Below are 72089 nucleotides of genomic sequence, written 5' to 3' on the forward strand. Positions count from 1 at the left end.
GTCGTTGTTAAAGGCGCTTGTTGAACTAGCCATTGATGCCTCTAGATATTAAAGGATTGTGCATAGAAACAATTCACAAAATATTTTTTTGACCATGTGCAGGTTATGTACAGTTTGATGTAATTTTGAGCAACTCTAGTTTCGGCATCTATTGTGGACTCAATAGCATACCGAGTCACACAACGAAGGAGACAACAACAATTCACTCAATAGGATTTATTTCTTATATTACTTTGAGTAGGATTTATTTCTTATATTGTTTTAAGTAGGAGTTATTTCTAATTACTTTTATATGTAGGGGCATTAGGGGGAATTATTGTAACCCTAATCCTAAAACTCCATGACGTGATCTATTTAAGGGAAATGAATGAATGAAATACGTAAACTTTGAGATTTTAGAATAACCTAGTGTAAACAGGCTGAGATCACCTCTTGATCCCGAGTTTAGGGTTTACTCCAAAAATCCAACCTATCCTTCACCCTCCATTGCCATCCATATTTATCCAACTTCATCCACCATCATCCCTAGTTGGAAGAGGAGTTTCCTACCCCTTTTTCGAGCCCAAAGAGAAGGTCTTTCCTCCTCCTCAGCGTCAACAACAAGTAGGGGTTCAATCCCTCTTGACGAGCAGCAAAAAGGAAGAGTTGTTGATTCTTCCACGTGAAGGACTAGAGCAACTTTTCTTGTTGGGGAATCATCAAGGAAACAGAGCAAGAACAACCATCAACGTGAGCCAAGGTTGCCCCCTAAGCTAGGCCTTCAATCCTAGCACGAGCTGCACCAAATCAGGGTTGAAACCCTGATTTATGTGAGCAAGAACATGTATTTCTTCCATTATCTCTCCACCTGAATTAATTCCATTCTAGGTATAACTTTAGCATTAGATTGAGTTCATAAAAAGGGAGACTGATCACTGGTGGAAGATTAGCCAAAGAAGAGATCTTTAACCATCCTTACCGAGTCCAGCAACTCAGTCCTAGTGCTAGATTCACCAATCTCATGCCGTGTTACTCGATCCATGACCCGGAACCGTAATAACTTGGTATCAGAGCAGGGTAACATGGGGGATACTCTCAGCAGTGAAGAAATCCAAATCAGGATACAAAAGATAGAAGATAGCCTTGAAACAATACAACCAGTGTTGGGGAAGGTTTGTGGTTTGGAAGAAGAGATGAATCGAGTCATCAACATGCTAACGAAGTTGAGGGCAGAGAGACCCCAGAGTCCAGAGGTGAGAGAGGTTGTTCAACTATATCACAAAAGAGGGGAGCAGTGGCCTGGGCGCACTACTGTCCAAGGACCCCAACATGGAGGCACAATTTCAAGGTACACCAAGTTAGAGTTTCCCTCTTTCAAGGGTTCAGTTGATCCCTTAATTTGGTTGCATAGATGTGATTATTTTTTTAACTAAGGGACTATTGAATGGGATAAGGTGCAACTAGCTTCTTTCCATATGACAGATGAAGCCATGTTATGCGTTACTCAAGTAGAGAAAAAGAGACCAGAGATGACCTGGGGAGAATTTAAAAATCTATGCACAATTAGATTTGGCCCTCCCGCCAACAGCAACCCCTTGGGGAAGTTAGTCCTATTGCGACAAACTGGTTTAGTAGAACAATATCAAAAACTGTTTTAGGAAAAGTTGGCTCGTGCTGGTGAGAGGGTATTGGTTGACCAACAGGTCTCAATGAGTATCTACGTCTAGAGGTAGAACTCCTTATGCCTACGGATTTAGCTCATGCAATGAATATGACTTGAGCAATGGAACAACGACAACAGTTGCAGCAACATAAGCCGGGTTGGTCGGGTGAGAGGAACACTTCCTCCACGTGGCAAGGGCACTTCTATACTTCATCTCAGGTAGCATCTCCAGCAGCCCCATCTAGACACACTCCAACTAAGACCTGGGTAGCTGATCCCCGCCCTGGTAATCCCCTACCGAACTTTATAAAAAAATTAAAGAGTGCGGAGATGGCAGAAAGGTAGTCCAAAAATTTATGTTATAACTGCGATGAGTAGTATCGGGAAGGGCACCAATGTAAACTATTGTTTGGCTCGAGGTGGAGGATTCAGAGGATCTAGAGGAGCCAGAGGATATTATTGAGGAGGAACCACCGGAGATATCCTTGCATGCTATTACTGGGCAGAAATCACCTAATACAATGCAGGTTCGAGCTCATGTCATCGACCGAGAACTGGTGGGGCCGCACAACATCTCCAGCTCCAGATACACACTCATCCGATAGCCACCATCTCAATGGCCAATGGCGAGAAGGTCCCTAACTATGGGATTAGTAAGGCGGTAACTTTTTTCATTGGCTCTACTTCGTTTAATGTTGAATTTTTTGTTATTCCCCTGGCGGGATTTGATATGGTATTAGGCATTAAAAGGTTACAAAAGTTGGGACCCATTTTGTGGGACTTTTCGGCTTTAACCATGAGTTTTGATTTGGCCGGGAGTCGGGTGCTCTTACAGGGTTGTCAAGTGGACAGGGCCCATCGCATGCACACTGTGCAGACACATAAACAACCTGACAGTACTAGTGATGGTCTGGTTGAGGAGTTCTCTGACTTCTTCCAGGAGTCGTCAGGTTTGTCGCCCTTGAGGCACTGTGACCACATAATTTGTTTGAAACCAGGATCTGAGGTAGTGGTCATGCGAATACCGTTACTCACACCTTCAGAAGGACGAGATAGAGCATTAGTGCCAGGAGATGTAGAAACAGGGTCTTATTCGTCCCAATCGCTCCCGTTCTCTTCACCCATCTTACTGGTAAAAAAACATGATGGGACATGGAGGTTCTACGTGGATTATCAGGAGTTGAACGTGCAGACAGTAAAAGACAACTTTTCGATTCCGGTAGTGGATGAGCTCCTGGATGAGTTACATGGGTTGTGGTTATTCACTAAACTCGACCTCCGTTCGGGATACCATCAGGTCTGGATGCACCCCTCTGATATCGAGAAGACGGCGTTCCGCACGCCATGGCCACTTTGAGTTCGTTGTCATACCGTTCGGGTTATCCAATGCACCTTCCACTTTTCAAGCTTTGATGAACGAGGTATTTAGCCCCTATCTTCGAAAATTTGTTCTTGTGTTTTTCGATGATATTCTTATATATAGCAAGTCAGTTGAGGAGCCTTGGCACACTTGAGGATTGTTTTTGACTTGTTATGAGCACATTAGTTCTATTTGAAACATTCCAAGTGTTCTTTTGCGGCTTCACATGTGGGGTATCTGGGACACATTATCTCAAATGAGAGAGTTATGGTGGATCCCGAGAAGATCCGAGTTATTCACGAGTGGCCGCAACCACAATCGTGTTCTGCATTATGGGGTTTTTTGGGTCTTGCGGGCTACTACCGCAAATTTATTTAGAACTATGAACCAGTGGTAGCACCATTGACGAGTCTACTCAAGAAAAATTCCTTTATTTGGAATGAGGAGGCCACCAAGTCTTTTGTGGCACTCAAAGCTGCCCTCGCATCCGTGCCAGTATTACAACTTCGCAAATTTGACGAATTGTTCGTGGTAGAGTGCGACGCTTCGGGCGTGGGCATTGGGGCCGTTTTACAGCAGCAGGGCCATCCTATTGCGTATTTTAGCAGACAATTGGCAGTCCGTCATCACAAGCTGGCAGCTTATGAGCGCGAATTGATTGGGTTGGCCAAGGTGGTCCAACATTGGAGGCCTTATCTCTGGGGTTGGGCTTTTCTCATACGCACGGATCACTACAACCTGAAATTCCTACTAGAACAACGTTTGATGACGTCGCCACAGCAGCACTGGATCAGTAAGTTGTTGGGGTTTGACTTCTTGGTGGAATATCGTGCGGAGAGATTAAATAAGACGGTAGACGCTTTGTCACGGTGTTTTGAGGATCAGTAATTGGTCTATTCGATCAACCAGCCGAGATTTCTCATTCTGGACTTGGTGAGAGATGCACATACCACTGACCTTGCACAACAGGAACTGCATCAGAAGATTTCGGAAGGAACAATGAATTCGAAGTGGTCCGTCCAGGATTCACTTATTTATTACAAGCAACGACTTTTCCTTCCACCTGAGTCCGAGTTGATTCCAGCTATTTTCTTGGCCTACCATGACAGTGCACATGAGGGGATACAGAAGACCTTGCACAAAATTCGACCTAATTTTTACTGGCAAGCCATGAAACCCTCTATTGCGACTTATGTGGGCGACTGTCAAGTTTGCCAGCGCAACAAAGCTGAGCACTTGAGTCCAGCCGGTCTTCTCCAGCTTCTGGCCCTTCCTACGCAAGTTTGGACCGACATTTCTATGGATTTTTTGGAAGGTCTACCCTTGTCCCTAGCAAATCCATACTTTTCGTGGTGGTTGATAGATTCTCCAAGTACGGACATTTTATACCGCTGTCTCATCCTTATACAGCAACACGGGTTGCTCAGACTTTCATGGAGCAAATAGTCTGCTTAAATGGCATTCCAGAATCCATTGTGAGTGTAAGAGATGCAGTTTTCACAAACACCTTTTAGCGGGAACTTTTTCGTTTGAGCGGGACTAAATTGAAGTTCTCCTCCGCCTATCATTCACAGACGGACGGGTAGACAGAGGTGGTGAACCGCACCATCAAGATGTATCTACGGTGCTTGGTGGGTGATCGTCTGCGGCAATGGGTTCAATGGCTTTTGTGGGCCGAATACTATTACAACACTTAGTTCCACTCTGCCTTGCAATCCACTCCTTTCCGGGTTATATATGGCCGGGATTCACCTCGCCTTCTCTCGTACCACCCAGGGTCCACCCGCATGGACGCGATTGTTCAGGCACTCATGGATCGGGATCTGTTGCTACAGAATATCACAAAACGGCTACAACGCGCCTAAGCTTGGATGAAGGATGTCTACGACAAAGGCCACCGTGAGGTCTCTTTTGAGGTTGGGGAGTATGTGTGGCTACGGCTCTAGCCCTACCGTCAGCAGTCTCTTGCGGGACCTCCATGTCATAAACTCTCTCCCAGATTTTTCGGACCGTTTCCCATTCTTCGACGCGTGGGACCAATCGCCTATCAACTCAAATTACCAAACACGACCAAAATTCATGATGTGTTTCATGTCTCTCTTTTGAAACCACATTCCGGGGCCTAGCCTACATCTACTCCATTCCCACCACTGGTTGATAATGGTGAGGTTACTCTTAACCCAGCTGCGGTGTTATGCGCGCGGCTAACCAATGACCGTTGGGTGATTCTCGTTCAGTGGACGGACACTGACCCCGACATAGCAACATGGGAATGTGTCGACATCTTCAAATAGGTCTACCCAGATTTTGAGCTTGATGACAAACTCTCTCTCCATGGGGAGGCAGATGTTGTGGACTCAATAGCACACCGAGTCACACAATGAAGGAGGCAACAACAACTCACTCAAAAGGATTTATTTCTTATATTACATTGAGTAGGATCTATTTCTTATATTGTTTTAAGTAGGAGTTATTTCTAATTACTTTTATATGTAGGGGCATTAGAGGGAATTATTGTAACCCTAACCCTAAAACTCCATGACGTGATCTATTTAAGGCAAAGGAATGAATGAAATAGGTAAGCTTTGAGTTTTTAGAATAACCTAGTGTAAACAGGCTGAGATCACCTCTTGATCCCGAGTTTAAGGTTTACTCCAAAAATCCAACCTATCCTTCACCCTCCATTGCCATCCAACTTCATCCACCATCATCCCTAGTTGGAAGAGGAGCTTCCTGCCCCCTTTCCGAGCCCAAAGAGAGGGTCTTCCCTCCTCCTCAGCGTCAACAACAAGTAGGGGTTCAATCCCTCTTGACAAGCAACAAAAAGGAAGAGTTGCTGGTTCTTCTACGTGAAGGACTAGAGCAACTCCTCTTGTTGGGGAATCATCACGGAAACAGAGCAAGAACAACCATCAACGTGAGTCAAGGTTGCCCCCTAAGCTAGGCCTTCAATCCTAGCACGAGCGGCACCAAATCAGGGTTGAAACCCTGATTTACGTGAGCAAGAACAGTTATTTCTTCCATTATCTCTCCACTTGAATTAATTCCATTCTACCTATAACTTTAGCACTAGAATGAGTTCATAAAAAGGGAGGCTAATTACTGGTGGAAGATTAGCCAAAGAAGGGATCTTTAACCCTCCTTACTAGTCTAGCAACTCAGTACTAGTGTTGGATTCACAAATCTTACGCCGTGTTATTCGATCCATGACTCGGGACCGTAACAGCATCTCCGTAGGCAACAACATCCTCTAGATCCGGGATGTGTAGACTAGATGAAGTTGCTTGTGTGTCAAGGTGTTTTCTTTGACAAGACTTGTACCATGTGCCCATACCCATTCTTCACATTCTTTTGGTCCATTTGTCTCCTCGTCATTTTCTTTTGCAAGATGCTAGAAGTCCAAAATTTAAGTGATGAAAGCAACGAAGGCAACCGATTGTTAAGGAATGAGACAAACATCTCTCTCATTTTTTTATTTTTTTTTGAAAAAGAAAACAAGGCACACATCTCTTTATTTTATTTTATTTTTTTTGAAAAAAAAACGAGGCATACATCTCGTAACGCTATACCTCTTTCTTTTGCATATAAAGAGCCATTAGGCATGTACTCAAGTAGGGAGCGATCTTGTATTTTTTTTAGAGGAATCACAGGGTGTCGTGGTGACGACTGAATGGTTTGCAAGTGCTTGTGTTACAACTTCATTATGTTTTGTTTCAACCAAAAGTCATGCCATGGAGCATAAGAGTTCTATTACTTTCCTCTATTATAAATAGGGGTTCATGTACTCTGATTACAACAAGTTAATGAAATATTTCTCTTTTCCATAAATTTAACACTTGGGAGAGGAGATAATTCTAGAAACAAGTTTGAGAGAGAAGAGGGGAAACTTCATGATCTACCTCACCTTGAGCTTCTATTTATAGTTGTGGGGAGGTTTACAATAACTATAATGCCCTTAGGACTACAAGCTTTGAAAAAAAAAACATAAGTAGACCTGCATCATCTTTTTTAATTACACCCTTGTGTCATCCTTATGAGAAGACCTTTAAATGACATCCTTTGCCACTTCATTGATGTGGTAGAGGTAATTACTTTGATGCCATTTCGAGATGTCTTCCAACAACATTTTAACAATCGAATCATGAAGAGAAAATATAGCATCGTGCATTGGATAACTACAACTCAATAGCAACATAAGTTGTGAAGAACAAAAGACCGATTTCCCTTTCCATATGTGTTGGATTTATGGGAGATAAAAACAAACAAAATCCATGTAGTGGCATGTCTTTCAGGTTTCAAAAGAAATAGATAATACTGCAACCAAACAAGTGAAGAAAAACTTATATGTTTTAGAGGCTAGCTACTGTATCATTTCCAGCAGTGCGTCTTTGTTCAACTGAGCAAGGAGAGGATATATATTCATGGACTCCTAAAATGAAATCACTGCTTTGATACCATGTTAATTTCAGGATTCTATGGCTATAAGGTTTGTATCCTAAGGTATAAGAAAGGAGGAATAAGAAGAAGAGAAGGAGAGAAGGAGAGAAAGACAGAGCTCATATGGGATAGAGGAGAGAGACCACATGAGAGAAGAGTAGGGTGAGGATTAGTGAGAGTGAAATCTAATCCTCCCCCTTAACCATTATTTATAGATGTTAACGTATGGTAATTACACCCATGCTGATCACCCTAATAGGTGAGGATAAAAGCCAAAAAACATAGGAGTATTTACATCAATGTAATCTAAGCTTACTTATGTCTTCTAACACTCAAGAATAAGCTCATTCATGTTGAATTTACTCAACACCTTTTTCACATATTTATCTTGTGATAGTTTCAAGACATCAATATTTCTAGTAATCCTCATCCCATGGATTTGTTTTGTAGTACCCAAATCCTTCATTGCAAATTTATTGGACAACTCTCTTTTCAATTTATCTATTTCTAGTTTATAAATACTTGTTATCAACATGTCATTAACATATAGAATGATGTAGGAGTCATCAAGCTTCTTCACATAACAGCAATGATCCGCCTGACACCTCAAGAAACCATTACTACTCATAAAGGTATCAAACTTCTTATGCTATTGTCTTGGAGCCCGTTCAAGACCATAAAAGCTCTTTTGAAGTTTGGACACCATTTTTTCCTTTTCTTGTGCTTTGAAACCTTGTGGCTGTATAATGTAAATTTCTTCCTCCAAATCACCATGAAGAAAAGGTGTTTTTACATCCAACTTCTCTAAGTGCAAGTCTTCATTTGCCAATAGTCCAAACAGTGTTTTAATATTAGTCAATTTTACTACTGGAGAGAAAATCTCAATGTTGTCAATGCCTTCTTTTTGTTGAAAGCCCTTTATAATCAGTCTTGCCTGGTAACTCTTGTTGTCGTCATGTTCATCTTTTATTCAGTACGCCCATTTATTTTGCAAGACCCTCTTCTCTTTTGGTAACTCGATCAACTGCCATGTTTGATTGGATAATAATGAATCCATATCATTAGGGGTGGCATCGAGCCGAGTCGAGCCCGAACCTGCCTATGTTCGAGTCGAGCTTGATTTAAATATTTCAAGCCGAGCTTCGAGCCGAGCCTTGTCTCGAGCCTAAAATTGTTATCGAGCTCGAGCCCAACGAGTTCGAGCCGAGCTTCGAGCCGAGCTCGAGCCTCAACATACATTTCAAACTTTTCAAAAAATATATATCGAATAAAATGTATATAAAATTATGCATACATTTTATATAAAATTGGGCATGACCTCTACATAAAATTGGGTATAACTTATATATATAATATGTGTATAAGATTGGGCATAACCTCTACTTAAAATTGAGTATAATCTATATATATAATACTTGTATAAAATTCGGCATGACCTTTACTTAAAATTGGGCATAATCAATATACATAATACCTGCATAAACACTCCATAAAATTGTTTATACATTCCATAAACACTTCATGAAATTGTTTATACACTCCATAAAATAATCTAAACACTCCATACATTGCATAACATTATAAATAAACTCCATACAATAATCAAACACAACAAAATTAAATAAAATATCACTATCAATTTACAATCACCCAAATAAAAATTATAAATTCTTTAAATAAAATCATATTACTATTACATACTTACTAGAAAATTACAAGAAATATTTTAAATTTTTCTTAGGAAAATTAAATGGACCTCTTATTGCCTTTTCTAAGGAAATAAATAAAAATTAATAATTAATCTAATATATTATTATACTTATCGATAAAATTTTAATCACATAAAATGTCAAACACAAAATTACTATGAAAATTGCCTCATGCTCAAAGTATTATATCATCAACTGTCAAATACTTATTCAAAATTTTTCTATATGGTTTTCTTAACCATCTTGGCAAGAAATCTTACTTGAAAAATTATAGGATTTTTTAAAAAGAATTTATAATTAAAAAAATATTTTGAAAAAATACGAGGCACTAATGGTCCCTATATTTCTATTAAAAATGTTTTTTCAACATTTATTGAAAAAACTAGTCTCTGGAAACGTATTTCTACTAAAATATCTTTTCAATTTATTTAAGAGCCATGAGGAAGGGACAAAGAGTTTTTTTTTTCCTTGTTTATGATCTCGCACGTAGGGGTGGCTTTGAATAAATTATATATAAAATTATGCATACATTTTTAAGAAATATAATGATAGGGGAGGTTCAGGATTGAATTTCAATAATGGATTAAAATGCACCAATATTAATATTTTTTACTCCAATTGTTGTCTAGCTTGTTTTGTAATTTTTGAATTTGGCCATAATTTATTATGGCCTCCTTAGTGCCCCTAGATAAAAATTTATATTCTAGGAAAAACTAAAAATATTTTTCCTATGATACATATTCCCAAAAAAACCTTTAAATAAAATCTTATAACTATTAGTGACTTATTAGAAAATTATAGGAAATATTTTAAAATTTTCTTAGGAAAGTTAAATGGACCTTTTATTGTCTCTTCTAGGGAAATAAATAAAAATTAATAATCAATCTAATATATTATTATACTTATCGATAAATTTTTAATTAAATAAAATATCAAACACAAAATTGCAATGAAAATTATTTCATGCTAAAAGTATTACAGCATCAACTGTTAAATACTTATTCAAAAATTTTCTATACAGTTTTTTACTCCATCTTGGTACAAAAAATCTTACTTTGAAAATTATATGATTTTAAATAAAAAATTTCAATTAGAAAAGTGTTTAAAAAAACATGAGACACTAATAGTTTATAGAAAATTATTTCTATAAAATTTATTTTAAATTTTTTCCAGAGGAAAAAGTTTTTATTTTATTTTATGATCTCGCACGTGCGAAATCGCACGTGCGAGATCATCTTCTCGCGAGGAAGGGGGAGATTATTTCTCCCCTGTTCTGGTTTTCCGCTGAGACGACCCCGAGGGAAGGGGCTTACGGCACTGGGGAGGATTTATCGTCGGAGATGACGGCCACGATGGAGTCGGCGGCGACGGAATCGACGGTGACGGAAGCGGCGGCGACGGAAACAGAGGTGGCGGCGAGGAGAGGAAGAAATCGAACGGACGGACACAGAGGCGGCCGGCGAGCAGATGCGACGGCTGTATAGACGCCGGAGAACAGCTACGACGGCGGTAGAGGCGGCGACAACAACCGATGGGAGGGGTCGGCGGTGACGAGGGGGGAGGAAAAATTTTTCCCCCCCTCGGTCTCGCTCCCGCTCCCGCTCCCCCGCTCCCTCGCGATCCCGTACTGATTCATGCCGATCCGACTCATTTCGAGCCGGCTCGCGAGCCAACGAACCGAACCTAGCTTTGGTCGAGCTCGGCTCGTTAAGGTAAACGAGCCGATTTTGGTGTTCGAGCTCGGCTCGAGCTCGAAAAATGACGAATCGAACCGAGCCGATACCGAGCCGAACCGAGCCGGCTCGCGAACCGGCTCGGCTCGAAGCCACCCCTACATATCATCTCGCATGACCAAGTCCCACTTGATTAATTCATCAGTTTGCACGACTTCTTCATAGCTCTCTGGTTCACCTTTATCAGTCAACAAAATATAATTCAGTGCTGGGGAGTACTTCTGTGGTTGTCTACTAGTTTTGGCAGATCTTCTGAGTTCAGTCACAAAAATGTTTTGATTTACTTCTGGGGGTATATTTTCTTGGTCTTCTTAAGTAATATTTTCCATCTCAATAACTTGAAGATCTCTTAACTGAATCACTTCAGACTTCTTGGCTTAATCACTTATGCTCTCAAACTCTGTTCTCAACATGTCTTTATACAGGGCACCTTCATTGAAGATCACATCATTGCTCCTGATAACCTTATGACTTTGGTCATCCCAGAAGCGATAACCAAACTTGGTACCACCATAGCCAATAAAAAAATTTATTTTAGATTTAGCATCAAGTTTACTTCTAATAGCAAAATCAATGTGAATATAAGAAACACTACCAAAAACTTTTAAGAAAGAAAGCTTTATCGTTTTGCTGCTCCAGACATTTTTTGGTATTTTGCAATCCAAAGGTGTTGAGGGACCTCTATTGGTCAAATAGGCAGCTATACTAATAGCCTCGAACCAGAATATCTTTGACATTCCCACATGTATTCTCATGCTCATAGTACACTTGTTTAAAATTATGTTCATCTTCTTAGTTAAACCATTTTCTTCAGGTTTTCCAGGAATGGTCTTCTTCATCTTGATTCCATTATCAGCACAGTACCGTTTCATATCATCATCTTTGTATTCTCTCCCATTATTTGCCTGCAAGCACTTCACCTTCAAATCCGTCTCATTCTCAGACATGGCTCTCCATCTCTTGAATGTATCAAATACTTCAAATTTCTTTTTAAGGAAATAAACCCATACCTTTCCTCTTGCATCATCAATAAATATCAAATAGTAGTTAGAACCACCAAGGGAGACCCCCCACACATCTATGTAACCAACTCCAATTTTGTTGTCTTTTGCTCCTTTCCAGCCTTAGAAAAGCTAATGTTTTTCTGATTGTTGGAAATACAGCCTTCACACAAATTGTTATTTATAGTTTCCAACCTTGGTAGCTGCCTTTTGGACTGGAGCACTTTCATTCCCTTTTCTCTCATATGACTAAGCCTATAATGACACAAATCAGAATAAGTAATAACATCAACAACTACAACCGTGTCTTTGCAACTGGAAGTTTTGTAAAGAGTTCCAACTTTAACTCCTCAAGCAATAACCATGACTCCATTAGTGACTTCCAGGCAACACCATTAAAAGTCACATTATGAACTTCATCATCAAGCTACCCTACTGACATCAGATTACGCATAAGTTTTAGTACATGTCTCACCTTGTAAATTTTCCACACTGACACGTTTGACATCCTCAAACTGACATTACCAATACCGAGAATATCCAAAGGTTCTCCATCAGTAAGATACACCTTCTCGTGATCTCCCAGCAACACAGTTCTCCATGATCTCACAGTGTGCGGTGGCGTGAAAAGAAGCTCCTAAATCTAACATCCAAAAGTCAATAGGGCTATTAACTAACAAGAGTAAAACATCTTGTAGCTCTTCAGTCACTGCATTTGCAACATCGTTTTTTTTTCATCCTTCTTCAGTGCTCTATAGTTCTTCTTTATGTGTCCAAACTTGGCACAATTTCAGCATTCCACATTCCTTCTGAATTTGGACTTGTTTCTACCATTCCTTGACTTCCCTCTACCATTGCCCTTGTTCGAATTCCTCTCGAAGTTCTTGCACTTAGTATTGATACTTAGGGCATAATTAGATGTCGTCGATTCTTCGGAGTCCTTTCTATGAACTTCTTGTGCAAGAATGTTATCTCGAACATCATTTAAAATCAACTTTCCATTGCCTAGGGAATTGCTGATCGCAGTCCTCATAGGCTCCCAAAAATTTGGAAGAGACACCAAAAGAATTAAACCACTAACCTCATCATCAAATTTAATTTGAACGGAGGTCAATTGATTGAAAATCGTGTTAAACTCATTCAAATGCGATGCCACTGATGTATTTTCTATTATCTTTAAATTGAAGATTTTTTCATGAGATGTACCTTATTATTTGCATAAGGCTTCTCATACATGTTAGACATAATCTTCATCATCCCCACTGTGGTTTTCTTCGACGCCACATTGGGAATAATGTTCTTTAACAGTGTTAAACAGACTACTCCTGACACCTGTCTATCGAGGAGATTCCACTCATCATCTTTTGTACCTTTTGGTTTCATATCTAGAAATGGTGCGTGCAACTTTTTACTGTATAGATAATCTTTGATCTACATCCTCCAGAACACAAAATCCACACCATCAAAGTTGTTGATTCCAAGTGTGGATCCTTCTTTGCCGGCTATTGCTCTCAATCACGAACCAAAACTTTGATACTACTTGTTAGGAATTAATTGCCCTAATTTCAAACTAATGAGAGCAAAAATAATAAACGCCAAATAAGGAAAAAACAAGCACAAAAAAGACAACAAGATTTATATAGGTTTACCTCAAGGTGAGACTACATCCTGTTTTTCGCAGTTGCAATAATCTACTATGAAGATGAAATAGTTTACAAAAGATATCACACACACTTACAGGTGATGTTTTTCTCTAACCTCCCTTGGTCACAACTGATGCTCCTCAGATGATAAAATCCTAATAGCGACACTCCCAAATATAAAGAGAAAATTGAGTTTTTAAAAATTGAAAACATTGTGATAATTAAAGCAATTGTAAAATGAAAAGTCTCTTTTAAGCCACGTGTATACTCAAATACACGATTACAACAATCTCCCCTAATATTTGGCTAGATTCTAACTCTAGCAAGCTCTTTTATCTAGAACTAAAGGTCCTAGATCAACCTATGAATAAAAATATAAAAATACAAAAGAAGAAAATCTTACACCCTTTGCATTCAACGGAGAGACAATCTTCTCCTTTGGAATCTCCAAGTCTCCAACTTTGAAGCACGAGTAGAAATGTATTTGGAGCTTCATCGAATGAAATGTAAGGAGACAATTTGAGAGCAATGAAAATTTTGCAAAGTGAATGACTCGTTTTCTCTCAAAGAGGACTTTCAAATGAAATCTAAGTAGTGAATGCTTTGATCAGGGTAGGTTTACCAATAGATGCTCAGACTTCTCTAAGGCATGTTTTTTGGGTAATTCATAGTTTCCCCGCCAAAATAGCCGTTATTTGGCCGTTTGTAACAAACTAACAACTCAATAATCGATAAATAGTGTGTAGCCGCTATATTTTGTCAGACTTTAGACTTGTTGAAACTTATGATTCTATGATCTGTAATCATAGTAGAAGAGGATTAAGAGGCGAGAAGAAGAAGAACCCAACAGTGGGCCGAGTCATGCAGATACCGTGGTTGAGTCAATTACCCTGGCTGAGTCAGTTACTTAGTCAATTAGTTTACTTTTCAAGTTAAATGCCATGGAGGGGTAAAATTATAATTCTCTCTGGAACATTGTGGTCATGAGTCTTCTTTAAGGGATGACCTGGAATGAAATGGACAAGTCTAATTTCACCCAAAAACATAGGATCGGCGTTCTCCTCAACAAACCCTAAGATCGGTGTGCTCCTCAATGAACCTAGGGTTTCAAGCTCCCCTTCGAGCTTGATTTGCTTCTCCTCCTTCCATGCGAATCGCCTTGTGGGATCTGGGACCATAAAAAATTGGTATTAGAGCAGGAACACAATGAGCGATTCTTCGATCCTCGATGAAATGTGTGCCCTTATCCATGATCATTTTGCAATAGTGTGCATAGAATTAATTTCGGCAATACGTGATGATTTTGCAGTAGTGCGCACATAATTTATTTCGGCAATACGGGCGTGGCCATTGGGGCCGTTTTACAGCAGTTGGGCCATCCTATTGTGTATTTTAGTAGACAGTTGGGAGTCCGTCATCACAAGCTGGCAGCCTATGAGCACGAATTGATTGGGTTGGCCAAAGCGGTCCAACATTGGAGGCCTTATCTCTGGGGCCGGGCTTTTCTCATTCGTACGGATCACTACAACCTGAAATTCCTACTAGAACAGCGTTTGACGACATCGCCACAGCAACACTGGATCAGTAAGTTGTTGGGGTTTGACTTCTCGGTGGAGTATCGTGCGGGGAGATTAAATAAGGCAGCAGACGCCTTGTCACGGTGTTTTGAATATCAACAGTGGGTCTATTCGATCAGCCAGCCGAGATTTCTCATTCTGGACTTGGTGAGAGACGCACATGCCACTAACCCTGCATTACAGGAACTGCATCAGAAGATTTCGGAAGGGACAATGAATTTGAAGTGGTCCATCCAGGATTCACTTATTTATTACAAGCAGCGGATTTTCCTTCCACCTGAGTCCGAGTTGATTCCAGCTATTATCTCGGTCTACCATGACAGTACACGATCCAAAAGACCTTGCACAGAATTCGAGCTGATTTTTACTTGCAAGCCATGAAACTCTCTATTGCAACTTATGTGGGTGACTGTCAGGTATGCCAGCGCAACAAAGCCGAGCACTTGACTCCAGCCAGTCTTCTCCAGCCTTTTGCCCTTCCTACGCAGGTTTGGGCCGACATTTCAATGGATTTTGTGGAAGGCCTACCCCTGTCCGTCATCAAATCCATACTTTTCGTGGTGGTTGATAGATTCTCCAAGTACGGCCATTTTATACCGCTGGCTCATCCTTATACAACAACAAAGGTTGCTCAGACTTTCTTGGAGCAGATAGTCCGCTTATATGGCATTCCAGAAACCATTGTGAGTGACAGAGATGCAGTTTTCACGAGCACCTTGTTAGGATCCTCACGAGCCATGGATCTTGCCACCCTCCTCTCTTCTCTTTCTTCCATTACCTTGCTTGACGTTGAGATGGAATGAGGGGTTGAAGGGAATTGAATTTCGGAAAGGAGAATTGGGGGAAAAACGGAAGAGAGCTTGAAGGAGCTCTTGACTTGTTTATCTAAATTACGTTAACTAAAGTGAACTCAATTCATAATCTTCATTACCCTAGCCGTCCCCTTAAATAGGGTGGAGGACGTCCAAAACCCTAAAGACCTCTTGGATCAATGGTTCAAACCAATAAATACTAAACCAACCCAAACCAAAGACAAAACCAAACCAAGAAACAATTACATGGAAATTGAAAAACACATTCATTAATTCCTACGCCTGTTGGTAACTCGTGATGCTATAGAGTCCATAACATCACCCCCTCCTGGATAAAGAGCTTGTCCTCAAGCTCGAAGGAAGGATATAAAAGTCGAAATGCTGATAACGGCTCCCATGTGGTGTCACTGGGATCAGCATCTGCCCATTGGACTAGAATTTCCCAATCCCCTTGAATGTGGTGTGCTTGTATTACCTGAGCCGGAAGAGAAAGGACTCTACCCTCATGTAGTGGCGGCAGTGGAGTGTGCAGTAGGGGCGAGTCACCCTGGAAGGGCTTCAATTGGGAGATGTGAAATACATTGTGGATCTTTGCTTCTGGTGGTAGCTGCAAGCGGTATGCCATGGGCCCAATTTGGTCCAATATCGGAAATGGACCATAATATTTTGGAGACAGCTTATGGCGCTTGGCTGCTATCAGGGACAGCTGGCGGTAGTGTTGAAGCTTTAACCACACATAGTCTCCAGGGCAATAAGATGCCTCCCAGTGCTTCTTATCATAAAAGCGTTTCATAGAGTGTTGGGCCGCCTGCAGATGTGTACGTACCTCAGTGAGCATAGCGTCTCGTTCAGCTAATGCTTGGTCCAAAGTGACGACTTTGGATGCCCCCGGTTCATATGGTAACAAACGAGGTAGATCTCTACCATAAACTACCCTGAAAGGAGTAGTACACAGTGCTATGTGGTAAGATGTGTTATAGCAAAATTCTGCCCATGAAAGCCATTTCACCCATCTTCTAGGTGCGTCTCCCACAAAACAACGAAGATACATTTCAATCGTGCGATTGATAACCTCTGTTTGGCCGTCTGTTTGTGGATGATAGGCAGACGAAAATGCCAATTGGGTGCCCTGTAATTTGGATAATTCCTTCCAAAAGAGACTGGTAAAAATGGCATCCCTATCACTGATAATGGATGATGGAATTCCATGTAATCGGACAATGTTGTCCATAAATAATTGAGCGACCTGAGCAGCAGTATATGGATGCGCCAAAGCAAGGAAGTGCCCATATTTTGAAAACCGATCAATGACGACGAATATCACCAATTTACCTGATGAAATGGGAAGACTAGCAATGAAGTCCATGGAAATATCAGACCAGATTTGAGATGGTAGTTGCAGAGGTTGCAGTAGGCCGGCTGGACTTAAAGATTCGGCCTTGTTTCTTTGACAAATCTGACAAGTAGCTACATAATCAGCAATTGTGCTCTTCATGCCCTTCCAGTAAAAGTCCCGATTGATTCGGAAATATGTTTTCTGTCGACCTTCATGTGTGCTATCATGGATAGAGGACAGGATGGTGTGAAGAAGTGGAGATGTATTATGCAAAAAGATCCTGTTTTTGCAGAGAATGAGACGATCTTGAATCGTCCAATGAGGAGCAGCTGTCCCCTGTTGAATATCCTGATATAATGACATGAGATCCGGATATTGATTTACTTCCTCACGAATAGAATCTAATAGCAGTGCACGTGGGTGACTGATAGCATAGATTTGAGTGGCGGAAATATCCCGACGTGATAAGGCATCAACCCCCAAATTCGAACTACCTGGCTTATAATGAACCGTAAAATCGAAGCCCATGAGTTTAGTTAACCAATGCTGCTGTGGGGATGTGGTGAGGCGCTGTTCAAGAAGATACTTGAGGCTGCAATGATCTGTACGAATGAGAAACGGTCTTCCCCAAAGATAAGGTCGCCAATGTTGGACAGCCTTGGCTAACCCAATCAATTCCCTCTCATATGCAGCTAACTTATGGTGGTGTTGTCCCAACTGACGGCTGAAATAAGCAATGGGGTGTCCCAATTGTTGTAACACTGCCCCTATACCTCCCCGGAGCCATCACATTCCACCACAAATTTTGCCTCAAAATCTGGTAATTGTAGGACTGGCGCTTAGGCTAAGGCCTCCTTTAACTGGTTAAAGGCCTGTTCTGCTGAAGAAGACCAGTGGAAGGCATTTTTTTTTTAGCAGGTTGTTGAGTGGTGCTGCTATCTGGCCATAAGATTGGATAAATTTTCTATAATATCCCGCTAAGCCCAAAAATCCCTTTAATGCTGTAGTGGAGGTGGGAACCGGCCAATCTGTAACTGCCTGTATCTTGCTCTGGTCAACTTTCATGCCCACAGCTGGTGGAGGTGGTGGAGATGTTCTTCCCAATTTTTGCTGTAGACCAGAATGTCATAAAAAAAGACTAACACATAGTGGCGCAGAAGTGATGAAAAGACCTCATTCATGAAGGCCTGAAAGGTGGATGGTGCATTGGAGAGACCGAAGGGCATGACAAGGAACTCGAAATGACCGTGATGTGTGCGGAAGGCAGTCTTCTCCACATCCGCCTGGTGAACTCGTATTTGATGATAGCCCGATTTCAAATCTAATTTGGTAAAAATTGTAGCACCATGTAACTCATCCAGCAACTCGTCCACGACTGGAATGGGGAACTTGTCCTTAACTGTGTCCAAGTTGAGTTGCCGATAGTCGACACAAAATCTCCAAGATTTATCTTTTTTACGTACAAGTAACACTGGTGAGGAGAAAGGAGATCGACTGGGCTGGATCACACCCTGAGTGAGCATATGCACGCACTGTCGTTCTATTTCATTTTTCTGGATATGCGGGTAACGATAAGGCCGCACCACTACTGGATCAGTTCCCAACTTTAAACGAATGCGGTGATCGCAATGACGCACTAGTGGTAGACCTGTAGGGTCATTAAATAAATCCGCAAATGCTGTAAGTAAAGGAGCTAACTGATCATCACCCGTGTGTTGAATATGCAAAGTGTGAAGTGCGTTAGGGACCTGTGCCACAATGCCTTGTAATGTAATCTGGACCTGTGGTGCTGAAAATGTCATAGTCCGAGCCTGAAAGTCCCATAATATCAGTCCTAATAACTGGAGCCATTTGACCCCGAGCACCAAATCAAATCCAGCCAATGGAAGGACTAGTAAATCTGCCAGAAAGGCATGCCCCTCAATGGTGAAAAGGGTGTTAGCACATAACCCCACGCTAGCAATTTTGGCCCCATTGGCCACTGAAACTGAGAGTCCCCTTTGTTGTTGAATTTCCAATCCCAATTGTTGCGCGGCTGGTTCACTGATAAAATTATGTGTGCTGTCCGAATCAACTAAAGCAAGTAGCATGAGATGATGTAACCTGGCCTTTACTTGCATGGTATTAGAACTACGCAGGCCATACATGGCATGGAGGGAGAGCTCTGCTTCCTGTTGTACCTCTTCAACAATTTCATTTTCAAGAAGCTCTTCTGAATCTTCTTCCAACAATTCAATACTGAATAAATGTTTACAGGTATGTCCCGGCAGGAATTGTTCGTCACAATTAAAACATAGGCCCTTTGCCTTTCGAGCGTCCATTTCCTGTTTAGTCAAAAATTTACGTGGCATAGAGTGTGGAGGCACACTAGTAGCCTGATCTGCTCGGTTAGGGCCAGAGGACCCAAAACGTGGACCAGATGCAGTTCCCTGTATTCTGTTTTGACAAAATGGTTTTCTTTGTAAAGACTCTTTTAGAACTCTCTGTTTGTGCTCCACAGCCCTGGCATAATTCATTGCTGAGTCCAAATTTGTCGGACCCAGTAATTCCACTTCCAATCTGACTGCCTCTGTCAATCCAGCATTAAAAATCTGAACATGTAGGTGAGGAGGAACAAATTCACTAGCTCTGGCCAACCTTTCTTGGAACGTTTTTTGGTAAACTTCTAAGGTGCAGGTCTGGTTGTAGTTGATCAATTCCCCCACTAGGTTGCTGCTAACTGGAGGTCCGAACCTCAACTGGCAAGCATGTTTAAAGTGCAGCCAATCCTGAATGGAATGGACATTTTGGTAGTGATGGAACCACATGAGCGCTTCATCGAGCATGTGGTAGGCGGCCAAATTAACCTTGTCCATTTCCACCGTTTGTTGATGATAAAAGAATTGTTCACATTTCGTGAACCACAGTAAAGGATCTTTAGAGCCATCATATGTAGGAAAGTTAAGTTTAAAGTACCTAGGAACCGTTGATGGTGCTTGTGCGTGAGTGGTCATTGAACCCATTGGTTGGCGCAGGGGTGGATTTGGTGGTGGCGTGAATTGTTGGTGGGGAACTGGTTGTGGTTGAAAATTGGTTGCTGGTGGTGGCGTTGGTGCTTGAAGTGCAGCAAGTTGTCGGAGGAGGATTGTAGAGATAATTCCAGAATTTGTAAGGTAGTATTGATGTGAGAAATTTCAGTACCTTGAAGAGTGGATCGTTGTTGAAGTTCTGAAAGGACTTGACGTATGTCCTCTGGAGAAGAGGAATCACCGAGGGTGGACCTGTCTGATACCACGTTGTTAGGATCCTCACGAGCCATGGATCTTGTCACCCTCCTCTCTTCTCTTCCTTCCATTACCTTGCTTGACGTTGAGATGGAACGAGGGGTTGAAGGGAATTGAATTTCGGAAAGGAGAATTGGGAGAAAAACGGAAGAGAGCTTGAAGGAGCTCTTGACCTGTTTATCTAAATTACGTTAACTAAAGTGAACTCAATTCATAATCTTCATTACCCTAGCCATCCCCTTAAATAGGGTGGAGGACGTCCAAAACCCTAAAGACCTCTTGGGTCAATGGTTCAAACCAATAAATACTAAACCAACCCAAACCAAAGACAAAACCAAACCAAGAAACAATTACATGGAAATTGAAAAACACATTCATTAATTCCTACGCCTGTTGGTAACTCGTGATGCTATAGAGTCTATAACACACCTTTTGGTGGGAACAATTTTGCTTGAGTGAGACGAAATTGAAGTTCTCCTCCACCTACCATCCACAGACAGACGGGCAGATTGAGGTTATGAACAGCACCATCGAGATGTACCTACGGTGCTTGGTGGGGGGATCATCCGCGGCAATGGGTTCAATGGCTTCCGTGGACCAAATACTCTTACAAGACTTCGTTCCACTCTGCCTTACAAATCCACTTCTTTTCGGGTTATATATAGTTGGGATTCACCTCGCCTTCTCTCGTACAACCCAGGGTCCACTCGCATGGACGTGATTGATCAGGCACTCATAGACCGGGATCTACTACTACAGAATATCACAGAACGGCTGCGACGCGCCCAAGCTCGGCTGAGGATGTCTACGACAAAGGCCACCGTGAGGTCTCTTTTGAGGTTGGGGAGTATGTGTGGGTACGACTCCAGCCCTACCCTCAACAATATCTTGCGGGATCTCCACGTCATAAGCTCTCACCCAGATTTTTTGGGCCGTTTCCCATTCTTCGACGCTTGGGACCAGTCGCCTATTTGCTCAAATTATCGGACACAACCAAAATTCATGATGTGTTTCATGTCTATCTTTTGAAGCTGCATTCTGGAGCTCAACCTATATCCACTCCATTCCTATCACCGATTGATAATGGCGAGGTTATTCTTAACCCAGCTGTGGTGTTACGCGCGCGACCGACCAATAACCATTGGGAGATTCTCGTTTAGTGGATGGACACTGACCCCGACTCTGCAACATGGGAACGTGTGGACATCTTCAAACAAGTCTACCCAGCTTTTGAGTTTGAGGACAAGCTCTTTCTCCATGGGAAGGCAGATGTTGTGGACTCAATAGCACACCGAGTCACACAACGAAGGAGACAACAACAACTCACACAATAGGATTTATTTGTTATATTTCTTTGAGTAAGATTTATTTCTTATATTGTTTTAAGTAGGAGTTATTTCTAATTAATTTATATGTAAGGACATTATGGGTAATTATTGTAACCCTAACCCTAAAACTCCATGATGTGACCTATTTAAGGCAAAGGTATGAATGAAATAGGTAAGCTTTGAGATTTTAGAATAACCTAGTCTAAACAGGTTGAGATCACCTCTTGATCTCGAGTTTAGGGTTTACTCTAAAAATCCAACCTATCCTTCACCCTCCATTGCCATCCATCTTCATCCAAATTCATCCCTCACCATCCATACTAAGAAGAGGAGCTTCTTGCCCCTTTTCCGAGCCCAAAGAGAGGGTTTTCCCTCATCACCAGCGTCAACAACAAGTAGGGTTCAATTCCCTCTTGACGAGCAGCAAAAGAGGAAAAATTTTGGTTCTTTAACGTGAAGGGTTAGAACAACTCTTCTTGGTGGGAATTCATCACAGAAATAGAGCAAGGACAGTCATCAACGTGAGCCAAGGCTGCCCCTCCAAGCTAGGCCTTCAAGTCCTAGAACGAGTTGCATCAAATCAGGGTTGAAACCCTGATTAACGTGAGCAAGAACAGGTATTCCTCCATTCTTTCTCCACCTGAATTACTTCCATTCTTGCTATAACTTTAGCACTAGAATGAGACCATAAAAAGGGAGATTGATCACTGGTGGAAGAGTACCCAAAGAAGGGATCTTTAACCCTCCTTAACGAGTCCAACAACTCAGTACCAGTGCTGGATTCACAACTCCCACACCGTGTTACTCGATCCATGACCCGGGACCGTAACAACTTGGTATCAGAGCAGGGTAACAAGGGGGATAATATCAACAATGAAGAAATCCAAATCAGGATACAAAAGATAGAAGATAGCCTTGAAACAACACAACCAGTGTTGGGAAAGGTTTGTGGTTTGGAAGAAGAGATGAGCCGAGTCATCAGCATGCTACAGGAGTTGAGGACAGAGAGACATCAGAGTCTAGAGGTGAGAGAGGTTGCTCAACCATATCACAGAAGAGGGGAGCAGTGGCCTAGGCGCACTGCTGTACAAGGACCTCAGCATGGAGGCACAGTCCCAAGGTACACCAAGTTAGAGTTTCCCTCTTTCAATGGTTTAGTGGATCCCTTAATTTGGTTGCATAGATGTGAAATTATTTTTTTGAACCAAGGGACTACTGAATGGGATAAGGTGCAACTAGCCTCTTTCCATATGATAGATGTAGCCATGTTATGGGTTACTCAAGTAGAGAAAGAGAGGTCGGGAATGTCTTGGGGAGAATTAAAAATCTATGCACAGTTAGATTTGGGCCTCCCTCCAACAGCAACCCCCTGGAGAGTTAGACCTATTGAGACAAACGGGTTCGGTAGAACAATATCAAAAACTATTCCAGGAAAAGTTGGCTCGTGATGGTGAGAGGGAATTGGTTGACCAGCAGGTCTCCTTATTCACAACAGGTCTCAATGAGTATTTACGGCTAGAGGTAGAACTCCTTATGCCCACGGATTTAGCTCATGCCATGAATATGGCCCGAGCAATGGAACAACGAAAACAACTACAGCAATGTAAGCCGGGTTGGTCGAGTGAGAGGAACACTTCCTCCATGTGGCAAGGGCGCCGCTATAATTCATCTTAGGGAGCATCTACAGCAGCACCATCCAGACACACTCCGACTACGACTCAGGTAGCCAATCCCCGCCCTGGTAATTCCCTACCGAGCTTTATAAAAAAATTGACAAGTTCGGAGATGGTAGAGAGGCGGTCCAAAAATTTATGTTAAAACTGTGATGAGCAGTATCGGGTTGGACACCAATGTAAATGATTGTTTTGGCTCGAGGTGGAGGATTTAGAGGATCCAGAGGAGCCAGAGGATATTATCGAGGAGAAACCACCAGAGATATCATTGCATGCTATTATTGGGCAGAAATCGCCTACTACAATGCAAGTCCGAGCACATGTGATCGACCGAGAGCTGGTGGGACTAGTCGACTCGGGGAGTACACAATTTTATGAGCTTGACAGCTACACATTATCTCCAACTCCTGATACACACTCATCCAACAACCACCGTCTCAGTGGCCAATGGCGAGAAGGTCCCTAACTATGGGATTGGTAAGGTGGTAACTTTTTCCACTGGCTTGACTTCGTTTAATGCGGAATTTTTTGTTATTCCCCTGGCGGGATTTGATATGGTATTAGGCCTTAAATGGTTACAGGGGCCCATTCTGTGGGACTATTCGGCTTTAACCATGAGCTTTGATTTGGCCGAAAGTCAGGTGCTCTTACAGGGTTGTCAGTTGGACAGGGCCCACCACATGCACACTTTGCAGACACAGGATCAGCCTGACAGTACTAGTGATGGTCTGGTTGAAGAGTTCTCTGACCTCTTCCAGGAGCTTTCGGGGTTGCCTCCCATTAGGCACTATGACCACAGGATCTGTCTGAAACCAGGTTCTGAGGTAGTGGTCGTGCGACCATACCGTTACCCACACCTTCAGAAGGACGAGATAGAGCGTCAGTTCCATGAGATGTTGAAACAGGGTCTTATTCATCCTAGCCGATCCCCGTTTTCTTCACCCGTCTTACTTGTGAAGAAACATGATGAGACATAGAGGTTCTACGTGGATTATCGGAAGTTAAACGTGCAGACAGTAAAAGACAATTTCCCGATTCCTGTAGTGGATGAGCTCCTGGATGAGTTACATGGGTCGTGTTTATTGACTAAACTCGACCTCCGTTCGGGATACCATCAGGTCCGGATGCACCCCTCTGATATCGAGAAGACGGCGTTCTGCATGCACCATGGCCACTTTGAGTTCGTCGTCATGCCGTTCGGGTTATCCAATGCACCCTCCACTTTTCAAGCTTTGATGAACGAGGTATTTAGCCCCTATCTTCGAAAATTTGTTCTTGTATTTTTTTATGATATTTTGATATATTGCAAGTCAGTTGATGAACACTTGAGGATTGTTTTTGACTTGTTACGAGCACATCAGCTCTATTTGAAACATTCCAAGTGTTCTTTTGGGGCTTCACATGTGGGGTATCTAGGACACATTATCTCACATGAGGGGGTTACGGTGGATCCCTAGAAGATCCGAGCGATTCACGAGTGGCCACAGCCACAATTGTGTTCTGCATTACGGGGCTTTTTGGGTCTTGCGGGCTACTACCGCAAATTTATTCAGAACTATGGGCCAGTGGCAGCACCATTGACGATTCTACTCAAGAAAAATTCCTTTATTTGGAATGACGGGGCCACCACATCATTTGTGGCACTCAAATCTGCCCTCGCATCTGCGCCAATATTACCACTTCCCAACTTTGACGAATTGTTCGTGGTAGAGTGCGACGCTTCGGTCGTGGGCATTGGGGCCATTTTACAGCAGTTGGGCCATCCTATTGCGTATTTTAGTAGACAGTTGGCAGTCCGTCATCACAAGCTGGCAACCTATGAGCGCGAATTGATTGGGTTGGCCAAAGCGGTCCAACATTGGAGGCCTTATCTCTAGGGCCGGGCTTTTCTCATACGCACGGATCACTACAACCTTAAATTCCTACTAGAACAGCATTTGACGATGTTGCCATAGCAACACTGGATCAATAAGTTGTTGGGGTTTGACTTCACGATGGAGTATCGTGCATGGATATTAAATAAGGCGGCATACGCCTTGTCACAATGTTTTGAAGACCAGCAGTCAGTCTATTCGATCAGCAAGCCAAGATTTCTCATTCTAGACTTGGTGAGAGAGGCACATGCCGCTAACCTTGCACTGCAGGAACTACATTAGAAGATTTCGGAAGGGACAATGAATTTGAAGTGGTCCATCCAGGATTCACTTATTATTACAAGCAGCGGATTTTCCTTCCACCTGAGTCTGAGTTGATTCCAGCTATTCTCTCGGCCTACCATGACAGTACACACGAGGGATCCAGAAGACCTTGCACAGAATTCGAGCTGATTTTTACTGGCAAGCCATGAAACCCTCTATTGCGACTTATGTGGGCGACTGTCAGGTATGCCAGCGCAACAAAGCCGAGCACTTGAGTCCAGCCGGTCTTCTCCAGCCTCTGGCCCTTTCTACGCAGGTTTGGGCTGACATTTCAATGGATTTTGTGGAAGGCCTACCCCTGTCTGCCGGAAAATCCGTACTTTTCGTGGTGGTTAATAGATTCTCAATGTATGCCCATTTTATACCACTAGCTCATCCATATAAAGCAACACGGGTTGCTCAGACTTTCCTGGCAGATAGTCCGCTTACATGGCATTCCAGAAACCATTGTGAGTAATAGAGATGCAGTTTTCACGAGCACCTTTTCGCGGGAACTGTTTCGCTTGAGTGAGGACGAAATTGAAGTTCTCCTCTGCCTACCATCCACAGACAGATGGGCAGACTGAGGTGGTGAACCGCACCATCGAGATGTATCTACGGTGCTTGGTGGGGGATCGTCCGCAGCAATGGGTTCAATGGCTTCCGTGGGCCGAATATTGTTACAACACTTCGTTCTACTCTGCCTTGCAATCCACTCCTTTCCGGCATATATATGGCCGGGATCCACCTCGCCTTCTCTCATACAACCCAAGGTCCACCCGCGTGGACGCGATTGATCAGGCACTCATAGACCGGGATCTGCTACTACAGAATATCACAGAACGGCTATGATGCGCCCAAGCTCGGATGAAGGATGTCTACGACAAAGGCCAACGTGAGGTCTCTTTTGAGGTTGGGGAGTATGTGTGGCTACCACTCCAGCCCTATCGTCAGTAGTCTCTTGCGGGACCTCCACGTCATAAGCTCTCTCCTAGATTTTTTGGGTCATTTCCTATTCTTCGCCGCGTGGGACCAGTCGCCTATCAGCTCAAATTACCGGACACAGCAAAAATTCATGATGTGTTTCATGTCTCTCTTTTGAAGCCGCATTTCGGAGCACAACCTACATCCACTCCATTCCTACCACCGATTGATAATGGCGAGGTTATTCTTAACCCGGCTACGGTGTTATGCGCGCGGCTGACCAATAACCATTGGGAGATTCTCGTTCAGTGGATGACACTGACCCTGACTCTGCAACATGGGAACGTGTGGACGTCTTCAAACAAGTCTACCCAACTTTTGAGCTTGAGGACAAGTTCTTTCTTTATGGGAAGGCAGATGTTGTGGACTCAATAGCACACTGAGTCAAACAACGAAGGAGACAACAACAACTCACACAATAAGGTTTATTTGTTATATTTCTTTGAGTAAGATTTATTTCTTATATTGTTTTAAGTAGAAGTTATTTCTAATTACTTAATATGTAAGGGCATTATGGGGAATTATTGTAACCCTAACCCTAAAACTCCATGATGTGACCTATTTAAGGCAAAGGTATGAATGAAATAGGTAAGCTTTGAGATTTTAGAATAACCTAGTCTAAACAGGTTGAGATCACCTCTTGATCTCGAGCTTAGGGTTTACTCCAAAAATCCAACCTATCCTTCACCCGCTATTGCGATCCATCTTGACACAAATTCATCCCTCATCATCCATACTAATAAGAGGTGCTTCCTGCCCCTTTTTTGAGCCCAAAGAGAGGGTTTTCCCTTATCACCAGTGTCAACAACAAGTAGGGTTCAATTCCCTCTTGACGAGCAGCAAAAGAGGAAGAATTCTGGTTCTTTCACATGAAGGGTTAGAACAACTCTTCTTGCTGGGAATTCATCACGGAAACAGAGCAAGGACAGCCATCAATGTGAGCCAAGGCTGCCCCTCCAAGCTAGGCCTTCAAGTCCTAGAATGAGCTGCATCAAATCAGGGTTGAAACTCTGATTAACGTGAGCAAGAATAGGTATTCCTCCATTCTTTCTCCACTTGAATTACTTCCATTCTAGCTATAACTTTAACACTAGAATGAGACCATAAAAAGGGAGATTGATCTCTGGTCGAAGAGTACCCAAAGAACGGATCTTTAACCCTCCTTAACGATTCCAACAACTCAGTACCAGTGCTGGATTGACAACTCCCATGCCGTGTTACTCGATCCATGACCTGGGACCGTAACAGAGCGTGGAAATCTAGCACTGACCTGTCTCGAAAATTTTTGAGACTCTTCGTTCGCCGTCGGGAATGGCCGTCAAGTAGAGGGTTGACCTAAACCCTCCAAGCGTGGAAATCTTGAGCCGAAACCCAGCGTCGTGAAATCCAAAGTCGGGGAGACTGGAAATTCTCGAGCCGAGAAGCTCCACGACAAATTCTGGCCTGATGCCTCTGCTATTCACCGTTGGGAAAAGCTTCCTACGGTAGTTCTTCATGGCGACGACGGTGGTGGGAACTGGAAAGAGCCAAATTCTAGAGAAATTGATTTAGTCGTGGAGCGTGTCGCATTGATGGAAGCAGACACTTCTGGAACATTGAGTCTCGGTCGAACATTGTCACCACAGAACGGAGACCCTGAAGATGGTGGGGTGGAAATCATCATCATGCCTAGGAGATGAATTCGATGTTGCTGATGCGTATGTGCAGTTCCTATTCGTCAAACGCAGTGGAATTCCAGTTGAAAGGTCCAGTGTGCATGTTCCATTATCCATCACCAGAGGTGAGGACTGCTCGTTTTATTGAAAACAGGCCAAACATCTACCAGCTATTGGAATCGGCTTTTACCTCTCTTTTTCAATTGCTGTCCCAGAATGAATTGCCTACTGGAAGTTCCGTTGGAATTTCTGGAATGGGTTGGAGAGATCTGAATGTCGTTGATAATGGGATCAACGAAATTGTAACTCTTATGTTTGAGAAAGGGCCGAAAAGAAAGGGGAAATATGGGATGTCTGTGCTCATAAATCTTATTGTTGTTGAGAACAACACCATTGTTCTTCATTCATGTGCCATTTGTGAAGATATTGGAACTGAGATGATAATGAACATTAAAATTGCTGCTGCCGTTGCAGTCAGCATGGTGGATGAGAGGATTATCAATCAGCAAATCACAACACCATAACAGTTTCATGTGAAGTCTTTATCAGATTCCACACCTTACAGGGCTTCTTATCCTGTTGCGCATTTGTTGAAAAAGGAGATATGGATGCAACTAATACTTCTTTGGTGAAGCTTGAATAGATGATTGATGAGGTATGGGACAGACAACTGGAAGTCTATTTGGTGCCATCTACCTGTCTCAAAGAGGCTAGACCTACTGCCAGGAGTCCAAAGGCAGCAATGACTACACGGATCCAACTGACTCTTGGTAGTTATCTTACTTCAAAGATAAAGTCCAGGAAATTCATGGATTTATCTCAACAATAGGGATCTTCTCGGTTTAGTGAGAAGAACCAGAATAAAGTTTCAAGGCTAGAACAGCATGCTCAGAATGCAGTTTGTTAGGCATACCTACAATATGCTTTTCAGGCTATTCAGCAGCAAGCTCAAGGTCATGCACTACAACAACAACCTCATGGAAGAATGTTAGGCCCATCTGTGAAGAATCAGGAAATGCGTATGAACAATCTTAAAATGCAGCCGCTCATGTCTCTTCAAGCTGCCAATCAGGGGAAACTATCCAATTATTAGCAGCCTACTGATCATTTTGGTCATGGTGAGAAGCCGATGGATCAAGGCCAGACAAGTGAACTTAGACCTCCTCAAGCAAATATGACGAGACCCCCTTACAAGTCCCACAGGACCCTCCAAGCCTACAAAACCTTGAAAATAACCAGTTTTTTTTTGCCTTAATTGCAAGCGCGCAGTGGGCTTCCTAGTGCTATTCAGTTTCCTGACTGCTTTTCTGAATTACACGAAAACTGTGACAGGGCTACTTCTACGGGAGAAGCATATGTGGACCCATGTGATGATAACCACATAGAACTAGCTGTGAAGCCATCTATGACCTTAACATATGACTGTGTTAGTCCAGCTATCTACGACCTTAACATATGACTATTTTAGTCCAAATAGTAAAGGTACACCTTGCCAGGCTGTTGTGACTGATACTCATATAGAAATTGTTGAGACTCCAGGGTTACTTGTACACTTCGTTCGAGGTGCTTTACCAGCAAAACAATGTGCAATGGAGACTGCGGTAAAATTGCAGGGGGTGTGTCAATTCGAGCAAGCTCAGGATGAAGTGGCAGGATGTGATTGGAAAAATTAATATCCAATGCTGCTGATCTTTTGATATTCGATGCATCTTCTCCACTAGGAGCTTGTAGGGTGCAGAATCAGACGGTGGTGGACCATGAACTTATGAATTTTTCTGCTCATGGTACTGCGCTACATGAAGAGGGTGTAGATGATCCATAAAAAAGGCTAGCCACTCAGCACCATGCTTCTTCTAACATAAATCACCACCAGAAATCTGCCTTTCAGCTTGAAGGGATTGGCGAGTAGACCAAAGCAGCTAATAGACAAAGCTTCCTTCCATGTACATCAAGGAACAATCATGAAGCTGACTTCGGAGTACTACAGCACGTTACTTCTATCAAAAAAATTGGAAGGAGCAATCAAGCATCCCTGTGGTAGTTGCAACTCCTATGACAATTCCTAGCAGCAGCTAATCAGCTTGAAGGGCCCTAGTGTTCAGCCACTTGCTGTCTAGCGCTTGCAGTCGGCACAACTGCCCAGTTCCTCAACAGGGCAATTTCTAGGAACTACGTTTGCTATGGGAGGAATATTCAGGGGCCATGGTACAAGATGGATGACAACGTGTATATGAACTGGATGGATGACAGCCGCTACATATGCTACTTGAGAAGATGGGGCGACCTCTCTACCTTCGATCTTGAGGACAAGATCGTTCTCTAGGGAGAGTATAATGTTATGAACCCAACAACGGGCCAAGTCATGCAGATATCGTGGCTGAGTCAATTACCCTGGCTGAGTCAGTTAATTAGTCAATTAGTTTACTTTTCAAGTTAAATGTCATGGAGGGGCAAAATTGTAATTCTCTTTGGAACCTTGTGGTCATGAGTCCTATTTAAGGGACAACCTGGAATGAAATGGACAAGTCTAATTTCGCCCAAAAACATAGGATCAACGTTCTCCTCAACGAACCCAAGGATCGGCATTCTCCTCAACAAACCCTAGGATAGGTGTTCTCCTCAATGAACCCAGGGTTTTAAGTTCCCCTTCGAGCTTGATTTGCTTCTCCTCCTTCTTCCCTGCGAATCGCCTTGTGGGATCTGAGACCATAACAAATGATGTTGTGGTCCTGGGTTATGTACTTGACTTTTCCCTGCCTAACATGCCGATCTTTTGGGTAGTATTGGCTAGGTACACAACATTTGGTATTAGAGTTAGAGCTACATCCCAAGTTTGAGGCTCGGCATGGGCGATCGTGAATCCCAAACACAGGCGGACACCCTCGTCGCTGTGTGTTAAGCCGCCTTGGACGTCGGCTCGTGAGGGCGGGTGTGATGTTGTGGTCCTGGGTTATGTACTTGGCTTTCGACTACTTAACAGGGCGGTCTTTTGGATATTATTAGCTAGGTACATAACACTTCTCCTTTGGAATCTCCAAGTCTCCAACTTTGAAGCACGCGTAGAAATGTATTTGGAGCTTCATTGAATGAAATGTAAGTAGACAATTTGAGAGCAATGAAAATTTTGCACAGTGAACGGTTGTTTTTCTCTCAAAGAGGACTTTCAAATGAAATCTAAGTAATAAATGCTTTGATCAGGGTAGGTTTACCAATAAATGCTCAGACTTTTCTAAGGCATGTTTTTTGGGTAATTCATAGTTTCCCCAAGACAAAATAGTCGTTATTTGGTCATTTGTAACAAACTAACAACTCAATAATCGATAAATAGTGTGTAGCCGCTATATTTTTGTCAGACTTTAGACTTGTTGAAACTTAGGATTCTATGATATGTAATCATAGTAGAAGAGGATTAAGAGGTGAGAAGAAGAAGAAGATTTGTGGAGAGAAGGTTTTAAGATGAAAAGATGAAGGTTGATGAATTTGGAGACAAGAGGAGGAAGAATAAGGTAATGGAGTTGTATTTGTAGATATCAAAAGAATTAATATTACAAGAATACCCTTCACCCTAATAAGAGTGAATAAGAGACATAAATCATAAACTACTTACATCAGTGTCATCTTTATGAGATGACTCTTTAACTATTTATTTACCATCATGCCACCACTATGTGCGCATGTGGGCTCTCCTTTGTCTATGGGCTTGAACCCATCTTCCACACACTTGGACTTGTGGGCCTTCTTTGGTCATGTGGGATGGGGCCCATCTTCCAACATTCCCCCACAAGTTGGGGGTGAGAGAACATCTTGAACTCTCAGCTTGCTGCAAATGGTGTATTGGATATTCCCGTTTAAAATGACAATCTATCATATCTTCCAACCAGATTGATTGATCCATGCAATGGCCGATCAATGCCTATCTGGCATATGTAATATTTTAAGTTGATAGATTAGTCCACCTAGATTTATTGATCATGTGTTCATCCTACCGACTATACAAAACCATGTATGATCGATTAGTGATATGTATCTGGTTGGTCATGCATTGTGTTCCTCATTGGTATACTTCTATATGTCGATCAATACTATTGATCTAATCGTTCATGTTTTATTGTTTTACGATGCCTAAACAAGGTTGATTGATTAGTCCATAGGGATTGAACGATCATGTTTCATAGCTCATTTTGGCCAAGTTCAATTTGATCTTTCAATCACTCCTAATTGATGGATCATGCTTTATATTTTTCAGCCAGTGCATATTGTGGATGATTGATCATTGGTAGACAATGATTGACCACGCCAAAGCCATGTTTCTAATATAGGCTTCAAAGCATGATTAAAGGTTGTCCTAAGTGATTCTAACATGTTTGAAAGTTGAGTATGCATCACTAAAATAGTTTTTGAATGCAAGATTCTCTATAGCTCCAAAAAGTCCATTTGTACCTCAATTTTGAAGGATTTTGTGTCTACTCTCTCTTGTGGATTGAGTTATGGAGTTTTTCTAAAAAAATTGGAACCTAAACTTCCATTCTTTCTTTCTTTACTTGTGGGTGCTTCATCAAGATGACTTTATGCAGTAATGGAGTTTTAGGTCGTGAGATGCATATGCAGTTGTTTTACTAAGACCTTGATTTTTGTGTCTCTTGAAGGAAGAGTCTTTTAGATTCTAAATTTATAATTGTTAGCATGATTAAATTTTGTTGTTAGGTGGGACTGAATTCACCATGCCCACACGAGGCGGCATGATGAGTCATCACATGAGGTGGAATTCTCCTCACATGAGTTGGAAGATTTAACAATCTTCCTTGATTAATGTAATTGTTTGATCTTCATTTGATTGATGTAATTTGGCTAATCGTGATTGACGTAATTATGGATCCTAATTGATTGAGGAGTTTCCTAAATATGTAATGGAAACAGTATAAATAGGGGTCTTGGTTGAAGGCTTCAATCAAGCTCTCCTCTTCTCAAATTCGTGGAAGAATCTCTCTCCTAGCCTAAAGTCTCTCTTCTCCCTTTTCTTTTCTCTCCTCTCTACTTGATCTCTCTCCCTCGTTGCTCTTTACTTCTCTTCTCTCTTCCCTCTCTTGTCTCTCTCATCTTGCTCAAGGTTTCAAGCATGGGGTTCTAAATTCAATATGGTATTAGAGCATTAAATTTAGGATCTCTACATCAAAAGGATGCTCTAAGAAGTTATGGTAAAAGCTACTCATAGAAGTGTTAATTTGTGGAGCCTAATTAACACCTTACGCTGAGTTGGTTACTCTTATAATACGGTTGCCCTAGCTCTCTTTAAATTGGGGGGCACCGCTATTAGTGTTTTATCATCTTAATCTGAGGAGCATCACCGGTTGTAGCCCAAGAGGTTAGAGAGAAACACTTGTAAGTGTGCGATTTCTCTTATAAACTATTTCATCTTCATAGTGGATTACTGTAGTAGAGAAAGACAAGACGTAGTTTTACCTTGAGGCGAATCTGTATAAATCTTGTTGTGTTTTTTCATGCATATTTTTCCTTTCTTCCACATTTATTATTATTCCTCTCATTAGTTTGGAATTTGGACGTCTAATTCCTAACAAGTGGTATCAAAGCTTTGGTTTGAGATTGAGAGCAAATGCTAATGGAGAAGGATCCACACTAGGGATCAACACGTGTGATGGTATGGATTTTGTATTTTGGGGGATGCAAACGCACCACTTTTGGAAATGAAACCAGAAGGTATGGAAGATAATGAGTGAAATCTCCTCGATAGACAAGTGTTGGGAGTACTCAGGTGAACACTATCAAAGAACGTTACTCACATTGTGGCGTCAGAGAAAACCACAACGGGGATGTTGAAGATTATGTCCGACATGTATGAGAAGCGTTCCGTAAATAATAAAGTACATCTCATAAAAAAAATTCTTCAATTTAAAGATGACAGAAAGTACATCAATTGCATCACATTTAAATGAGTTTAGCACGATTGTCAATCACTTGACATCCGTTCAAATTAAATTTGATGATAAGGTTTGTGCTTTAATTCTTTTGGCGTCTCTGCCAAATTGTTGGGAGCCTATGTGGGTTGTGGTTATCAACTTTGTAGGCAATGGGAAATTGATGTTTAATGATGTTTGGGATACCATCCTTGCAGAGGAAGTTCGTAGAATTGATTCTGGAGAATCGTCGACATCTAATTATACCCTAAGTGTCGATACTAGGGGCAGTAACTTCGAGAGGAATTCTAACAAGGGCAATGATAGAGGGAAGTCAAGGAATGGAAGAAGCAAGTCCAAATACGGAAGGAATGTTGAGTGCTGGAATTGTGGGAAATCTGGTCACATAAAGAAGAACTACAGAGCACTGAAGAAAGATGAAATGAAAAATGATGATGCAAATGCGGTGAATGAAGAGGTACAAGATACTTTAATTACTTGTCGGTTGATAGCCCTATTGACTCTTGGGTGTTAAATTCAGGAGCTTCTTTTCACACCACCACACATCGTGATAACATGGGAAGGTGTATCATGCTAATAGAGAACCTTTGGACATTGTTGGTATTGGTAATGTCAGTTTGAGGATGTCAAATGAGACAGTGTGGAAAATTCACTAGGTGAGACACGTACCAAAACTGATGCGTAATCTGATCTTAGTAGGGCAACTTGGTGATGAAGGTCATAATGTGACTTCAAGGCTAGAAGCCCACACCTCAAAGAAGTGGCAAAGTAGTTATTTATGGTATGTTCCATAAGGATGACATGAAGATGTAAATACATTATGTGAGTGTGTCTTTTAATCTATCAAGTTGTAACCCTAAGGGCTTTGTAACACTATAAATAAGAGCATTGGCTAAGAGGTAAGGCATTCAAGCCTTCTCCTCTCTTTGAGAAATCGTCCAGCCACCCTCTCTTCTCCCTTGACGCATTCTCTCTTTCCCTTAATCCAAAATCTCCCTCTAACGTCTTTCTCCTTTCTCCCTCTTCTCTCTCTCTTCTCTCCTTCTTCTTCCACGTTAACCTAAAGTCACTCTCATGGGCTCCTAACTTTTACATGATATCAGAGTATGGAGGTTAGGATCTCTATTCAAGTAGTTATGTCATCCATTTAAGAAGTTTATAGAAAAAAAGAGTTCTGCCATGAAGAGATAGGAAAAATCTAATTTTTTTTTTTCATATTCTCTCTTTATGGTTTCAATGTTTTCCCCTCTTCTTGAATTCTTGATTCATGTCAGGTCAAGATAATCTTCATAAATATTGTGAAGATCTATCTTGTATGACTAAAAGAATGTTGTAGTCTTGATCATCTTGTAGCAAAATTACATGATTTATCAAAGGTTGTTTTTTCCTATTTGTTATTCGGATTCAATTACCTTTATGTAAAGGGAATCAAACATTGTTGATATAGGATTCCAGCATATGTTGCTGTTAATTCTATAATCTAACGTTACTCATAGGAGTGTGTTATGTTGTTGGATGACCGTTATATGTTTGATGAATTTCCAACATTCACTTATCCCTATTATTTTTGCGTTTGAACTTCACCAATTGAATCTTTTTTTGTGTTGAAGTATTCCCATGAGTTGGAATTTATTTTTCCAAGAAATTACTCTCGGTTTGGCAAGAAAGACTTTGTCTAAAGTTGCTCTAGGTTTTATGGTTGAGTTTGGATTAAGGATAAGAGTTGCATCTATTATCTTCTCTCTATTTTTTTATAAATATAAGAGAAGTTGAGTAGTGGCTAGTTCTTGTTATCACTTGACAAAAACACCAATTTTCCCATGATTTGGTGCTTATTCTCATGAAAATATTCTCTACTTATTTTTGGTGGCTAATTTGGTCTATGGGTGCTTCAAATTACATTGTGTAATTGTTATTTGAACCCCTTTGACAATTGACCTCACTAGTTGATTTGCGTCAACATGGAGAGTGGACATATGAGTAATAAGAGTGACATACTCCGAATTACTACAATTCCACTAAGAGGTCTTTCCAATTACCTCAGTTGGTCACAATCGATACGGAGGGTTCTCATTACTCGTGACCTTCTCAGTCATGTTATCAAAATCCCTCCTCCGATTGATGCAGAAGATGAAGTCAACTGTAAATGGGTAAAAAAAATGATAACATGGTTATCAATTGACTTATTAACAGCATGAAAGAGCATGTCACTAACAATGTGGTCCACTTGGAAACTTCCAAGGATATTTGGGACACATGTGGTAAGCTCTATTCCAGTACCACCTCCTTGCAAAGAGTATATGATATTTTCCAAAGTATGCTGGCTACCATACAAAGAGATAATATTCATGAGTTTCTGGCCCGGTTGAACCATACTCTATTGACATTGCTATTCAAGAAAAACAGCGCGAGGCCCTTGTAGTGCCTATTTGCCTTACTAATATTAAGCCATATCTAGAGGTGGCTAAGACTCAACTTCTTAGTTCCTCTGCTCTTCCCTCTTTTGATGACACCAGTGCTACATTATTACAGATTCCTTATCCATCTTCTTCGTCTTAGATTGATTCTCCATCAGCTATGTTATTTGATAATTAGGGTACATCATCCCCATTTCGAGGACCCGACATAAATACAAGAGGAGGCCGCAATAGAGGTGATCGAACGGGTCAGACCCATTCCCGCACTAAGCCTCGATTGTGCACTTACTGTGGTATTCAGAACCACCTAGTGGATTCCTGTTGGAAACTCCATGGCAAACTTGATTGGGTGACAGCCAATCCAACCTCAGTTAATGTTGAGAAAAAGGAGGATAAGACTGATTCTCATTTCGGGAATGTAACTATTTCTGTGGAAGATTATGCTGCAATTCGGAAGTTGAAATCCTTATTGGATCAGTCCTTTACTCCACCAAGCCCTACTGCTGCCACTACCATAGCCTCATGTATGCTTTCTTTCACTTCAACTCTTCCTCTTAGATCATTAACGTCGGGGCTTTCGAACACTTGTCAAGTAACAAACATATGCTTCATCCATTGTCTCCATGTCTTCCTCATAAATTTGTCACTATTGCTAATGGTTCCCAATCCAAGGTGCTTGGCAAGGGTTCCTCCTCTCTTACCGCATCTATTCCTCTCCAAGATGTGTTATTTGTTCCTCAATTTTCATTAAATTTGCTCTCAATTAGTCAATTAACAAAACAATTGAATTGTTCTGTCACCTTCTCACCATCTTCGTGTATATTTCAGGATCTAACTACGAAATAGGTGATTGGTGGCGGCCATGAAAAAGGGGATTTATACTATTTTACTCTTCCACCAGTAGCTACTATTTCATCCACTACATTCGAGGCTCAACTGTGGCACAATCGGCTTGGTCATCCATATACCTATTACATCATTCTTTAGTTTCATCTCTTAAATCTTTGTCTAACTACAACTGCCAATTAAGTAAGCATTTTAAGAGTACATATTCCCCTCGTCTTACAACTACTAGTATTGTTCCATTTGTATTAATACATTCTGATGTATGGGCCCCTTTAAAGGTCTCTGATATTTCTCAGGTTCAATATTTTGTTACTTTTGTTGATGATTTTACCCGAGTGACTTGGTTGTTTTTATTTAAAGAACGATAAAAAAATCTTTCTATTTTAAAAAAACTTTCATACAATGGTTCTAACATAATTTGGAAAAGAAATTCAATCCTTAAATCTGATAATGCTAAGAAATATTTGTCTAATGAGTTTAAATCGTTTTGTGAGGGTAATGGGCTTCTTCGTCAAACTTCATGTGCATATACCCCTCAACAAAATGGTGTTGCTGAAAGAAAGAATCGTCACGTCCTTGAAGTTGCTCAGGGCTTCCTCTACTCCATGAAGGTACCCTACTTTTATTGGCCTTATGTTATTCTTACAGTATGCTTTCTCATTGTTGAATTTTAGGACTCCATGGATTGAACTCATGGAGAAAAAAGGAGAGAGACTCATTGGAAGAAAACTAGAAGAAGAGGTTATGGACTTGATTTCCTAACCCACCCCCTAAAGCTCTATTTATAGATTAATTAAACTATTTTATTACAATAATACCCTTGAACTTAGGGTTTAGGGTTTAGGGTTTTAACTCTAGAACTTTAATCTAATTACATCAATGTCGTCTCTATGAGATGACCCTTTATTTACCATCCTACCATCATTGTATGTGGGCCTATGGGCATTCTCTTTGATCTGTGGGTTTTGACCACATCTTCTATATCTCTTGGATGCATGGGTCTTCCTTGGTCTTGTGGGATTGGGCCCATCTTCTAATACACTTTGATATGTGGGCCTTCCTTGGTTGTGTGGGTTTGGGCCCTATCTTCCAACACTCCCCCTCAAGCTGGGGGTGAGAGAACATCATGATCTCTCAGCTTGCTGCAAATGATATATAAAATCTTTTTTTTTGTATAAATTGGCACATCTTTCAATATGCCTTGATCTTCCAACACTCCCCCTCACGCTAGTACTCTCGTTCATGAGGCCCAACTGGCATAATATCAATGAGAGTAAATCACTCCTAGTCGTTAAGACATTGCTCCATACTCCAGTCTTAACTCATGTTGGATGTATGGCACACTCCGTCTTCTGTAGGTAGTGTGTCTAACGGCATTGCTCTGAAGTGCCCACCTCCACCACCGTGTCCCTCCACAGGACAAGGACTCTCAAGTGGTAGAGTAATATATGACATTAATGGGGAGAAGTTACATAAATGTAATAATAAGTTCCTCCGTCATGGAATCCCAACCACAAATATTTTGATATTTTTGACGGGGTATTTCCTCCGTCATGGAATCCCAACAGCAAATATTTTTGATATTTTTGATGGGGTATTTCCTCCGTCATGGAATCCCAACAACAAATATTTTTGATATTTTTGACGAGGTATTAAGTTTCTCTATAATGGAATCCCATAATCAAATATTTTTGATATTTTTTATGGGGTATTAAGTTCCTCCGTCATGGTATCCAAACCACAAATATTTTTGATATTTTTTACGGGGATTAATAAATAATGGTATGAGGCCACCTCTTCTTCAATAATAATGTCTCATCAAAAGAGACACAATAGCAGCAGCTGAAATAGGCTTGGGCCCATATAACATGAAAAAAAATAATCCTTGTAAAATTGACCCATGAAAAACATCTAATGCACATATCTATACCAAATAATATGTTGATCAAGGAATAATCTGTCAATTCTTAAAAAAAAAATCTAGCTAGAGAAAAAATTTATCTAGTCGTGCCGAAATATGTATAAAACTTGGACAAGTATACCAAGGCAAAAAAATAAGTGGGCCATGTCTGAGTTGACCTGGACCAAGATGGCTTGGGTTGATTTGGCAGACCAGAAGCCACCCCCCGGTTGGCAAGTTCGCTGGGTTAACTCTCCCGGTCCGGGTTGCGCAAAGGCGACCCGCCTGGATTTAATCAGCTCTTCCAAACTTCGGAAGAATTAAATTGGGCAACAATGTTTCTTCCCCGATGCCGACGGACTCTCGGCGGACTGGTGTGAATCGATTTCAAGTGGCAGCAAAACAATCAAGCAGAGAGATCTTGAAGACGAAACGGAAATGAAAACTTTCCGAAATAAGAGATATCACCATGAATCAAGCAGAATGTCAAAGGTAAGATTTTGACGATGGCAACTTCTGAAAAATAGCAAGGCAAAATAATTTTTCGGAGATAGGTAGCAATGAACTTTCTGACAGCAGTAACGAGAAACTTTCTGACAGTAGTAGATAGAAACACAGCAGAGTCGTTTTCCACCTCTAGAACGGAAACTGCGGCCAAACATCTTGGATTGTAAACATCAACAGAGCAATGCTCGACGACTTCCCCACAGTGAGAAGTTTTCTCTGGAGTAGAGTGAGGGACGACGAAGAACTTCGATAATTTTTGGAGAGAAATAACTCAATAGCAGGTTACTCGGCAATAGTTCGACAGGAACAGAGTTCGGTTGCCAATCCGACTTCCTCGCCGTGAGGTGTCATTTTCTTTGGTGCCAGTCTCCAAAAACAGTAACATGAATCTTTTGAAAGTACTGGAGTGGCCTGCTCAAGATTTTCCAAACACCCCATAGAAGCCGCATGAAAAGACTTTCGACGATGGTGGGTCGACAACTGGGAGATTTTTCCATTGCATTGGCCTTTGCACCGGTGATGAGTGCTGGTGAAAGCAGAGACTTCGTCAGCGGAACCAAGAAAACTAAGGCTCAAATCAGTAGTTTCAATTAGACAACCAAGAAAACTAATAACAAGATGACGAAAGACTAAGTAACGGTAGAACAAAGAAAAACTTTACTTGAAAAATCAAACGCTATAGTTCGGGGAAGAAAATAACGAGAAAGAAGAAGACAAAAAAGATTTAGAATTCTACAAAGAAACTATGACTACGAGTCCTGAAAATCAATGCTTTGATACCATGTTGAATTTTAAGACTCCATGGATTTAGATCATGGACTCATTGGAAGAAAACCAGAGGAATAAGAGGTTATGGACTTGATTGCCTAACCCTCCCCCTGAAGCTCTATTTATAGATTAATAAAATTATTGTATTACAATAATACCCTTGAACTTAGGATGTAGGGTTTATGGTTTTAACCCTAGAACTTTAATCTAATTACATCAATTGCATCTCTATGAGATGACCCCTTATTTACCATCTTGTCATCATTGTATGTGGGCCTATGGGCCTTCTCTTTGATCTGTGGGCCTTATGGCCGTCTTCTATATCTCTTGGATGCATGGGTCTTCCTTGGTCTTATGGGTTTGGGCCTATGTTCTAATACACTTGGATATGTTGGCCTTCCTTGGTCGTGTGGGCTTGGGCCTTATCTTCCAACACTCATCAATAAGTTACCTTCATCAGTATTTAGAAATCAAACTTCGTATTCTTTTTTGTTTCATAGTGAAGATCCATTTTCTCTTCTTCTTAAAGTATTTGGTTGTACATGTTTTGTTCATGACACTTCACCATATAAAAGTAAACTTTATCCTGGGTCTCTGAGGTGTATTTTTTTGGGGTATTCTCGAACTCAGAAATGATATATTTGTTATAATCCTACACTTCGGAGGTTGATGGTGTCTCGGGATGTGACTTTCTTTGAAGACACTTCTACTCCTCACATGAGGCTCCTCCAGGGTTTACATTCCTCCTACCACTCTATGCCCGCTTGTGCCATTTAATGAAGATATTACTCAACGCCCTGAAGCACCGGCCGTCCACTCACCTGTGGAGTTGTCTGATCCATCTGAGGTAAGTCTTTCTCCTCTTCCTATGTTTGACCATGGATTTGATACTCGACCTATTGCATTACGAAAGGAAACCCGTTCTTGTACTACGTCTCATCCAATTGCCAATTTTATGTCGTCTCATCGCTTATCTTCTGAGTGTGTTCAGTTTCTTGCTTCCCTTTCGTCTGTTTCCATACCACAATCCTATCAGAAGACACTAAAGCATCTAGGATGGAAGACGACTATGGATGAAGAAATGCATACATTATATGAAAATCAAACATGGACATTGGCATCACTCCCAAAAGGGAAAAGAAAGGTTGGTTGCAGATGAGTATTTTCAGTGAAACACAACCCAGATGGGTTGGTTGCTCACCTTAAAGTACGCCTTGTTGCAAAAGGTTATACTTAGTACTATGGGATAGATAATGAAGAGATTCTCTCCAGTTGCAAAACTGAACTTTGTACGTATCATCCTCTCTATTGCTGTTAACTCATCCTGGCCAGTATATCAGCTCAATGTAAAAAATGCATTTTTAAATGGTGATATACGTGAAGAAATTTATATGGTCCAACCACCAGGATATGTTGTTGAGGGGAAGTCCGTATGCCGGTTAAAGAAATATTTACATGGGCTTAAACAGTCCCCTCGGGCCAGGTTTGATAAATTCAGTCAAGTGCTTCTACGATTTGGCTTTCATAGGTGCTCGGTTGATCACTCAATATATGTTAAAGATATTATCAAAGGGAATATATTATTGGCCGTGTTTGTTGATGATATTATCTTGACTGAGAATGATACTCATAATATACAAGAAGTGAAGAATATGATATGGCAAGAGTTCAAGACTAAAGATTTGGGTAAGCTCAAATATTTTCTGGGTATAGAAGTCCTTCATTCAAAACATGGGATAATATTATCTTAAAGAAAATACATCTTGGATGTTCTTGAAGAAACTTGAATGAAGGGGTTGTAGGCCAGTTGATACACCTATGGATATGAATGAAAAATCGTGGACTACAATTGGAGAAGATATTGACACTGGCAAATACCAAAGACTCATGGGAAATTGATCTATCTCACGATAACTAGTCCAGATATATCATATGGTGTGAGTGTGGTAAGTCAATTCATGCAAAAACCACAAATTACTCACTGGCAAGTTTTGGAGAGAATACTACAATATTTAAAAGGTGCTCCAAGAAGAGGATTGCTATATAAAAAACATGGGCACTTCAATATAGAAGGCTTCTCAGATGTAGATTGGATTGGATCACCCGATGATAGAAAATCTACATCTGGGTATTGTACCCTTGTTGGGGGAAACTTGGTCACATGGAAAAGCAAAAAGCGAAATGTGGTTGCAAGATCTAGTGCTGAAGTAGAATACGGAGCTAAGACCCACATTGTACGTGAACTTTAATGGATAAAGACTCTTCTTACCGAATTGGGATTTTATAAAGGAGGGTCCATTGGCCTATATTGTGATAATCAAGCAGCTATTCACATTACGAAAAATCTAGTCTTCTATGAAAGAACTAAACATATTGAAGTGGATTGTCATTTTATACGGAAAAAGTTTCAAGCAGGAATAATTTATCTTAAATATGTTTCATCTCAAGAGCAAGTAGTTTATATCCTCACCAAACCGATTACATCCAAAATCTCTCTTATATAGGTGGCAATCTGGGTATTTATGATGTATTTTCTCCTCCAGCTTGAGGGGGAGTGTAGGAAGATGGGCTCAAGACCACAAACTCAAGGCTAGAAGCCCACACGTCAAAGGAGTGGGAAAGTGGTTATTTATGGTATGTTCCATAAAGATGACATGAATATGTAAATACGTTGTCTTATGATGTCTTTTAATATATTGAGTTGTAAACCTAAGTGTTTTGTAACACTATAAATAAAAGCATTAGCTAAGAGGTAAGGCATGCAAGCCTTCTCCGCTCTTTGAGAAATCATCCAGCCATCCTCTCTTCTCCCTTGACGCATTCTCTTCTTCCCTTAATCCAAACTCTCCTTTCTCCCTCTTCTCTCTCTTCTTTCTCCTTCTTCTTCCATGTTAACCTAGAGTCATTCTGACGGGGTCTTAACTTCTACATTTAGCAAAGAATCATGTTTATCATGCCAGAAGAAAGCGCATACAGGTGTGTTTTCACTTCATCAGATCGATTATGGAGGAAGGAGTTTTAGCCCTTCAGAATCTGGCAGAAATGTTGACAAAGACTATTATGATTGAGAAACAGAAGTTGTGTTCAACTTCAGTTGGACTTCTCTTTGATAATTAAGAAGTTGTTGTTGCTGTAGAGGAGATATTGATGATGGATTAGTCTCCAAGTGGGAGATTGTTAAGTTGTGGAGCCTAATTAATGCCTTATGTTGAGTTGGTTTCATTAAGGGCAGTTATGGAATTTCACTCTTGTAATTCGGTTGCCCTAGTTTTTTATTTAAATTGGGGGGTGACACTATTAGGGTCTTATCATCTTCATCCGAGGAGCATCTTGAGTTGTTGCCCAAGAGGTTAGAGAGAAACACCTGTAAGTGTGCGATTTCTCTTATAAACCATTTCATCTTCATAGTGGATTATTGCAGCGGTGGAAGACTGGATGTAGTCTCACCTTGAGGTGAACCTATATAAATCTTGTTGTGCTTTTCAGTTATTTTTTCCCTTCTTTCACATTTATTATTATTGCTCTCGTTAGTTTGGAATTAGAGCGTCTAATTCCTAATAAGAAGGCTCCTTGTGCAACAAGATTGACACTTGTTGAGATAAGTTTGTTTTTAATTCTTGTTATTATGACATCATGTTCTTGGTTTTATTACCTCTAGAAGATGGTTCAGATGATTTTATTACTATCTTCATCAAATAAAATATTGAGATTTATGCATCTCGGATTAGAAGAAGTTTATCAAGGCTGTTTTCGTCGGTTTACAAGTTTTTGGCTGAAAATTGGTTTATGTTGAGTTTTTTTGCATGAAGAGTTATTATTTCATGGGAACAAGATTTATATGATGAAGAACAATGTTCTTGAGCCTATTATGAGTTATTTTTTATCCATCGGATTTCAGATATCTAATTACTTAGCTTCTATGCTAAGCTTCTCCATTAACAGAGTTGTTTGAAGAGTTAGAACTCTACTCGGTTTTGTGACTATTTTTAGAGAATTGTTTTGAGGTCTCAGCGCTCATATGAGTATTACAAAGATATTCTCATTTCTCATGCCAAGGTTCAACAGTTTTGAATAAAAAAAGAAAGGGAAAGCTGAAAGAAGAAGGTTGTTTTTTGTACAAAGTGTTGTGAAGAGTTTTTAAAAACGGGGAGGCCAAACCTTGTTTGATTCAAAGCCACGAGTTGGCTGATTGTTCTTGAAAAATCAAGAATGGAATATTTTGTTTTCAATAAAAGGAAGCAAGAAGAAAATAATTTAGGAAGTGGTCCTTTGGAAAGTCTAGTTGGTAGCAATCTATTTGAAGAAAGAATGTTGTTTTTTTTTAGATTTCACATTCATTCAATATCTTCTTGTGTAAGTAAGCCTGATTTGTTTAATTTTCTATCAATCATATCTTGTGTAACTCATGAGGGATTTAATCTAGACTGGTTTATTCCATGCTGAAGTCAAATATATTTTTGGAATAATCTTGGAAATATCTAACTCGGAATGCCACCTCACCATACTTGATTTCATGCCTGTTGATTATTTTTGCTATTCTCTAAAAGGAAGATGTTGATTTTCAGGACACCATGAGTGTAGCTCAAAGAGAAAAAGGGGAAGAAACCCATTTGGGAGAAAACTAGAGGAAGAAGGGTTATGGAATTGATTATTCCTAACCCTCCCCCTGAAGCTCTATTTATAAATTTATGAAACTATAATATTATAATAATACCCCTAAACTTAGGGTTTAAGGTTTTAACCCTGGAACTTTAACTTAATTACATCAATGCCATCTCTATGAGATGACCCTTTATTTACCATCATGCCATCAATATATGTGGACCTATGGGCCTTCTCCTTGATCTGTGGGCCTTAAGCCCATCTTCTACATCTCTTGGTTGCATGGGTCTTCCTTGGTCTTATGGGCTTGGGCCCATCTTCTATACACTTGTATGTGTGAGCCTTCCTTGGTCGTGTCGGCTTGGGCCCTGCCTTCCAACACTCCCCCTCAAGCTGGGGGTGAGAGCACAGGATAAACTCCCAGATTACTGCAAATGATGTATACAATCTTTCTTGTATAATATGCCTTCATCTTCCAACACTCCCCCTCAGACTAGTGCTCTCGTTCATGAGGTCCAACTGGTATAATATCAGTGAGAGTAAATCACTCCTAACCGCTAAGACATTGCATTGAAGTGTCCAACTTCACCACCGTGTCCCTCCATAGGACAACGACTCTCAAGTGGTAGAGTAATATAAGATATTAATGGGGGAAAGTAACATAAATATAACAATAAGTTCCTCCGTCATGGACTTCCAACCACAAAAATGTTATATTTTTTACGGGGATGGAGTTTCTTCGTCATAGACTTCCAACCACAAAAAAATTTATATTTTTTATAGGGATGAAGTTCCTCCATGATGGACTCCCAACTACAAAAATTTGATATTTTTGACGGCGATGAAGTTCCTCCGTCATGGACTCCCAACTACAAGTTAATTTGATATTTTTGATGGGGATGAAGTTGCACCATCATGAACTCCCAACCATAAATAAATTTGATATTTTTTACGGGATTGACAATAAATAATGGTATGAGGCTACCTCTTCTTCAATAATAATGTCTCATCAAAAGAGATACAACCGCAACATCTGAAATGGGCTTTGCTTGGGCCCACTTAATACGACCCAAAATAATCCTTGTAAAATGACCTATGAAATAATCCAATGCACATATTTGTTCTAAATAATGTGTTGACTAAGGAATAATATGTCAATTCTTCAAAAATAATAATCCAGCCAGAAAAAAAAAAAACTTTACTGAGTCGCACCGAAATCTTGGGCACATTTACTGAGGTAGCAAATAAGTGGTCCGAGTTGACTCGGTCTGGCTGGTGCAAATATAGTGTCTCGGGTTGCTAGTACGCTAGCTCGCTGGGCCGAATTGACGGGGAGAGTTCGGGTCTTGCCAAAACAGTGGGGCCCGACTAATTAATTGAGTTTCCTAACTTAGAAAAACTATATTTTCTGTATCTTCTTCCTCCCCAATTCTCGGTGGAAACAGAGCTTCGGCTCTTCAGGAGGAAACTTTCCCCGCGAGGCTCAAAGAAGTTTCCGTTCCCCATCGACGATCGGCCTAAAGGAGTTTTCGTTCCCCGTCAACGAACGGCTGTCAATCGCCCTAAGGTGAGATCCGCCGGAAATTTTTTGCTCGAGGAAGGCGGAAACCATCCAAAAATGGTAACAAAGCTGGCGGGATCATTCCGCCGGCGTCGTCGGCTGGATTCCGTTGTCTTCGGTCTCCAAAACCGGAAACAACTCGCCTTGCCGCTGGAACGTGAATTCTGGAAATGGAGCTGGCTGGCTGGCTTATAAGTTTTTTTTTTTCGCAAGCTGTCGTTGTCTTTGAACATCGCAGAGTTATCTTCTCCGACAACGGCAAACAGAGAGTAAAACAGTGTTGTCGAAGTCGTCGGAGTGGGTCGTATCCCCTACGACCGAACATCCCGCAGGAACGCTGGGCAACTTCCTCGCCTAGAGAAGTCGTCGTCTTCGGCGAACCACCGACATCTTTTCCATAAGGTGTGTACCCCCGTATAGGACTTCATTCTGCTTGTTCCGACAATGAGCAGAATACCGATCCACCATTCTCTTCTTCGCTACCAGTAGTAGAATACGGGCTCTGTGCAGGAATACTTGGGCTAAGGAGAAAACGAGCAAGAAAAATTAAAAAAACTGAAGTTCCAAAAAAAACTATGGAGAAAAAAGGCATCTATACGAGAAAAGAAAATAAAAGATTTTTGGAATTGTGACAAAACCATACTACGAGTTTTGAAAATCAAAGCTCTAATACCATGTTGATTTTCAAAACTCCATGAATTTAGCTAATGGAAAAAAAAAAAAAAAACCCATTCGAAGAAAAGTAGAAGAAGAAGGGTTATGGAATTAATTATTCCTAACCCCCTGAAGCTCTATTTATAGATTTAAGAAACTACAATATTATAATAATACCCCTGAACTTAGAGTTTAGGGTTTAGGGTTTTAACCATGGAAGTTTAACTTAATTACATCAATGCCATCTCAATGATATGACCCTTTATTTACCTTCTTGCCATCAATGTATGTGGGCCTATTGGCCTTCTCCTTGATCTGTGGGCCTTGAGCCCGTCTTCTACATCTCTTTGTTGCATGGGTCTTCCTTGGCCTCATGGGCTTGGGCCCATCTTCTAATACACTTTTATGTGTTAGCCTTCCTTGGTCTTGTGGGCTTGGGCCCTGTCTTCCAACAGAAGATTAGAGAATTAATTATAGAAATATTTGGTCAGCAAGTTTACTTGCCTAAGAGGGTTCCCTGCTTGCTTAAAAGGCTTGATAAGCTCGGGTTCTCCTCCCATATACCCGAGTTAGTCTTGGCTTCACTTGATTCTACAAGCCGCTTATTTAGGCTACTTTACATTTGAGTACACTATTACCCTTGAATTGCCTCTAATGGCTGAAGAATACATAGGTAGCAAGTAGGACTGCCATTGAATCGAGCCTAGCTTGATCCTTCCTATGTTCGAGCCGGGTTTGATTTAAATATTTCGAACTCAAGCTTGAGCCGAGCCTAGCCTTGAGCCTAAAATTGTAATCGAGCTGGAGCCCAATAATTTTAACCAAGTTCGAGTTCGAGCTCGAACCGAGTTCGAGTTCCAATCTACATTTAAAACTTTGCATAAAATATATGTCAAATAAATTGCATATAAAATTATGTATACATTTTACATAAAATTGGGCATGACCTCTACTTAAAATTGGGCATAACCTCTGTACATTAACCCTACATAAAATTATTCTTAAAAGTTGCATAATTATGCATAATCTCTATTCAATAATCAAATACAAAAATATCATTGAAATATCAATACCAATTTGCAATCACCCAAATAAAAATTATACATCCAGTATAATCTTATAAACTCTAGCTTTTTCTCTTCATACTAAGAAAACAATATACGAAGTCCCCTTCGCATGAGCAAAATCTCCACCTATGACAAAAACAAAAGAATAAAACTTATTATTATCTGATAACAAATACTCTTCCACTACAAATTATTTAATGTAGTGAAAATATTAAAATTATCAAGATGAGAAAAAGATGAAAAATCAAGTAACTGGTAGCATTATCTCCATAATCTTTTTCTTAGGCTGTAATTATAAAAAAATTGATAAATAAAACTAAAAAATATACTAAAAAATATCATAATAAATAATTATTTAAAATTAATTCACCTTTTGATTTTTATTGACACTGGGAAGAGCATGAACCCAATCTCTGCCACAAATCAAAGCTTGAACTATATTTGGTGCCAAGGAAGAACGATTACTCTTTCACCAACACTAAAGGTAGACTCTGAAGCTACTGTGGATATGAGAATTATAAAGATGTCTACTGCCATCTTAGATAATATCAAAATTTTCATATTAATCACTTTCCACCATTCTAGAACATCAAAATCATATTGTGAAGTTTCATAACAAATATACACATCTTCTTCAAGATAATTTTCCAATTTTGACCTTGGTGAATTCACAACTTCCACTTGTTTCACATAAGGCATTAACTTTGTCCAACCTGAACTTGATGAATAATGTGACCTACGACTTGTGGAAACACCCATAGAGCTAATACTAAAAGAAATCCCTTCATTACTAATCTCCACATTATATATGGATACATATTCATCATAAATCTCATATAAGACACATCAAACTAAGTTTATATTCATCGTAGTTTCCTCCTCAGAATATATCTCTAGAAAACATATTTCAATCAACCTTAATTTGACCATTGGATCCAAAACTGAAGCAACAAACATCAACAAATTGCATTCACCACAATATTTCTCAAATTTCTCTTTCATTCTATGAACCATTATCCTAATGAAAATATTTTCATTTGTAGAATGAAAATTCAAAACTTCTTTTACCCTATATATCTCACTAAGGTACAAATTAGAAATAGGGTAGTCACTCCCAAAAATTATATTAGTGATTACCTTAAAAACTTCTAGATTCCCACACACCATTTCTACCTTTTCACATTCATCAAGACTTGGCAAATAATTATAAGTTGGTTCTTTATCTTGAAATCTAGGAAATGCATCTTTGAATTTTAATGTAGAAGACAACATATCATAAGTGGATTTCCAATGAGTTGGACAATCAATAACCAACCTCTTTTCACCTAGTTATAGTTACTATACAATTTCAGAAAAATTACAAAGTTAAGCCTCAGACAAATTTATGAATTTGACACTCTCACTCACATTCTCAATGATATCCTTAATCTGAACAAGACTATCTTGGACAAATAAGTTCAAATTATGAGCACAACAACGCACATGAAATATTCCCACCACAAACCAATTTCTTTTTTCTTGAAAATCTTATTTTAAAACACTCAAACAAACATTATTATATTCAGCATTATTAATTGAGATACTAAATAATTTATTTTTGATTTCCCAATCTTTCAAACACATGTAAATAGCATCTACTATGTCAACACCACGAGGAGGAGGAGGAACAAGCACAAAACTCAAGACTCATTTTTGTAGCTTCCAATTACTGTCAATAAAATGCCCAGTAATAACCATGTATTCTATCTTTTGATTTTGGGATTTCCAAATATCCATGGTAAGACTAATCTTTTTAATCTCTTTTAATAAAATTTTCAATTTTTTTTCTCTGCCTTGTACACCTCCATACACTCCTTCTTAATGGTCTTACATGATATTTTTTCATAATTCACGTTTGCCATCTTCGTTACAAAATTAGATCTCTCCTCTTCTACTATCATGAATGGATGCTCATGCATAAGAATCCAATGAGCAATGAGTACTCTTATTTTAGCTTGGTCATATTTTTCTTCAAAATCCATAAAAAGGAGTCCAGATTGAATCTGATCAACATTAGACCCCACTGGTTGAATGTTTATGGTTTTTTGTTTTCTCATTGCCACTTTTCTACTAGGACAACATTTAAAATGTTGACTCATATGAGTGGTCACTACTAATAACACTCAAATTGATTTTAAAATGAACACATTGAGCCTTTTTGTACCATCTATGTGAGAATTCTTTGAATTCCAACCACACAAGAGACCTTTTTTGTCTTTTTGAACTATGGATAGAGTCACCTTCTTCCTTATTTAGGGTACCTTCATCTGGGCTCACTTCTGTTACTATTAGTAGTTGTAGAGGTATATGACTCTGGTGGAGTTGAGTCACTGTCTATGGCCACACTAGAACTAGTGTTAACTATTGATGTCAATTGATCAGGAGGTGTTGACATTCTTACTTCTACAAAAAAAAAATTATTGAATTTATGAAAATGAGAAATACTTCATTGACTTCATTAACTTATTATAATCAGTGTACATGAACTTCTATTTATAATAGAGGAAGGTAGTAAAGTCCAATTACAATAAAACTACCTTTGACCCAATTACACCCAAACTCTAACACTTAAGGATAAGCTTTAGCATAATTAAATAACTCAATATAAATAGAAGACAACCATAACTCAAACTAGAACTCTTCTATGATGTGACCACAAGTTAAAGATGCTAGCTCGTGGTTATCTTTGTGAGTCCTTCTTGATCTTCCAACTTATGTGATAAGGATGCCAGTTCGTGGTAATCATGGTGGATCCTACTTCTTATGTGCTTGGGCCCATCTTGTGGGCCTTCCTTGGTCGTGTGACCCATCTTATAATACTCTTAGATATGTGGGCCTTGGTCGTGTGGGCTAGAGCCCATCTTCCAACAAAAATTATAAATTAAAAACATAAAGAATAAAAGCAATCCAAAAAATAAAGATAAATCAAAACAACATTAGTAGTTCCATGCAAATTGGGTTTAAGCTCCAATTGAACCCGATAGATACCAAAAAAAAAAAAATTATCAGTACTAAAAACTACTAGTTATTCTTCCTAGTTTAAATTCCTAACTGCACACTATCCTAAATCTTGATTCTTGATCACAAAATGAGGATCCTTTTAAAAAGTTAGTTAGTACTTTCAAGCGAGTGGTAATGCAAGGGGTAATTTAGCTTCAAAGCTTCAACCAAAAAATGCGAGCAAACGAAAACTTCCGCCTTTTGGCACCTCTGCCTCGATATCTCCAAGGCTAAAACACTACCTCCAAAAAAAAAAATCCAATAAGTTGCCTGCTTTTCTTTCAATAAACCAACTTATTGACAAACCGAGTACATAGCCAAAACAAATGCAGTTAATAAATCAGTGGCATCAACATCTCCTCTCCATGGGGACCAAGACATTAATGCACACTGCTTACATATCAAACTGTGTTAAATAGTGTGCATTTAACCCATCATGCACACTATTTACATATCAGATTGTGTTAAATAGTGTGCATTTAACCCATCATGCACACTATTTATATAACAGATTGTGTTAAACAATGTGCATTTAACCCATCATGCACACTATTTACTTGACAAATTGTGTTAAACAGTGTGCATTTAATCCATCATGCACATTGTCTACATATCGGACTTGTAAAACATTGCTTTGAAAAGCAACGCCACTTTTGTCCATTTGTACTAAATCAGATTGGCTTGATTCAAGGACTGGAAAACCAGATCATCGAGACAGAGAAAAAGTTTAAGAAAAATGGTTTTGGATGACTTAATTGCATGCCCATTTTTGTTTTTTCTTCAGATAATGGATTCATATAGCAGCAATTCTGAAACGCTATAGGATCATACTGCCGGTTGGGAAACAGACTTCATGAACTCAAAATCTGTTCTTCTGAAAAACTTGAGAGGAGTTAGCATTGTTAAAAAATTTATGCCTAATCAATACTTTTGCAAGTGACAAAATGTAAGAAGAAGAGTTGATGCTTGAAAATCATGATATAAAATGGATGATGTCTCCTCTGTAATTGAGAGCTCGAAACATGGAGCCATTAAACTACAGATATCTAGAAGTGTTGAGGAATGCCGAATCATTTAGAGAGAATAAATTTTTAAGGGACCTACCAAGAGTTAATATTATGTACTTTTGAATTTGAGTGTATGGTTGTTCGATTCGTCACTTCAAACAAGTGGGTAAGAAGAAGTAAGAAGTGCAAGATAAATATTTCAATCTAATATTCATGCCAAACAATTAAAACGGCCACCAAATAACACAATGGAAAAACAAAAAATCAACAAAATGGTAAGAGATGAAAAATAGAAAAGTCAACAGTAGGGTGAGGAGAAACTCCTAAAATAGCATGAGGCATTTGTCCATAGCAGTTTTAATGCGAGATCAAAGATAAATAATGGAATGCAGCATATACAGAGCAAATAAAAATGAAAAAAAGCAATGTTACGTCGATGAAGAAAAAAATAGAAGATAAAGAATAAAAGAACTTTCCTTTTTTCCGTCACTTCCGTCGGTGAAGAAGAAGATCGAAGGAAGGAATCGAAGAGGAAGAAGATCAAAGAGGAAGAAATCGAAGAGGAAGAATGAAGAATAAGAAAACAAAATCGGATAAAAAACCAAAACATACCTAAAGGACCAGATTATAGTCCATTTCCTTCAAATCTCCCCCCCCCCAAATCCCCATTTTCTCTTTTTGAACTACTATAGACTGCCGAATCCTGACTTTCCCGATTCCCTAGTTCCGAAGAATGAAACGGATGAAGACTACTTCGTGCTCAGGCCCTTGTTAGTTAATGAGCCAGCTCACGAGCTTTTGAAATGAACTATGGTTCGGTCAAGCTTGGCTCGTTAACTTAAACGAGCCTGATCTGGATCTCGAACTTAGTTCAAGTTCCTAATAAACCCAAGCAAATCGAGCCACTCGCGAACCAGCTCGGTTCGATGCCACCCGTAGTAGCAAGAATTATATTCTCAAGATTACTACCATACCCATGTGAGGTATATCATATTAGTTGAGTTGGTCAACATCGTTTTGACCATTTCTTATTACAAGGGACCTACTTGGTCACCTAACCAAACTTGGGCTACCCATTGATGAAGAAGATGTTGCTTATGCAAAGTAGTTAAAAATGACACTTAGGTAATTAGTTGGCTCATCAACAAGAAGGAAGAACTTGTTTCCACCAATGTTGTACTCAAGCTCCGACAACTTACAAATGCCATATGATATTCTCCAAAGTATGTTCAGTACTAAAACAAGGAGAAAATATCCATGAATATTTGGCTCAATTTGGAGGCCTTCTTCAAGAATAAAAGCTAGCTCAGCCTAACTCCACCGATGTCTCTATCCAAAACAAGCAGAAGGAAGCCTTGGCCACTGCCATTTGCCTAGCAAATATTAAGCCATATCTCGAGGTTGCTTAAACTCAACTCCTTAGCACCTCTACTATTCCGGACTCCCACTGAAGTATCATTTGCTATGTACTTCTAGAATAGGGAAACATCAATTGACCATGACTGAGGTCGTGGAAGAAATTATAGAGGAGGATGTTATGAACTCAATAGCATCACGAGTTACCAGCAGGCGTAGGAATTAATTAATGTGGTTTTCAATTTTCATGTAATTGATTTTGGTTTGGTTTGGTTTAGAATTTATTTGGCTTGAACCAGTGACCCAAGGGTCTGAATTGTATTTGGCGTCCTCAACCCTATTTAAGGGGACGACTAGGTTAATGAAGGTAGCGATTGAATTAGAAAATTAGATTAGAGTAACTTAGGGTAAAGATCGAGAGCTCCTTCAAGCTCTTCCCCTTTTCCCCAATTTCCCCTTTCTGAATTTCTCTTACATCACTCCATCAATCTACCCCTACATCAAGCAAAACAATGGTAGGAAGAGAAGAGAGGAGGGTCACAAGATCCATGGCTCGTGAGGATCCTAAAAGAGGACAAGGAATAGGTGGAAGGAATGATTCTTCCAGAATAGAAGGCAAGGAATGCACGAAATATGGCCACACTATCGATCAATGTTGGAAAATCCATGACACGTTGGAATGGGCTAGGGCTAATCAAGTCTTAGTAAGTGGTACAAAGGAGGACAAGTTTGCCTACCAATACAAAAGAAAACCCTTACCGATGATGAGTATGACTTATTCTAGAAAATGAATACTCTAATGGTCTCTCCTCCAAGTTCCTCCTCAATTGCTACTACCATCTTCATCAATTGATGTATGCTCACTACAACTTCCTGCTCTTCATCTTGGAGAATTGACTCAGGGGCCTCTGAGCATCTCACAAGTAACAAAAATCTACTCCACTCTGTCTCTGCTTGTCTCTCGAGTATATTTGTTACCATAGCTGATGGCTCCCAAACTAAAGTTCTCTAGAAAGGATCCACCTCTGTTACACCATCACTTCCGTTCATAGATATTCTTTTGTTCCTATCTTTCCCTTGAATCTTTTATCTGTTAGTCAAATTACACAACATTTCAATTGCTCCATTACCTTCTCACCCTCTTCCTGTGTGTTTCAGGATATTACAATGAAGCGGGTGATTGGTGGATGCAATGAACAAGGGGGGCTCTACTACCTGGATGTGCTTCAAACAAATGCCATCTCAACCAAGCACACTGGGACAAGTCTATGGTACAATCAGTTGGGACATCCATCCGCGTAATCTCTTCATCTTATTTTTCCTACATTTAAGGAAATGTCAAATTGTGAAGTATGTCAACTAAGCAAACACAAGAGGACCACATACTCTGCTCGTCCTAAAGTTAAAAGTGTTGCTCATTTTTTTGTTGATTGAGAAAGATGTATGGGGACCCTTGAGTGTCTCAAACATTCCCGAGTTAAGTACTTATTACCTTTATTGATGATTTTACTCATACCACATGGATGTTTTTCTTTAAAGAGTGATATGAAATACCATCAAATTTTAAATTCTTTCATTTTATGGTGGTCACTCAATTCGGTCAGAAAATAAAAGTACTAAGGTTTGATAATGCCAAAGAATATACTTCTAGTGATCTTGACTATTTTTTTCAAGAGAATTGTATAATCCATCAAACATCTTGTATCTATACCCCCTCAATAGAATGGTGTAGTAGAATGGAAGAACCGTCACCTTCTTGAGGTAGCTCGCGACTTAATGTATACCTTGAAAGTACCATACTTTTATTGGCCACATGCCAACCTAATTGCATGTTTTCTTATAAATAGGCTACCCTTTTCCGTTCTTAGTCATAGATCCCCATATTCCTTATTGTTTCCACATGGTGATCCTTTTTCACTTCCCTTAAAAGTCTTCAGGTGTATATGCTTTGTTCATATTACCTCCCCAACACATAGTAAACTTGATCCAAAATTTGTCAAATGTATCTTCTTAGGATATTCTCGCACAAAGAAGGGTTATATTTGCTAGATTCCTACTCTCCAGAGGTTACTTGTGTCTAGGGATGTAACCTTTTTTTAAGACTCTTCATACTACTATGAAAAATGCCCCTTCAGGTCTCTCCTCTCTACCAACCTCTCCTCGACCGATTGTGTCTCGTGCTACAGAAATTGTTCAACCCCTTAAAGCATTGGCTAACACCACACCTGTGGAGTTTGCGGATCCCATCGACGTAAGTCCATCTTCTCTTGTTCCTTTTGACTCACAATATGATACTCAACCCATCGCCTTTAGGAAAGAACCCAGAGAAGCACTAGGCCCTCTACTTCTCACCCCCATAATCAATTTTGTGTCTCACCATTGTTTATCTTCTTCATGTTGTCAATTTCTTGCGTATATCTCCTCCGTCTCTGTCCCACAATCCTATCAGGAGGCTCTGAGACATTCAGGGTGGAAGGCAGCAATGGAAGATGAAATGTAGTCTCTCTATGAGAATCAGACATGTGCCCTAGTTCCTCTTCCATCAGGAAAAAAACATGTCGGGTGTAAGTGGATCTATATAGTTAAACACAATCCGGATGGGCCAGTTGCTCACCTTAAGGCCCACCTCATTGCCAAAGGCTATACACAGTGTTATGGGATCGATTATGAGGAAACATTCTATTTGGTGACCGAATGGAACTCAATATGTATCTTATTATCTCTTGCTACTAATTCTTTATGGTCGGTCTATCAGCTTGATGTGAAAAATGTTTTTTCTCAATAGGGATATAAAGGAAGAAATTTATATGAAACAACCACCTGGATTTGTGGTTGAGGGAGACTCGGTATGTCGATTGAAGAAACCCCTTTATAGTCTGAAACAGTCTCCTCGTGTATGGTTTGAAAAATTTAGCAAAGCAATGATACGGGCCAGATTTCATAGATGTTCCATAGATCACTTTGTGTTTCTTAAAGACACACCTAAAAGGAAAATGTTTTTGTCCGTCTATGTTGATGATATTGTCTTAACTAGTAGTGATCCCAAGGGCATTTAGAAAACCAAGGAAAAGATATCTGAAGAGTTCAAGACAAAAGATCATGGACAACTTAAATACTTTTTAGTTATTGAAGTAGTACATTCCAAACATGGGATTATACTCTCTCAAAGGAAGTATGTCCTTAATCTACTAGAGGAGACAAGAATGATGGGGCGTAGACCAGCAAAATCGCTATGGATTTAAATACAAAATTATCAGCAGACATTCGAGAAGATGTGGATATCGAAAAATATCAAAGACATATGGGGAAACTCATTTATTTCCATGTAACAAGGTTGGATATATCATATGCAGTAAGTGTGGTGAGTCAAAACAAGCACAAACCACCATTTACTCATTGGCATGCACTAGAAAGAATATTGTGATACTTGAAAGGAGCTCTAGGAAGAGGGCTTCTCTATAGAACCATGGTCACTTCAACATAGAAGGGTTCTTAGATGCAGACTGGGTTGGATCCCTAGATAATAGAAAATCTACTTCGGGATATTGTACAATGGATGGAGGGAACTTGGTTACATGGAGAAGCAAGAAGCAGAATACAGGGCCATGACACACATAGTTAGTGTGCTCCTATGGATCAAATCCCTTCTGATGAATTTATGGAAAAGAGAAATACTTCATTGACTTACTTATAATTAGAGTACATGAACCTCTATTTATAATAGAGAAAAGTAGTAGAGTCCAATTATAATAAAACTACCTTTGTCCCAATTACACCCAAACTCTAACACTTAAAGATAATTCCTATCATAATTATATAACTCAGTATAAATAGAAGACAAACATAACTCAAACTAGAACTCTTCTAGGACGTGAGCATAAGATAAAGATACCAGCTCGTGGTTATCTTTGTGAGCCCTTCTTGATCTTCCAACCAGCTTGTGGTTATCTTTGTGAGTCCTTCTTGATCTTCCAACTTATGTGATAAGGATGCCAGCTCGTGGTAATCATTGTTTGTCCTACTTCTTATGTGCTTCAGTCCATCTTACAATAGTTTTAGATATGTGGGTCTTCCTTTGTAGTGTGGCCCATCTTACAATATTCTTAAATATGTGGGCCTTCCTTGGTCGTGTGGGCTTGGGCCCATATTCCAACACTCCCCTTCAAGCTGGGGGTGAGAGAACATCATGAACTCCCAGCTTGCTAAAAATGATGTATATAATATTTTTGTATAAAATGGCAGTCCTCCATATCTTCCAACACTCACTCTCACGTTGATGCTCTCTTCCATGAGGCCCAACTATCCAATTCAGGTGCGTATAACATAGATGTAATAATAAGCTCCTCCGTCATGGTTTCCCAACCGTTGATATTTTTTTAAGGGGTATTAAGTTCCTCCATCATGGTTTCCCAACCATTGATTTTTTTGATGGGGTATTAAGTTCCTCCATTATGGTTTCCCAACCATTGATATTTTTTTACAGGGTATTAAGTTTCTCCGTCAAGGTTTCCCAATAGTTGATTTTTTTATGGGGTCAAATAAATTATGGTATGATAAAGGATATTGAGGCCACCTCTTCTTCAATAATAATGTCTTATCCAAAGAGACACAATAGCTACAGCTGAAATATAACATGACCATTTTCCAACATATAACACGAACCAAAATAATAAACCTTGTAAAAGAACTCATGAAATAATTCGATACTAAATTTTCATCTTAGATGTACAAGCTTCATTTGTGCTCCCCCTTTCTTGAATATTTTGGTCACATAAACTTTATCCACAACATATGAAATAAAATACCTCTTTCCTGTACTTCTTCTACTTCTCCCCCTCAAGCTGGGAGGTAATGTCATTGATCCCAGCTTGAACCAAACATCATAGATGCAACAATACACCAAAATAAAAGAGATGTAGTAATAAGCCCTCAAACCATGGAGAAGTGAGATATTTTCATGATATATCAACTCAAAAAGTGACGCAAAACAATGGGCTTAAATTCGGACTTTCTAATGCAACAGAATACCAGCATGACCTTTGATTCTTCCAATGTGAATATATCTTAAAATATAGATCAGATTGACATGAAATTTCCTCGTTATGAAACTAGAATTAAATAAATTTCATCCAAGTATAAATTATCTTCATAAAATATAATTATCATATCATAAATAATCTAATATATTTTGGTCGTTGTCATCTGACCAAACAAAGCACTGTTTCTCCTTTTTTTCCAGATTGACCATTGACTCTTCCGAGATCAATATCTCCTAATAAAAAACTTAGATAGAGAATTGGTAGATTAAGTAAGAAAATAGACTTATATATATTTCTTTTGATATATAATTCTCCATATAAAGTCTCATTATTGATAGCATAAAATACCTCGAAAGTTGAAGCTTTTTGTTGCTGCTCGAACCTTTTTTTCAATCTGATCTTTGCTATTTCAAATATCGATTTCTCTTCTTTAGATAAATCAGATTGAAATTTAGTTGAATAGGTAAGAGAATAGACTTAAAAATATTTCTTTTCATGTATATATCCCATATAAATTATCGTTCTTGATAGCATAAAATACCTCGGAAGTTGAAGCTTTTTGCTAGTGCTCAAACCTCTTTTGTAATATGACCTTTGCTCATTCAAATATCAATTTCTATTTGTAGATAACTCCGGTTGAAAAGAAATAGTTTTTCCTTGGAAAGGACACTCAAATATCTTTCCTTCAATATATATTTTGCAATATAAAAATCTTAGTATAGAGATTAAAAACCCAAAGCAAACTACGGATGTAGGGACAGAAAAAAAAAATTATTATGAACCTAGACAAAGGGTTTAGGGTTTAGAAAAAAGGATCTCATTATCTTTGTGGGTTGACCAAGTCACCTCAAAACACCTACTCTAATACCATTTTGAATTTATGGAAAAGAGAAATATTTCATTGACTTACTTATAATCAGAGTACATGAACCTCTATTTATAATAGAGGAAGGTAGTACAGTCCAATTACAATAAAACTACCTTTACACCCAAACTCTAACACTTAAAGATTACTCCTACCATAATTAAATAACTCAATATAAATAGAAGACAAACATAACTTAAACTAGAACTCTTCTAGGAAGTCACCATAAGATAAAGATGCCAACTCATGGTTATCATTGTGAGTCTTTGATCTTCCAACTAGCTTGTGGTTATCTTTGTGAGTCTTTCTTGATCTTCCAACTTATAAGGATGCTAGCTCGAGGTAATCATCGTGGATCCTACTTCTTATGTACTTGGGCCCATCTTACAATAATCTTAGATATGTGGGGCTTCCTTGGTCGTGTGGGCTTGGGCCCATATTCCAGTACCTTCTCACCGAACTGGAATTCTATAAAGATGCTCCTATGGATCTACATTGCGATAATCAAACATTGATTCATATCACCTCAAATCTAGTCTTTCATGAGAGAACAAAGCACATTGAGGTGGACTGTCCCTTTATACGAGAAAAATTCCAAGCTGGCATATTATCTCTTAAACATATCTCCTCACAAGGGCAAGTTGCAGACATTCTCGCCAAACCAGTCACTCATAAAATCTTGTCCACCATCTGTAGCAAGCTGGGCATCTACGATGTTTTCTCACCCCAAGCTAGAGGGGGTGTGTTAGAAGGTGGGACCAAACCTACCATGCCCACACAAGGTGGCATGATTAGTCACCTCATGAAGGGGTATGATGAGTCATCACATGAGTTGGATGATTTGGCAATCTTCCTTGATTAATGAAATTGATTGATCTTCATTTGATTGATGTAATTTAGCTAATCGTGATTGAAATAATTAAGGATCCTAATTGATTGAGGACTTTCCCTAAATAAGTAATGGAAATAGTATATATAGGGATTTTGGTTGAAGGCTTCAATCAAGCTCTCCTCTACTCAAGTTCATGGAAGAATCTCTCTCTTCACCTAAAGTCTTTCTTCTCCCTTTTCTCTTATCTCCTCTTTACCCGATCTCTCTCTCTCTTTGCTCTTTTCTTCTTTTCTCTCTCCCTTTTTTCTTCCTCTCTCATCTTGCTCAAGGTTTCAAGCATGGGGTTCTAAATTCAACAATTGTTATCATCAAAATATGGATGGGAGTCAACTCTTGGTCAACAATCTACCTTTTTTTATGATGACAAAACTTAAAATGAAAAAACTAAAAAAATAACTCTTATAGGCACAGTAGCATGAAATTTTGATTGAATTCAAGTTTCAGAATAAGTTATTCCAAAAACTATGCATATTTAATTTTAAAAATTTGATTTTGTGCTTAGTTGTTCTTTCTCCTCCTTTTTGTCAAAGGCAAAAAGAATTTAAAATAAAAACAAAAGTGGCTCTATGGCCTTTCATTTTATAGAATGTCAATTTGAGTACCAAAATGAGTTGATTGCATAAGATGTATGCACTAGATACAAAGGATCAATTCTAGGTCAGCCTAGACTAGTTAGGCTCTGAACCAAACATTCTTGTGGAAGAGGTGGAGCAACATGGCTGAGGATGGTGTGAATGATGGACTGGAGCTTTAATTGTCCTCCGTTCATCTCTCTCTAGTTTGCCTTTATAGATGTTGGAAGATGACCAAGGAAGGTCCACAAGATGGGCCCAAGCACATAAGAAGTAGGACCCACCATGATTACCACGAGCTAGCATCCTTATCACATAAGTTGGAAAATCAAGAAGGACTCACAAAGACATGTTTATCTTATGGTCACGTCCTATAAGAGTTCTAGTTTGAGTTATATTTGTATTTTATCTATATTGAGTTATTTAATTATGCTGACTTATCTTTCAGTGTTAGAGTTTGAGGTGTAATTGGGACAAACGTAGTTTTACTGTAATTGTACTCTACTACCTTCCTCTATTATAAGTAGAGGTTCATGTACTCTGGTTATAACAAGTCAATGAAGTATTTATCCTTTTCATATATTCAACATGGTATCAGATCAGGTTCTGTGAGTTGACTTGGTCAACCCACAGTGATAATGAGATCCTTTTCTCTAAACCCTAAACCCTAAGTCTAGGTTAGTAGTTTTTTTTTTCTGTCCCTACACCTATAGACTGCTTTGCGTTTTTCACCTTTATAATGAGATTTCCATATTGAAAAATTTATATTGACGGAAACATATTTGAGTCTAGTTTCCAAGGAAAAATTATTATTCCAATCAGATTTATCTACAGAGAGATATCTATATTTGAATGAGCAAAGGTCTTGAAACAAGGTTCGAGCAGCAACAGAAAGGTTCAACTTCAGAGGTATTTTATGCTATCAAGAAAGACGCTTTATATGGAGAATTATATATCAAAAGAAAAATATGTAAGTATATTTTCTTCAATATTTAACAAATTCTTGGTATGAGTTTTTTATAAGGAGATATTGATTTTGGTAGAGTCAATGATCATTCTGGAGAAAAAGGAGAAACAATGCTTAGTTCAGCCAGATGACAGAGACCGAAATCTATCAAATTATTTATCTTTTGATAATTATATTATTTTATGAAGTGAAGTTATACTTGGATGAAAGGTATTTAAGTTTAGTTTAATCAAGAAAATATTTCATGTCGATCTGATCTATATTTCAATATATATTCGCAGTGGAAGAATCAAAGGTCATGCTAGTATTCTGTTGTATTGAAAAATCCAAATTTAAGCTGATTGTTTTGCGTCATTGTTTGAGTTGCTATATCAGGAAAATATCTCATTCTCCATGGTTTAAGGGCTTATTACTACATCTCTATTATTTGGGTTTATTGCTACATCTATGATATTTGGTTCATGTTGGGATCACTGCCATTACACCAAAGCTTGAGGGGGATAAGTAGAAGAAGTACAAGAAAGAGGTATTATGTTCCATATATTGTGGATAAGTTTATGTGACCAAAATATTTAAGAAAGGAGGTGCAAAAAATATGAAACTTCTGCATCTAAGAAAAAATAATTATATCGGATTATGATTATTTCATGGGTCCTTCTACAAGGTTTATTATTTTGATTAGTGTTAAATGAGTTGGAAGATGGTCATATTATATTCAGCTATTATGTTTCTTTGGGGACATTATTATTGAAGAAGAGGAGGCCTCGGTACCTTTTCTCATACTATAATTTATTTGACTCTTTAAAATATCACGGTTGGGACACCATGAGATCGGTGCACGGATTGGGACATCATGATAAATTTAACTCTCAAAAATATCACTATTAGAATACCATAAGAGTCGGTGTTCGAATTGGGACACCATTATAAATAAACCCACTACCCCCCCTGTAATGGCTTTTATTAATCCTACCACTTGAGACTCATTGTCCTGTGGAGGGACACGGTGGTGGACACTTCAGAGCAATGCCGATAGACACACTACCTACAGAAGATGAAGTGTGCCCTACATCCAGCATTAGGACTAGTGTATGAAGCAATGTCTTACCGGCTAGGAGTGATTTTTACTCTCACATATATCTATGATGCCAATAGGGCGTCATGGAAAAATGCAACACCGTGAGGGGGAGTGTTGGAAGAGGAAGGCATATATGAAGATGTGCCATTTTATACAAAAAGATTCTATACATCATTTGCAACAAGCTGGGAGTTCATGTTGTTCTCTCACCCCCAGCTTGAGGAGGAGTGTTAGAAGATGGGCTCCAGCCCACATGACCAAGGAAGGCCCACATATCTAAGAGTATTATAAGATGGGCCACACGACCAAGGAAGACCCACAAGATGGGCCCAAGCACATAAGTAGTAGGACCCACCATGATTACCACGAGTTGGCATCCTTATCACATAAGTTGGAAGATCAAGAAAGACTCACAAATATATCTTTATCTTATGGTCACGTCCTAGAAGAGTTCTAATTTTAGTTATGTTTGTATTTTATCTATATTGAGATATTTAATTATGCTAGGACTTATCTTTCAGTGTCAGAGTTTGGGTGTAATTGGGACAAAGGTAGTTTTATTTGTAATTGGACTCTACTACCTTCCTCTATTATAAATAGAGGTTCATGTACTCTGGTTATAACAACTCAATGAAGTATTTCTCATTTTCATAAATTCAATAGTAGAATTTAGGATCCCATGATAAGAACCTCGACCAAAGTAAGAAGAAGAAGGAAAGAAGAGGAAGACGAAGGAGAAGAGAAGAGAGAGGAAAGCTTAAAAGAGAGCTCGACTACCAAAGATAGAGGGAGAGAGCTTGGATGATTTTTAGAAGAGGGGAGAAATTGATGCTCTACCTCTTATCCATGGACCTCTATTTATAATTTTAGAATGTGTGTTACAATGACTATAATGCCCTTAGGGCTACAAGCTTTACAAAATAAAAGACATAAATAGACATGTATCTCTTCAATTAATTACATATTCATGCCATCTTTTTGAGAAGTCTTATTATTTACAAGGATGCTACCTCATGGACGTGTGGGCATGAGCCTATCTTTTAACACTCCCTGTCAAGTTGGAGGTGAGAAAACATCATAAATACCCAGCTTGTCATATATAAAAGATAGGATTTTAGATGTAACTGGTTTTGTAAGAATATTTTCTACTTGCTCTTGTGACCAAACATGTTTGAGATATATTAAATTGAATGTTTTTTCCTTTCATGGAAGATCGGTTTCAAAGTGATATGAATACCTACTTGATTTGTTAGGAATTAGATACCCTAATTCCAAACAACAAGAGAAATAATAATAATCATAGAATAAAGGAAAAGCAAGCACAAAAATATAGATAACAAGACTTATACATGTTTGCCTCAAGGTCTTGTCTTCTGCCACTGTAGTAATCCATTATGAAGATGAAATAGTTTACCAAAGAGATCGCACACACTTACAGGTGTTGTTTTTCTCTAATCTCTCTTGGTCACAAATGATGCTCCTCTAATGAATTATTAAACCTTAATAGCGGCCCCCCAAATATAAAGATAAAGAAAAAATTAGGGCAATCGGATTATAGGTGTGAAATCCCCAAACTACCCTTATTGACACAGAGTGTAAGGTGTTAATTAGGTCCCACAACTTAACAATCTCCCACTTGGAGACTAATCCATCATTAATATCTCCTCTGCAGTGGCAACAACTTCTCAATCCTCAAAGAGAAGTCCAATTGAAGTTGCACACAACTTTAGTTTCTCAATCGTAATAGTTTTTCTCAACATATCAGCCGGATTCTGACTCCCTTGAATCTTCTCAAGTACTAATACTTCATCCTCAAGAGTCGATCTAATGAAGTGGTAATACTCTTATATGTGATTTGCTCTAGCATGACAAGCAAGGATCTTTGCTAAATGAATAGCACTCTGACTGTCACAATACAACACATTCTTCCCATGCTTGAGACATAGTTCTTCCCAGAAAGACTTGCAACCATACCATCTCTTTGCTGGCTTCGATCACGACAGCATATTCTGCCTCAATAGTGAAAATATCAACTATCTTTTGTAACTTAGAGACTCAGCTAACTGGTGTACCACCCAATGAGTATACATATACAGTGGTACTCTTCCTGCCATCAATGTCTCCAGCTAAGTCAGCATCTACATAACCCTTTAATCCCAAATCTGACTTTCTAAAACATAAAGTTGAGTTTGTAGTGCCTCTGAAATACCTGAGAATCCACTTCACTGCTTCCCAATATTTTTTACCTGGATTACTCATATATCTACTCACAAGTCCCACTATATGAGCTATGTCTGGTCTAGTGTGCACCATGACATACATGAGATTGTCAATAGAATAAGCATAAGGCACATTGGCCATGTTGGTTTGCTCTTGCTCTGTAGATGGTGGGTGCTCCTTAGATAGCCTAAAGTGAGTAGCCAAAGGACTACTTATTGGTTTCACACCATTCATGTTGAATCTGCTCAATACCTTCTTCAAATATTCTTCTTGTGACAGCTTTAAGACATTAATGTCCCTAGTAATCCTCATCCCAAGGATTTGTTTTACAACACCCAAATCCTTCATTGAAAAATTCTTGGACAACTTCCTTTTCAACTTTTCCATTTCCTGTTTGCAAGCACCTGCTATGAACATGCCATGAACATATAGCAGTAGAATGATATAGGAGTCATCAAGCTTCTTTACATAACAACAATGATCTGTCTAGCACCTCAAAAAACCATTACTACTCATAAAGGTGTCAAACTTCTTTTCATTGCAAACTTCTTGGACAACTTCCTTTTTAACTTTTCCATTTCCTGTTTGCAAGCACCTGCTATCAATATACCATGAACATATAGCAGTAGAATGACATAGGAGTCATCAAACTTCTTTACATAAAAACAATGATCTTCCTAGTACCTCAAGAAACCATTACTACTCATAAAGGTGTCAAACTTCTTATACCATTGTCTTGGAGCTTGTTTAAGACCATACAAACTCTTTTAAAGTTTGCACACCATTTTCTCCTTTCCTTGTGCTTTGAAACCCTGTGGCTGCATCATGTAAATTTCTTCCTCCAAATCACCACAAAGAAAGGATGTCTTTATATCCAACCGCTCTAAGTGCAAGTCTTTATTTGCCACTAGTTCAAGCATTGTTCTAATAGTAGTCAAATTCACTAATGGAGAGAAAATCTTAGTGTAGTTAATTGCCTTCTTTTTGTTGAAAGTCTTTTACCACCAGTCTTGCCTTGTACCGCTCGTTGCCATCCTATTCGTCTTTTATTCGATACATCCATTGATTTTGTAAGGTCTTTTTCCCTTTTGGTAACTCGGTCAGTTGCCATGACTGATTGAAAAACAGTGAAACCATCTCGTCCATTGTGGCCAACTCCCACTTGGTTGATTCATCAACTTGCTCGGCTTCCTCATAACTCTCTGGTTTACCTTTACCAGTCAATAAAATATAATTTAGTGCAGGGGAGTACGTTTGTGGTGGTCTGCTACTTCTGAAAGATCTTCTAAGTTCAATTTCGTGAATGTTCTGATTTACTTTTGCGGGTATGTTTTCCTGGTCTTCCTGAGCAAATCTCAATAACCGGAAGATCTCTCAATTGATACACTTATGACTTCTTGGATTCATCACTTGTGCTCTCAGGCTCTGTTCTCAATCTATCTTTATATAATATGCTTTCATTGAAGATCATATCTTTGCTTTTGATAACTTTAGGACTTTGATCATCCCATAAGCGATAACCAAACCTGGTACCACCATAGCCGATAAAGAAACATATCTTAGATTTAGCATCAAGTTTACTTCTAACAGAAGAATCAATATGAATATAAGAAACACAACCAAAAACTTTCAAAAAAGAAAGGCTTACCTCTTTGCCACTCCAGACCTCTTCTGGTATTTTGTAATCTAATGGTGTTGAAGGACCTTTATTGATCAAATAGGCAACGATGCTAATATCCTCAGACCAGAACATCTTTAGCAATCCCGCATATAATTTCATGCTCCTAGCATGCTCATTCAAAGCCTAGTTCATCCTCTAAGCTATACCATTCTGTTGACGTTTTCTAAGAATGGTCTGTTTCATCATGATTCCATTACAGCACAGCACCACTTGAAATCATCATCTATGTATTCTCCCCCATTAGCTGACTGCAAACACTTCACCTAAAAATTTGTCTCATTATCAACCTTTGTTATCCATCTCTTGAAGGTGTCAAAGACAATAGATTTCTATTTTATAAAATAAACCCAGACCTTTCTGCTTGCATCATCAATAAATATCACATAGTAATTAGAACCACCAAGGGAGGTAACAGTTGAAGGCCCCTACATATCTGTGCAAACCAACTCCAATTTTGTTGTCTTTTGCTCCTTTCCAGCCTTAGAAAAGCTAACCCTTTTTGTTTGAAGATGGGCTCAAGCCCACAAGCTCAAGGCTAGAAGCCCACACGTCAAATGAGTGGCAAAGTGGTTATTTATGGTATGTTCCATAAGGATGGTTTGAAGATGTAAATACATTGTCTTAGCATAGCTAAGAGGTAAGGCATTCAAGCCTTCTCCTCTCTTTGAGAAATCATCCAACCACCCACTCTTCTCCCTTGACGCATTCTCTCCTTCCCTTAATCCAAACCCTTCTCTCTAACATCCTTCTCCTTTCTCCCTCTTCTCTCTCTTATCTCCTTCTTCTTCCATGTTAACCTAGAGTCATTCTCAAGGGGTCTATTACAATGTGGAACACACCATGGTCCCAAAAGTTGGTGGGACCCACCATGAGCTCGAGAGGTGTCAACAAGAGTCCTCATACAAAGTGGCTCTAGCTAAGAGATAAGGAACATGTGCTGGAATTAAATAAAAGATTTGAAGATCAAGTGCGACCCACAAAGATACCACGAGTTAGTATCTCTATCTACATGAGCTGGAAGATCATGTGGGACCCACAAGATAAGACCAAGAGCTAGCTCTCTAGCTTTATTAACATCCTTAAAGAAGGTGTTTGTAATTGAGTTAAATTGGTGTCTTAAATAGATAATGTAATCTTATCATAATAGGTTTATCTTAGAGAGTTCTAGTTGAAATGTAATTAGGAGTCCTAAGGTTAGTTGTACATGGACTCTATCACCTCCTCAACTATAAATAGAGGTGATTGTAACTCTGAATTATTCAAGCAACTTTTTCTCTTTTTTTCTCCTCTCTTATGTAAAGTTCTCTCTCACTAATCCCTCTTATTTCCCTTCTCTTCTCTCTCTACCCAAGAACTTTTCTCTTTTTCTCTTTTTTCTTTCTCTCTCCCTTTGATCGAGGTATTATTCATGGGGTCCTAAATTCAACATGGTATTAGAGCTACCAATTTAGGATCCCCATTGTGCTCTATGAAGATATGATTAAAAGCTGCTCATAGAAGACTTGTGATGAAGCAAGATTGAAGCTCATGAGATTAGTATTTATTTCTCATATTATTAAATTAATGCCACTGGTTTTTTATATTATGAGGTGTTTTATAGATTTCCTTATGTATATTTTCATCTTACAAAATTATGAGAATATGTGTATTGGATTATCTTTGATTAGAAGAGATTATCAAGGCAATTTTTGTCAGTTTACATAATACTGTGACCGAGACTAGTGCATATTGGATTTTTTTTATAAATCTATGGTAACAAGATTCTTGTATAAAGAATGATGATATTGATTCTTTTATGAGTCATTATCCATTAAAATTATTTACTTAGATTTTATGTTAAGCATCTCCATTAATCGAGTTGGTTAAAGTCTTCCACTCGGTCATATTTTGATTACTTGATTGGAGAACTATTTTACTTGATTTTCCTACTATGGTTGAAGATAATATGAGTCATAAGAGAGGCATACTCATAATCACCACTGTACCTTTATGGGGGGTATCAAATTTTAAGAACTGGTCCACATCGGTTTGTCGGTTTCTTATCACAAAAGACCTAGTTGGTCATCTCACCAACCGTGGACCACATATTAATGAAGATGATATATTCTATACCAAATGGTTAAAGGAGGATACATTGGTTATTAGTTGGCTTATCAAAAATATGAAACAACATGTCTCCAATAATGTCATTCATCTAGAGACGACTACTCAAATTTGGGAGACATGCACCAAGTTGTATTCAAGCTCCGACAACTTACAAAGGCCATATGATATTTTACAACGGATGCTTACTACCAAACAAGGAGACAATATACATAAATATTTGGCCTGCTTTCGAGGCTTTCTTCAAGAATGAAAACTTGCCTAGCCAACCTCTACAGATATCTTTGTCCAAGAGAAACAGAAAGAGGCCTTGATAATTGCCATATGCCTTGCTAACATTAAATCGCATATTGAAGCTGCTAAGACTCACCATCTTAGCTCTTCCACGGTTCCCACTTTTGATGATGTATATGCTACACTTCTCTGTATTGTAGATGCTTCTTCCTCTACTATTGAAATACCATCCGCTATGTACTCTGGACATAGGGGAACACCATCTTACCAAGGCCAAGGCCGAAGCAGATTTTACAGATGAGGAAGAGGAAGAGGTGGAAAGACTGGTTTTGACCAAACAGATGGGAAGCAATGCACCCATTGTAAGGGATATGGCCACACTAGAGACACATTCTTTCATCTAAAAGAATGCTCTATATGTGGTAGATTGGATCACTCTCGCGAAATATGTTATAAAGCTAATGAGAATAAGGCTAACCAAGCCTTAGTGAGTTATACAAAAATAGAGCAGTCTACCACAACAAATGCAAAGCATACTTTTACTGATGAAGACTATGAACTATTCCACAAAATGAAGACCATGATGGGGTCCTCCCCAAGTACTTCTTCACCAACCGCTGCCATCACCTCTTCAAGTATGTTTTCTGCCTCCTCTTCGTCCGGGATAATTGACTCAGGAGCCTTCGAGCATCTTACAGGTAACATACATCTACTATACTCAGTTTCTTCATGTCTTTCACATAAATTTGTTACTATTGTTGATGGTTCAAAAACTAAAGTTCGAGGGAAAGGATCCACTTCTGTTACACCACCACTTCCGCTCACTGATATCCTTTTCATTTCTATTTTCCCTTTGAATCTTTTATCGGTTAGTCAGCTCACAAAACATTTTAATTGCTCTATCTCTTTCTCACCCACTTTATGTGTGTTTCAGGATCTTACAATGAAGCGGGTGATTGGTGGAGGCCGTGAACAAGGGGGGCTCTACTTCTTGGATGTGCCACAAATACATATTGCATCCACCTGCGACACTGAAACTAGGTTATGGCACAACCAGTTGGGACTTCCGTCTGTCCAATCTCTTCATCATATTTTTCCTAAAGTGCAATCGAACCTTCATTGTGAATCATGTCAAATGAGTAAACATCAGTGGTCTACATAATCACCTCTTCCAGAAATTAAAAGTGTCTCTCCTTTTTAGTTAATCCATACTGGTGGTTGGGGACCCTTGAGTGTCTCCAACATTTCTCAAGTGAAACATTTTATTACATTCATTGATGACTTCACTCGTACCACTTGGTTATTTTTGTTTAAAGAGCGTTATGAAATACCATTGATAATTAAATCTTTTCATGCAATGGTACTCACTTAGTTTGGGCAAAAAAATAAATTCCTTCGGTCGGATAATGCCAAAGAACATCCAAAGATCTTGACTCATTTTGTCAAGAAAATGGCATTATTCATCAAACATCATGTGCCTACACCCCTCAACAAAATGGTTTAGCCAAACAGAAGAACAGTCATATTCTTGAGGTAGCTCGCAGTTTACTATATGCTATGCAAGTTCCATACTTTTATTGGCTGCATGCAATTCTTACCGCATGTTTTCTTATAAACCTGTTAACCTCTTCCATTCTTGGTTAAAAATCTCCCTACTCTCTATTATTACCTGATGATGATCCTTTTTCACTACCTTTGAGAGTCTTCGGCTATCAATGTTTTGTCCATATTTCCTCCCAAAACATAGTAAACTTGATCCCAAATCTGTGAAGTGTATCTTCTTAGAATACTCTCGCACACAAAGGGTTATGTTTGTTATAATCCCTCTCTTTAGAATTTACTTGTGTCTAGGGATGTCACATTTTTTGAAGATTCTCCATATTATCCTGATAATGCTCCTCCAGGTTTATCTTTAGTACCAGATTCTCCTCGACCGATTGTGCCCCGTGCTATAGAAACTACTTAGCTCCCAGAAACACTGGCTGACACGACACCTGCTGAGTTGTCAGATCCTATCGAAGTAAGTCCATCTTATCTGATTATTTTTGGCCCAAAATATAATACTCGCCCTATTGCTGTTAGGAAAGAGCCCAGATCATGCACCATGCCTTCTACTTCTCATCCCATAACAAACTTTGTGTCTCATCATCATCTATCCCTTGCTTGTTGTCAATTTCTTTCAGCTACTTCCTCCGTACCTCTACCACAGTCCTATCAAGAGGCTCTCAAACATCCAGGGTGGAAGGTGGCTATGGATGAAGAAATGCAGACCCTTTATGAAAATCAGACATGGGCTCTAGTCCCACTTCCTTCATGTAAGAAACTCGTCGGTTGCAAATGGGTATTTATGGTGAAACACAATCCGGATGGGTCCGTCACTCGATTGAAAGCTCACTTTGTTGCTAAACTCTATACACAATGTTATGGCATTGATTATGAAGAAACCTTCTC

Source organism: Aristolochia californica, unplaced genomic scaffold, assembly GCF_029961685.1.
Source record: "Aristolochia californica isolate CCGP_79_NKW_82.1479 unplaced genomic scaffold, dmAriCali1.0.hap1 SCAF_11, whole genome shotgun sequence".
Lineage (NCBI taxonomy): Eukaryota > Viridiplantae > Streptophyta > Magnoliopsida > Piperales > Aristolochiaceae > Aristolochia > Aristolochia californica.